Source organism: Somniosus microcephalus, chromosome 2, assembly GCF_052327205.1.
Source record: "Somniosus microcephalus isolate GS21.2 chromosome 2, FLI_Smic_1.0, whole genome shotgun sequence".
Taxonomy (NCBI): Eukaryota; Metazoa; Chordata; class Chondrichthyes; order Squaliformes; family Somniosidae; genus Somniosus; species Somniosus microcephalus.
Genome location: NC_140988.1, coordinates 386,055,599 through 386,127,687, shown reverse-complemented (window position 1 = coordinate 386,127,687; position 72,089 = coordinate 386,055,599). Strand labels below are relative to the sequence as shown.

General features: G+C 51.4%; 1 protein-coding gene and 1 pseudogene across 1 annotated transcript; one reads left to right on the top strand and one right to left on the bottom strand.

Moving 5' to 3' along the window:
• The first annotated feature begins 28,228 nt into the window (after window positions 1-28,228).
• On the top strand, window positions 28,229-31,670 carry LOC147123845 (uncharacterized; annotated as a pseudogene).
• Window positions 31,671-37,605: 5,935 nt separating this feature from the next.
• Window positions 37,606-48,920, bottom strand: LOC147123844 (protein TEX261-like). Its single transcript, XM_085976387.1, has 5 exons — window positions 48,830-48,920; window positions 42,672-42,825; window positions 40,529-40,596; window positions 38,647-38,749; window positions 37,606-38,125 (listed from the first exon to the last, which is right to left on the bottom strand). Exons 1-5 carry the CDS (start codon window positions 48,836-48,838, stop codon window positions 38,010-38,012), a joined length of 450 nt encoding a protein of 149 aa, XP_085832513.1. The 5' UTR covers window positions 48,839-48,920; the 3' UTR covers window positions 37,606-38,009.
• Window positions 48,921-72,089: the final 23,169 nt, after the last annotated feature.

Below are 72,089 nucleotides of genomic sequence, written 5' to 3'. Positions count from 1 at the left end.
AATCTGTAGTTCCTCCATGCGATCTTTAAATGTTTGTCATTGCCTATCCACCGTCAACCCTTTGAGTAACATTCCCCAATTAATCCTACCCAACTCGCGCCTCATACCATCATAGATTCCTTTATTTAAATTCAGGTACCTAGTCTCTGAGTCAATACTTCACTCTCCATCTTAATGAAGAATTCTATCATATTATGATCGCTACGCCCCAAGGGGCCTCGCACAACAAGATTGTTAATTATTCCTTTCTCATTACATAATACCCAGTCTAAGATGGCCTGATCTCTAGTTGGTTCCTCGACATATTGGCCCAGGAAACCATCCCATATACACTCCAGGAATTCCTCCTCCACAGTATTGTTACTAATTTGGTTAGCCCAATCTATATGTAGATTAAAATCACCCATGATAACGACTGTGCCCTTATTGCATTCAGCTCTAATCTCCTATGTAATGAGAAAGGATTAATTAGCAATCTTGTTGTACGAGGCCCCTTGGGTCGGAGCGATCATAATATGATAGAATTCTTCATTCAGTTGGAGAATGAAGTAGTTGACTCAGAGACTAGGGTCCTGAATTTAAATAAAGGAAACTACGATGGTCTGAGGTGCGAGTTGAGTAGGATTGATTGGGTAATGTCACTCAAAGGGTTGACGGTGGATAGGCAATGGCAAACATTCAAAGACTGCATGGATGAACTACAGAATTTGTTCATCCCAGTTTGGCATAAAAATAAAACAAGAAAGATGACTCAACCGTGGCTATCAAGGGAAATTGGGGATAGCATAAGATCCAAGGAGAGGACGTATCAGTTGGCCAGAAAAAGCAGTAAACCTGAGGATTGGGAGCAGTTTCGGATTCAACAAAGGAGGACAAAGTGATTAATTAAGAAGGGGAAAATAGAATATGTGAGTAAGCTTGCAGGGAACATAAAAACTGACTTAAAATCTTTTATAGATACGTGAAGAGAAAAAGATTGGTGAAGTCAAGCGTAGGTCCCTTGCAGTCAGAATCAGGGGGATTTATAATGGGGAACAAAGAAATGGCATCCCAATTAAATACATATTTTGGATCTGTCTTCACAAAGGAGGACACAAATAACCTCCCAGAGATGTCGGGGAACATAGGGTCTGATGAAAGGGAGGAACTGAAAGAAATCAGTATTTGTAGGGAAATGGCATTAGGGAAATTGACGGGATTGAAATCCGATAAATCCCCAGGGCCTGATAATCTACATCCTAGGGTACTTAAGGAAGTGCCCTAGAAATAGTAGATGCATTGCTGATCATCTTCCAACATTCGATGGAATCTGGAACAGTACCCATGGATTGGAGGGTAGCTAATGTTACCTCACTATTCAAAAAAGGTGGTAGAGAGAAAACGGGGAATTACAAACCGGTAAGCCTGACATCGGTAGTGGGGAAAATGCTAGAGTCCATTATTAAAGATGTAATAGCAGAGCACTTGGAAAACATTGACAGGATCGGACAAAGTCAACATGGATTTACAAAAGGTAAATCGTGCTTGACTAATCTACTGGAATTTTTTCAGGATGTAACTGGTGAAATAGATAAGGGAGAACCAGTGGATGTGGTATATTTGGACTTTCAGAAGGCTTTCGATAAGGTCCCGCATAAGAGATTAGTGTTGTGTATGTAACCTGTTCCACCTTAAGAGAGCTTAAGCCTGTTCCACCTTAAGAGATGTACTACTTTCTCAGGCTGCTGTAGACGTAATACCGGGGGTGAACACACCGGTATTTAAGCACTGTGCAGTAATCTTGTATTCAGTATAGTCCCTACCTCCAACCAGTAAAGACCTGTTTTTATTGTTACTCATTAGTCTGTGTCTTAATTAACTAAATAATTCACAGACTTAACACTGGCGACGAGTCAGATTCTTACCCTGCGGCAGTTATTCCACGGCGGCTTCGTCCACAGACAGGACGTTGAAGAAAGGTTTCAAACCGCACCACCCCACTGGAAGCGACAGGCATTAGGACCCTGAAGCCTCCATCAGCGACTGAAAACTGGAGGACAGAAGACATCCTGCAGCTTCTTTTTCAACCTCGGTGGTGGGTAAGCCGAGCAGCGTTGGCTGCAAAGACAGGGCTGGGGAAGTCGGAGGTACAAGGGCGATCGCGATCGGGAGATAAGGGCCATCAATCGCAATCCCTGATAAGGGCCGCACTTGGGCTGAAAGGCGCAGCGTCGGCAGACACTGAAGGCGCGAGAGCCGCGGTGAAAAGCGCGGGCCATCGATCGCGGCGGAGATAAGGGCCGCACTCGGGGCTGAAGGGAGACGGCGTTGGGTGACGGGTGAAGACCGCCAAGCGTGGGAAAACCGCCATTTTGTGGGCGGAGGATGACGGCAAGAGCGGGAAGCCGCCATCTTGGATAGCAGTAAAAAAAAAAAAAAATCTGAGAAATTGCAAATCTGATAAAGTACTACAATGCCTAAACATGGGAATATTAGCAACTTTGATAGTGACATCGAAGATTGGGCCATATATGTTGAACGAGTTAAAAATTATTGTAAGGCCAATAAAATTCGTGAGGCTGATAAAGCACTAACATTATTAAATTTAATGGGTGCGAAGACATACGGGCAATTGAAACACCTGTTATCTATCACCAGATGAACCGGCGGATAAGAAGTTCGATGAGATTGTTACTGTCCTGAAAGATCATCTAAACCCCACGCCGCTGATGCTAGCGGAACGATTTAAATTTTACGACAGAAGGCAGCTACAGAATGAAAGCAATGCTGAATATTTGATGGAATTACGTAAGTTAGCGAAATATTGTCAGTTTGGAACGGGACTGACAGAAGCACTACGAGACAAATTTGTGTGTGGTTTATTTAAACAAGATACACAAAAGCGACTGCTCGAGGAGAATGAGCTGACGCTTGAGAAGGCGGTCACTATGGCAGCAGCACACGAAGCCGCAGCGAGAGGCACGGCAGTAATGCAGCTACGGTCACCGGAGCTCAGTGCACACAAATTGGGTGTGAGTTCTGGCAAATGTTATCGTTGTGGAAAGACAACGCATGATCAGAACCAGCGTTGGTTTAAAAACCAAGAATGCAGAACATGTGGTAGGCTTGGACATATAGCTAGAGTATGCAGGTCAGGGAAGAAGACCAGCAACAAGAAGTCACCGCAAGGGAAATACGCAAAGGTACACAAGGTGGCCGAACAGGAGTCCGATTCAGACGCTAGCAGTAATGAACTGGCTAGCTTAAGGGTACTCAACGTTGGTAAGGGTGCAGACCTCCAGACAATTTGGGTTACTCTTCAGATAGAAGGAGTCCAAGTAAAAATGGAATTGGACACTGGATCGGCATTGTCGGTCATGAATAAGAAAGATTACAGAAGGTTATTCCAACATATTCCCCTACAGGATACGGAAATTATATTGACAACCTACACGGGGCAGAGAGTGTACCCCATCGGGACAATAAAGGTTGCAGTGGCCAACAAGGGCGAAGGAAGTCAAATAATGGACTTATATGTGCTACCGGAGGGAGGTCCACCACTACTAGGCCGGGAGTGGTTTAGAAACATAAATATGGACTGGCATTCGCTAAAAGCCATAAAGAGTGAGAACTCGGTGCAGATAATCAGCCCAGACTCTAGAATTGATGATGGTAAGACCAACCCATGTGCAAAAGACAAAGTTTCAGCACAGAATTCCACTGAGCAACAACAACATAGTTTAACAGAGAATTCTGAGTCTGTCAAGTCTACTGATATGCACATTTTTGAGGGACACTGGGCTCGAACTCAACTCCATTTCAAACTACAACAGCAATTAGAACAAATGATTCGCCGTTTTGAGCAAGAGATGAATAAAATAAAAAAGTTCTTTGTTACAGAGTGGGAGAATCTGGAAAGTCAACAGAAGCAACTGATGGAGAAAATGGAGCAGGAGCACACCAACCATCTGCGCGAGGAGGCCGAACGAATCAAAGCTGATTCAGGTTCTGAAGGTGCGTGCCATAATCTGGTGTCAGAAGAGTTAACGGTCAGCCAACTCCTTCATATGCTGAGGGACAAGACTCTGAAATGGGAAAAACTTGAACACGAGCTGCGATCTTCAAAGGAAAAGGGTTCGGAGCTCACAAAAGTCATTGAGATGGCTGATGTGACGACACAGACTGAAACGACTGCAACAGAGCAGCCATTGGATGCCAAAAGTATGCTGACTCACGTCAGTGTAGAACAACAGACCGCTGAAACAGCTGCTCCGGTAGAGGGATTGCATAGTCCGATCAATCAATCTCCAAAGGAAGTTGAAGTATTAAAATCACAAATGAGGTCACTAGTAAACGACTTGCTGAAAGCCCAGAAAAAGCTGGATGCAGAGGTACACATGAAGAAGTCTCTTCAGGAAAGATGTCTGGATTTGGAACAAGAGCTGGCTAACGTCCAGCTGGGTATGGAGGAAATAGACGACCCTCTCACTGGTCTAGCTCAGGACGACACCGAATATTACCATGACCTGGTGGACGACACCGAATATTACGATGTCCTGTCCTGCCCAGCTTGTAACTTCGACTCCCAAAGTGCAGAAATCATGGAGGAGCACCAAAAGTCTACGGAACATCGGGAGAAGCTGGCTCTACGACGGAAACAGGAGGAAGAGAAGGAGGAACTGCGCATGCAGCTGGCAGCTGTGGCAGCTGACAATGGAGCCCAGAGAGTCTCCAAGAAGCAGAAAAGGAAAAGTAAAAACAGAAGATGACCCATCTGAACCATTATCACCTCTACCAGATCACACACGTGGTCCCTCCGAACGGAGCCAAATCAGTTCGGAAGTTCAAGCTGTTAAATCCATGAAAGGACTATTGAATGAGTAACGTGAACCGACTACACCACAGAGATTGAATCTGTGAACTGTTTTCCGCAGAGACTGAATCTGTGATATGTTACGTTAAACATGAAGTTATATATGTATATATGTTATTACGTTATGTTAAATGGGGGGGATGACTATAAAGCTAAGAAGGGAGGAGTGTTGTGTATGTAACCTGTTCCACCTTAAGAGAGCTTAAGCCTGTTCCACCTGAAGAGATGTACGACTTTCTCAGGCTGCTGTAGACGTAATACCGGGGGTGAACACACCGGTATATAAGCACTGTGCAGTAATCTTGTATTCAGTGTAGTCCCTACCTCCAACCAGCAAAGACCTGTTTTATTGTTATTTTTAGTCTGTGTCTTAATTAACTAAATAATTCACAGACTTAACAATTAGCATGTAAAGTTAAGGCACATGGGCCTAGAAATTCAGTTGGTTGCGCCAGCAGTTAGCGCCTTAAGAGAAGTGAATTTCGGGCGCTATGCGTGTAGCGCCCAGGTGCAGCGCAGTTTGCGCCTCGCCCCAAATTAAGTTGACCCTTAGCGCCGGCGCAAAGTTTAGTGCCCGCCCGGCTGCGCGCGCAGAAAATGACGTCACATCCTTGTGCAACGCCCTTTGCGCGCCCCGATTCCAAACTTCAGTCGGACCGCCCCATTGTGCAGCTGGCGTCCGGAGCGTTTGAAAAAAGGAACGCAACACAGCCAGCGCGGGCCCCGGGGGGGCGCAAATTAAAGGGGACGTACCCTCCAGTATAAAGGCCAGCCATTTTGCAGCAAACACTCTTGTGCAACGCATTTCTGGACACACAACAAGGAGGATAGCTAACTGGTTTCAAGCAGCAACAGCTCAGGTATTTTTGGACTCAGGCCAGAGCGCTGCAAGTGGCCTTTTGGAAATTTGACTGCCAGGATTTGATGGGGGTTGCATGGGGTGCCAACGCGGAGCTGCAGCGCCATGTCCGTAGGGCTCGCAGACGCATTGTGAGAGGGGCAGCCTTGGCTAGAGGCAGAGGGGGCTACAGGCGTCGGCCACGTAGGCCTTACCCAGTCAGGCTATACCACCAGCAGCGCTCCTACCTCAACATGACTGACGCGCGATGTGTTAGAAGGCTCCGATTCCGAAAGGAGGTGGTTGCAGAGATCTGCCACCTGCTTCGCAGAGATCTGCGTCCAAAGCTCAGGTGCAGGACGTCTCTGTCGGTGGAAGTGAAGGTGACGGTGGCATTGAACTTCTATGCCACCGGCTCCTTCCAATCCGCTGCTGGGGACATAGCTAACATCTCCCAGTACGGCGCACATCGCTGCATCCGCCAGGTGACCGAAGCACTGTTCAGAAGGAGAAGCCAATTCATCTCCTTCCCCATGGCCCTGGAGAGCCAGCATCAGCGCGCCTTGGGATTTGCAAGACTCGGGGACTTCCCCTTGGTGCAGGGCGCCATTGACTGTACGCATGTGGCTTTGCGGGCCCCTCTGGAGCATGGCGAGCAGTTTCGCAACAGGAAGGGCTACCATTCTCTGAATGTGCAGCTGGTGTGTGACCACAAGCAGCGCATCATGGCTGTCAATGCCAGCTTTCCAGGCAGCAGCCACGATGCGTTTATCCTGCGGCAGAGTACTGTGCATGACATGTTCGAGGCACAGCCTCCCCCAAGAGGATGGCTACTCGGGGACAAAGGCTATCCTTTGTGTACCTGGCTCATGACCCCGCTCCGCGCGCCCAGGACCGCTGCTGAGGAGGCATACAACGAGAGCCATCAAACCACCCGCAACATCATCGAGCAAACTATTGGGGTCCTCAAGCAGCGGTTCCGCTGCCTTGATCGCTCCGGAGGAGCTCTGCAGTATTCGCCGGACCGGGTCTCCCAATTTGTGGTAGTTTGCTGCATGCTACACAACCTGGCTAGCCGCAGGACTCAGGCACTGCCACCTGACGTTGGGGCAGCACCTCAGGAGGAGCAGGAGGAGCATGAGGAGGAGGAGGAGGAGGAGCAGGAGTACGTTCCCAGGAGGGAGCGACCAGGGCCAAGGGCCGCGCGACGCCACCTTATTACACGGTACTTCTAAGCCCCCTGTCAGGGAATGCCTTGTGACCATGAGGGAAGATGAATGCAGCCGCTCCGCAAGCCCTCAGCCGGCGAAGCCAACAAACACTAACAAGAACAACCATGGAGACTGCATGAATAAAGATAATTATTTATTACACAAAAATGAAAACCCCTTCCCACATGAATCCCCAAAAACAATCAACGGGCCCCACAAAAAGCCCAACAAACGACACACTCCCACAAACTGGGCAGGAGTAACTCCACATTTGTACAAACCTGGCCTCAACCTCGGCCTTAACGCAAAAAATAAGCCCACGAACCAAACAACCATGGGCAAAAGAAAGATGGCCGCCGCCATATAAAACGAAAGCTGGCCACACCCTCTACTGAGTGGCCCGCGAGGGCGAGACCTTGTCCAGCCTTTTGCCTCCCCTGCCCGGCCTGCTGCTCCTTCGCAAGCTCTGCCCAGTGGCTGCTGCGAGGCTGGGGGAAGGCGCCTGAGGCTCAGATGTCCTTCCGCCAGATGCCCTTGGGGGGCGGACTACACGGCCTTTGGACCTCGAGGGGCCGGCTGCTGAGTGGCGCACCTGAGCCTGGCCAACATCAGCTCCAGCCGCTTGCCCTTGACGCCCCAGTGGGGGAGTGGCGGCGACGGATGGCGCAATGTGGGCAAGCTGGCGTCTGGGATGCGCTGGCTGGTGCTGTGGTGCGCTGGCACTCGGCCGGGCCCGCACTGCAGGATCCGCAACAATCAGCCGAGGGGCGGCTCGCTGGGATGCTGCAGCGCGGCGGGTGCCCTGGCGATGCCTGCCTGAGACAGCGCATGTGGCAGCAGTGAGTGCCCCTGTTGTCCTGGTGTGCGCCCGCATCACACCCGCCAGGGACTTGATGGCATCAGTGAGCATGCGGCCACTCGCGGCAGTTGATGCCCCAAACTCGCGCACACTGGTCGCCAGCGACTCGATGGCCTCAGGCATGCGCCCTACCACGCGCATGAGCTCCGTGTGGCACCGGTCCGAATCCTCGGTCATCTTGTCCAGCTTCCGCGCCTCCTCCGAGGTGAAGGTGTCCGGACTGGAGTCGGGACTCTCCCGCTGGGGAGCAGGGGACCGAACTAGGGGAACCTTGCCACGTTGGTGGCGGCGAGTGTCCCGATCAACTGCACTCCCCTCTGATCCTTCCCCCCTTTGGGGGGAAGGCCGCGGCCCACGCGCAGGGCTCCTGGGTGGCTGGACGCCACTGGTCCCAGAAGCTGCAATCCCCTGCGACAGTTGGTCCAGGCACTCGTCCAGTGAGGACGTGTCAATCATTTCGTCCTCTCCTGCGGGACCTGAGTGTTCCCCTGATGGTCCGGCTTGATCTTGCTCCTCCTCCTCCTCCTCCTCCTCCTCCTCCTGCTCGGAGGGGCTGTCACTGGCAGCTTCACGGACCTGGTCGTCACCAGCTGAAAGCAGGAATGCACAAGAGTAGCTTCAGAGTGAGGAGACGGCGTCAGCGAGGGAGTCAGGACTGGTGGCATTCAGCGCATTGGTGGGACAGTGGCAAAGGAAGTAGCTCGGATGCGCAATTGCGACGCGAGAGGGCCAAAAGGCGAGGTCCTTACCATTGCCGGGCAGTGGAGGGTCGGCTACTCCGCACGCTGTGGGCACGATCAGCCGGGCTCCCATGAGCCCACTCACGCGCTCCTCCAGGCGAGTGAGCTTCTGCAGTTTGGCGTGGCCTCCCCTGGTCCTGGCACGGGCCTGGCGATTATAGGCAACTTTAGCCTGCAAGAGAAAGGATGGGCTGTAAGTACGGAGTGTAGCCCTGATGTAGTGTGCACTGCCTCCCATGGTGGAATAGCTTGCCCAGAGTGTAGCCCTGATATACTGTGCACTGCCTCCCATGGTGGAATAGCTTGGCCAGAGTGTAGCCCTGATGTACTGTGCACTGCCTCCCATGGTAGAATAGCTTGGCCAGAGTTTAGCCCTGATGTACTGTGCACTGCCTGCCATGGTGGAATAGCTTGGCCAGAGTGCAGCCCTGATGTACTGTGCGCTGCCTCCCATGGTGGAATAGCTTGGCCAGAGTGTAGCCCTGATGTACTGTGCACTGCCTGCCATGGTGGAATAGCTTGGCCAGAGTGGAGCCCTGATGTACTGTGCACTGCCTGCCATGGTGGAATAGCTTGGCCAGAGTGTAGCCCTGATGTACTGTGCACTGCCTGCCATGGTGGAATAGCTTGGCCAGAGTGTAGCCCTGATGTACTGTGCACTGCCTCCCATGGTGGAATAGCTTGGCCAGAGTGCAGAGTGCAGAATGGGCACTTGATGCTCATGACTGTCCCAAAGCTGCTGGCTGAGGGCTGGCCATTAGGACTTTCAGCTCCCTTTGCCCATCATGTCAGGTGTACATGCAAGAATGAGGAGACTGGAAAGGGTACTCACCCTGACAATCCTGGTCAGGTCGTTGTATTTTTTCCGACATTGTTTGTGGGTCCTGGGGGCATCGCCGGTGAACGTCACCCTGTTGGCGATCTGCTTCCAGGCTCTGGTGTATTCTTGGTGGTTCGGATTCCTCCCAGTCTCTGGGAACAAGATCCTGCGCCTCTTCTCCAGAGCTGTCACCATTATTCCCAGATCACGCTCTGAGAAGTGCAGGGCACACTCACGGGCCTTCTCTGGCGTTGCCATGACTCCCTGGGGCTGAGCAGCAGTGTTGAGGCCTATTTGCAAAGCTGCAGTGTGCAGGGCGTGGCAGCAGACCAATTCGTCCCTTCCCCCTTTAAGAGCTGGTCGGCGCCACGGGGTCTGCTGTCAATCAAAAAATGACCGCACCCGCGCTGCGCCCCGCCTCGGCGCTAGCCCTCTGCACCGCCGGCTTAGCGCCTAAAGATAGTAGTGCAACGCTTCTTTTAGCGCTCCAGCAACCTCTTAGGGCGAAGCCACTGAATTTCCGGCAAGGGGGCGCAACTTTGGGGCGGGCGCTAACTTCGGGCGGGCGCTAACGTTAGCGCCCCAAAACTGGCTATACTGAAATTCTAGGCCATGGGATTGGGGGCAAGGTATTGACTTGGATAGCGAACTGGTTGGCAGACAGAAAGCAAAGAGTTGGAATAAACAGGTCCTTTTCTGAGTGGAAGGCAGTGACTAGTGGGGTACCGCAGGGATCGGTCCTTGGACCCCAGCTATTCACAATATATATTAATGATCTGGACAAGGGAACTAGATGTAATATCTCCAAGTTTGCTGATAACACAAAGCTGGGTGGGCGTGTGTGCTGTGAGGAGGATGCCAAGAAACTCCAGGATGATTTGGACAGGTTGGGTGATTGGGCAGAAGCATGGCAGATGCAATATAACGTGGATAAATGCGAGGTTATCCACTTTGGTGTCAAAAACAGGAAGGCAGACTATTATCTGAATGGCAATAGATTGGGAGAAGGGGAAGTGCAACGAGACCTGGGTGTCCTTGTGCACCAGTCGCTGAAGGTAAGCATGCAGGTGCAGCAGGCAGTTAAGAAGGCAAATGGTATGTTGGCATTCGTAGCGAGAGGGTTTAAGTACAGGAACAAGGATGTCTTGCTGCAGTTGTACAGGGCCTTGGTGAGACCACACCTTTAGTATTGTGTGCTGTTTTGGTCGCCTTATCTGAGGAAGGATGTTCTTGCCATGGAGGGAGTGCAGCGAAGATTCACCAGGCTGATACCTGGGATGGCATGAATGACGTATGAGGAGAGATTGGGTCGATTGGGCTTATACTCGCTGGAGTTTAGAAGAATGAGAGGGGATCTCATTGAAACTTATAAAATTCTAACAGGACCAGACAGACTAGATGCTGGAAGGATTTTCCCGATGGTCGGGGGAGTCCAGAACCAGGGGTCACAGTCTGAGGATAAGGGGTAAGCCATTTAGGACAGAAATGAGGAGGAATTTCTTCACCCAGAGAGTGGTGAACCTGTGGAATTCTCTACCACAGAAGGCAGTAGAGGTCAATTCACTAAATATATTCAAGAAGGAGTTGGATATATTTCTTAACGCTGAAGGGATCAAGGGGTATGGGGAGAAGGCAGGGACAGGGTACTGAATTTGGATGATCAGCCATGATCGCATTGAATGGCGGAGCAGCCTCGAGGGGCCGAATAGCCTACTCCTGCTCCTATCTTCTATGTTTCTATGATTCCTGTTTAATGCCATCCCCAACCTCCGCATTACTGTTTAGGGGTCAGTATACAACTCCCACTAACGTTTTCTGTCCGTTGGTATTTCTCAGCTCTACCCATACAGATTCTGCATCATCAGAGCTAATATCCTTCCTTACAATTGTGTTAATCTCCTCTTTATCCAGCAATGCCACCCCACCTCCTTTTCCTTTTTGCCTGTCTTTCCTGAATATTGAATACCCCTGGATGTTGATTTCCCAGCCCTGATCACACTGGAGCCATGTTTCCGTAATCCCAATCATATCATATCTGTTTACATCTATTTGCACAGCTAATTCATCCACCTTATTACGAATGCTCCTCGCATTAAGACAGGAACAAGGATGTCTTGCTGCAGTTGTACAGGGCCTTGGTGAGACCACACCTTGAGTATTGTGTGCAGTTTTGGTCACCTTATCTGAGGAAGGATGTTCTGGCCATGGATGGAGTGCAGCGAAGATTTATCAGACTGATACCTGGGATGGCAGGAGTGACGTATGAAGAGAGATTGGGTCGATTGGGCTTATACTCGCTGGAGTTTAGAAGAATGAGAGGGGATCTCATTGAAACTTATAAAATTCTAACAGGACCAGACAGACTAAATGCTGGAAGGATGTTCCGGATGGTCAGGGAGTCCAGAAACAGGGGTCACAGTCTAAGGATAAGGGGTAAGCCATTTAGGACTGAGATGAGGAGGAATTTCTTCACCCAGAGACTGGTGAACCTGTGGAATTCTCTACCACAGAAGGCAGTAGAGGCCAATTCATTAAATATATTCAAGAAGGAGTTAGATATATTTCTTAAGGCTAAAGGGATCAAGGGATACGGGGAGAAGGCAGGGACAGGGTACTGAATTTGGATGATCTGCCATGATTTCATTGAATGGCGGAGCAGGCTCGAGGGGCCAAATGGCCTCCTCCTGTTCCTAAGTTGATCAAGAGATATCAATCAAAGACAGGTAAATGGATTTGAGGTGCAGAGCAGCCATGGTCTAATTGAATGCTGGAGCAGGCTCGCGGGGCTGAATGGCCGACTCCTGTTGCTTTAAATGTATGCAATTACTTAACATAATTGGTAGAAGGCAAACAATCCCATCACTGCCCATCGCCCACGCACCCTGTGCTCTGGGTCGTGACCACATGGAAACCTGTTATTGCTTTCTAGCGAAACAAGTCACTTTAACCCAAAGGTTAAATGGTCGGGCTGAGCTGTCCCACAGTAAAGCCCAAAGGTTTTTCCCAAATATGGTTTCAAGGTGAGGTCAATCCATGACATCACAGAGTAAGCCCCACCCTCACACTGCGCTTCACACTGAGATGAGACATCACAACAGCTTTGTAAAGTAGATAAAAATGAGCCAGGACGAGATACAACAGTTTGTGTAGGCAAGGGAGCTGCACTGAGTCTGAACAACTGGCTGCTCTTTCTAGGACTGAATGCGGTCGGCTCGAACATCTGAACAGCTTTGCTCTGTGAAGACAACACGAACAATTGAAACATCATCAACCAGCGGCTTGGACAGAATTCGTGAACTTTAAAAGGTTTGTCTTTCTGGGATGGCAGGAATGACGTATGAGGAGAGATTGGGTCGATTGGGCTTATACTCGCTGGAGTTTAGAAGAATGAGAGGGGATCTCATTGAAACTTATAAAATTCTAACAGGACTAGACAGACTAGATGCAGGAAGGATGTTCCCAATGGCGGGGGAGTCCAGAACCAGGGGTCACAGTCTAAGGATAAGGGGTAACCAATTTAGGACAGAGATGAGGAGGAATTTCTTCACCCAGAGAGTAGTGAACCTGTGGAATTCTCTACCACAGAAGGCAGTTGAGGCCAATTCATTAAATATATTCAAGGAGTTGGATATATTTCTTGAGGCTAAAGGGATCAAGGGATATGGGGAGAAAGCAGGGACAGGGTACTGAATTTGGATGATCAGCCATGATCTCATTAAATGGCGGAGCAGGCTCGAGGGGCCGAATGGCCTACTCCTGCTCCTATCTTCTATGTTTTTATGTCTTAACCTGTTTATCTTGTATTATTAGTGAAAGTCATAATGAGCAATATGAACAGTTTATCAGATACAGTAATATTGATGCACAGTCAGGTGGAATAGTTCAGTTTGTTATTGGTAGTTCTTCCATAGCGTTGCTCATAGGTAGTCTGGGTCCCGGAGCCTGGTTACTGATGGTTACTGAGACCCACACCTCACTGACCGGCTCCTCCCAGTCCTGGAGTTTAATGCTCACTCCCTGATCTGTAAATGTAGACAACTATTTACTGACTGTGACTAACTGTGTTTGGAGCTGTACTTCCAGCTTGTATCATTCCCTGTGAAAGTCAGAGTCAGTTACAGCAAAATCCGTGCAGATATCAAGGCTCAAATCCTGGAAACTGAAAGCAGGTCAGTACATGCTGGTTGTTCTGATCAACTTGTCCTGGACACGAGGATAGTCTGTGGGACAGCTCAGCCCGACCATTAAAAAGTCAAGAGCGTCCCTCTTGAAACCGCTGATTGGTGTTGAATGAACGGGTCTAAATAAGAGGAGAGGCTGACAGGGAGAGTGAACAACTGAATAATCAGTTTCTCAAAGTGTTCACCAGTACTGAGAGCTCAGGGTTAAGACTCGAAGAATGTACTCCTGGGCAGTAATGCCACTGGAGCTGCCTTGACCGAGCCTGGTACCTGCCCACACAGCTCGACACTGGCCCAGGTGTTGACTTTTTAAAGGGAATTTGATAAATCCTTTTACAGGTTATATGGTTTACTATACGAGGGGAGCGATAAAATGCCTGTCGTTGTCCTTGTTGCAATCCAGTGATTTTTGTCATTTCTTCTTCTGCCACAGGTACAGGTTGGTGTCAGGACGAGTGAGAGGAAATGGACGGTTTCATCAAACTACCAACAGACTAAAGTTGTCAGTAACAAAACCACAAAGACAACTGGATCACACATCCTGACATCACATCAATGCCAGCAGAGATACCACAAAGGAGGAAACAGCAACACTGAAATACCCCTCAACCCATCCATTTCTTTAGTGTCAACTGTACATCTTTTAATTTCTTTATTTGACGGCCAATAACAGGTCCATTTAAACTCGCAGCCAATGATTGGAGATGGTGTTAAACCAACTCTTTCCCTTCTGGCATGTTTCTTCCCCATTTTTAAAAATTTCCCACGCCCCTCTCCCTCCTCCCTAGTTCTCCCCTGGGCTGGACCTTCACGTCCAGCCCTCAGGTCCTCGCATCGGCATCAAGCACCAACCCTGCTCCAACTCCAGGCTCAGTTCAGCATTGCTCGGGGTTAACTGCACTGGCACTGGATAGGGCCCAGTCCATACAGTCATCTCCGACCTATGTCGACCGGTGGTCCAAGTGTTGGGACTGAACAGGAAAGTCTCAAGTGTGGACGCTCCGGTTGTTGCCTCGATGGTGTGGAATGGGATGAGCTGGTTAAAGCCAATCCATCCCAGTCAACTACATCAGGTGAAACCCCGGTACCACTTGTACTGAGGCCTCCCAGGATAGAGGAAGAGTCCTCCTCTGGCACCAGCTGGTTCGGAGGTGTCCGTGCCTACTGGTGCCAGAATCAGGCTGGTTCCCCCAAACGCCACCAGCTACTGTTGGTGTGTCCTTCCCCAGAGGCATCCGTCCCCTCTGGTGACACCAACGCAGCCCCGGGACATTGGTCTCCAGTTGGCGCCAGCTCATTTGGGGGCACCACCCTCGGTGGACTCGACCCTACACAGGGTCACCTATGCTGCGGGTGATGTCCACTTTGGTGAGTGCAGCTGCAGATCTCTATTTATAGATCTGTGGCTCCCACCCACCACTGTTGACCCACCTTCAGCCGCTCCCTACGACACTCGAGAGGCACTCCCAGGGAGGGTGCGTGCGCTCCAGAAACCAAACTGGGAGCCTGAGTTGACCACGGCTTCCGTGCGTTGAGGTTTTTCCATGTATTCAAAACAAGGGTGACTTCGAGTCTGAAACTGTGAGTTCCGGAAGTCCCATCACTTGTGGGGGTTGAGTCTTTACCTGGGGTCTTGCAAAGGCCTCAGGCAGCGACCTTTGTTGGATTCCCCCTCCCAATTTCCAAGGCGGTTTGGGCGGACTTGATAGGCGCGCCCCAGTTATGGCCAAGGTAGACAGCCCCGCCACTCTGCCTCACAACTTAAGGTTCGCTGGTACAGCTGGTGAACTTCAGTCGTGAAAGCCTCAGGAAACTAGTCCTGTTCCACCCACCGGAATCCAAATGGTGGGACATGTGGGTCTGGCGGACCTTCCTGCAGGGTTTGGCGCATATCCCGAATTCCCTGCCATCAAATCCACTGGGGCTGGCTTCACTGACCAGTAGGTGAGTTGAGGGAGCAATCCCTGCCAGAGAGGACCACCTTCAGAGAGTATCTGCTGCAGCAGCAGACTGTGTGGGTGCTCTCAATGTAGGAGCAGGATCTATCGTCCAGTGGATCTTGCATCGCCACTTAGTTTGTCCTCACACCTTGGGGATCCTTCAGGTTCTGCAGATGCCCATTGGTGCTGAGGGCTTCTTTGGCGAGCAAGTGGAGGATCTGCTGTAGCAGAACGTTCAGGCATTCCCGAATTGACACACAAGGGTGGGAGGGCACTGCTCACTTTGTAGCTTAGCCCACCCCATCTATAGGCCCCTTCCACTCACCAACACCAGTCCACTCACCATCACCAATCCATTCACCACCACCATCCACTCACCACCACCAATCCATTCACCCCCACCAGCCTATTCAAGGCCTTATCCGGAGCACAATGTCCTTTGTATCTTGCTAGCCTGTCATTCCAGATTAGGACCTGGAATGCAGGTAGCTCACAAGTAACATTCGAGACCCTGTCCAGCTCCACCTCCCCCAGCAGTGATCATGCCTGGATAGCCCACCTCAGAGTTGTGTGGGTGGGCTATTTCCAGTACTTCCCTGTGCAAGTGGATCACTCTGGATGTTTGGTTTGTCCATCAGAGGAACCATCTACTAGTGGGCATACTGGCAGGTCTTCTACCATCCACACTGAGAGCGTGTGATCGTCATCCAGAAGGCTCAACTGTTGGGGGTATTTCTCCAGTTGAGCCTTCTGGATGACCATCACTCTGCCAGTAATGTATCCACAGGTCTCCTTTGTCGCAGCATCTGAACTAGAGCTGGTGGTCCTGGGAGCGCAGTGTTCTCCATACATTGGTGCTACAGCCATCAGGCTCTTCAGCTAATGCTTTGACATATGGGTGGGAGCCACATTCAGGATGAATGGTCTTCTTGGCCAGTGATTTCACTTGGCATTTCAACAGGCTCGGGGTGTGAACGGTATAATAGGACATCTCCACTTTCAGACTCGGTGCAGGGTAAGTCAGTGTGTCTGCAGACAGACAATATGACAAGGGTCCGGTAAGTCAACAAACAGGGTGGGACCCTCCTTCCTGGGTCCCTCTGTCAAGTTGACGCATTGCTTCCCATTGGTGCTTGAACGACGGGGTGACACTCTTGGTGCCACATTTGGCCCGGGGAGGACAACACAACAGTCAGCACACTCAGCTGCTCTGTAGTCCACCCTAACTAGTGGATGATCCACACTGAGGTAGTCCAGAACACCTTCAGGACTTGGGGGGTTTACCAGGTCGATCGACTTGCTCGCATCACCGGATAATCAACAATCTGCTGGAGGACCTCAGGCTGTCAGGGCGGAGGCCCGACAGTCTTTCGTGCTTTTGTTTCTGGATTCTGTTGCTCAGGGTTGCCTGATCTCCAGGATGCTCCAGGAAATTGCAGCAGGTGGTGGTTCTGGTTAACCCTTTGGTTACCTCACAAACCGTGCTTCAGGTACACCCGGGTTTTGAATATACACTTTGATTTCAGGAGCTCACGGGAGAAATCCAAGTCATTTTTAGAGTATAGAGGACCCTACCTTTTTTAGGGAATTTTTCATTCTGACATCCTCCACACACTGCTGGACACTGTCCAACTGGTACTCAGGGTGAGGAGGGCGGACCGTACCTGCAAGTGAACAGACTCTCCGGCTCCCAGGACAAATAGATCAAAGTGGGTGTTATTCACGGGCGCCAGCGCCAGATCCAAACAGTAAGCTGAACCGTCAGGATCTGGATTTGGATTCTGCCAGCTTCTGATTGATGGCCTGGCAGTTGAGATGGAATGCCCATTAGATTAGGGTATACCAGCAGTGCGGCACTCATGGGTAATGCTCACTTTATTGTGTCTGTCCTTGTCATTTAAGCCTCTGTTCCCATACAAGTACCTCCACCCTCTTCGTCCTCAGTACTACTTGGTTAGTCGCCAGCTGTGTGTGCAGAATGCCTGAATGAAGATCACAGCTCCCTTGTCAGCTGTTCCCATGTCAGCTGCTCCCTTGTAAGCTCCTCTTCATTCTTCAAGTGACGCGGCATTTGCCACCCACCTGGTTGTCTCTTGGGTCTAGTGGGGAGTGTTGGTATGTCTTTTCCTCGTTCTGGGTTGTCTTTGGGTGTCAACAAACTGGGTTCTGGGGTGTGCTAAAAGTTAACACTGCACGGGAGTCGGGGAGGGAGGGGAAAAACAAGCGGGTTTGTCCTTCAAAGTTAGGATGTCTTAACAAAATGTCTTAACAGGGAAGGTCACGCCTTAAGAGATTTTCCCCAGGCAAATTGTGCCGGTGCATCCCGGTAATTAGATCCATGTTCCACCCCCAATTCGGCCTGTCAATGTTTAGGAACGGATGTTCCCAGCAAATTAAATGGTGTCACAGTTAACACTTTAAAGAAAAGATTGGGGACAGTTTTCGTTCAACCTGGAACGACAGAAATGGAAACACTAGACAACCTGCCAACCAGTCTCTCGTCATCGCTGAATATTGTGTTTGTGACTGCTGCTACAGAACTAGACAGGAGATTGTTGAAGACCAGGCTCCCGGGGATTGTGTTCAATTGATGTTAGCAGAGTTGAAGTGAGAAAGTAATTGTCTTAGAATATTTGGGCCATAATGATCTCCTGGACTAGTTTCGATCGCCTAAGGGGGTCGGAGAGGAATTTCCCAGATTTTTTTCCCAAATTGGCCTGGGTTTTTATGTCTGGTTTTTCGCCTCTCCCAGGAGATCACATGGTGGGGGGTCTATATATTGCGATGGACAAGGCTGGATGGACCAGAGAGTCTTTTCGTGTACAAGTCATCTTTCAATAACTGAAATGTGAGAAGTTTAACATCTGAAAATAAACATGGATTGAAAATGAACAAACTTACTGTGTGTCTCCTGATTTGTGCACGGATCATTGAAGGGAACAAAAAGGGGAAGAGATGAGTTCTGATTGTCCCTGGGCTCAGTTACTGGCTGGGTGAACTCTTTGAGCCGCACACTAGGCTGGACCCAGATTGATTCCCCATTCTGCACATACAAACATACAAAAAGACATACAAAAGTAGATGAAGACTATCAGGCCCATTAAGCTCACCCCATCCAGTAGACAGTATGACCTCACATGTTGCCGTCCCACCTACCAGTTACGCTATCTCTGGAAACAGACAAAGAAACATGGCCAATTCAGGAAAAACCTCTGGCCAATTGCTCTCCAACTCCCAACACATGACAATCTAAACTAACCACTAACTCTCGCTGTAACTGGTAATGTCCTCTCAGGGACTGGTCAAGATCATACAGCACAGAAGGAGGCCATTCAGCCCATCGTGCCTCTGCCAGCTCTTTGAATGCACTATCCAATTAGCCCCACTCTCCCGCTCTTTCCCCGTAGCCCAGCAAATGTTTCCTTTTCAAGCATTTACCCAATTCCCTTCTGAAAGTTGCAGTGGATGGAATTATAAGTTGGTGGAATTCTGTCATGTGATCCCCAAAGTTCCAGTAACTAAATTGCCAAATCCCCCAGTCAGTAAAACCTGGATTGGGCTTATTCAGTCACTAAAGCACCAGTGGCACTTTCAAAGTCACAGGCCACGTCAAGGAACTCCTCCAAACACAATTAACCAACAAAGTAGTGAATTGGTACAAAAACAAATACTAGTGGGGAGGGGCTGGGGGTGAAGAATTGAGTGGGGGAAACAAGACACCACTTGGCATGTACTGAGAGGCAGAGTCGTGTGTTGGGTTTCCAACTCTGCTGGATGTCCAGGAGTCTCCAGGAATTTAATCTCCTGGATTTTTTTTTATTCGTTCATGGGATGTGGGCTTCGCTGGCAAGGCCAGCATTTATTGCCCATCCCTAATTGCCCTTGCGAAGGTGGTGGTGAGCTGCCTTCTTGAACCGCTGCAGTCCGTGAGGTGAAGGTGCTCCCACAGGGAGCACATATAGGCCAGCAGGGTCTGGAGTCACATATAGGCCAGCAGATGTCCTTCCCTAAAGGACATTAGTGAACAAGGTGGGATTTTAGCGCAATCCTATAGTTTCATGCTCATCATTACTGATGGTAGCTTTTTATTCCAGATTTATTGACGTGACTGAATTTAAATTCCCCAGCTGCCATGTGGTGGGATTTAAACTCATGTCTCTCAGATTGTTTAATCTAAGTCTGTCTCTGGATTGCTAGTCTGGTAACATAACCACTATGCTATCATTCCCAATTGAAGCTTTGAGCAAACCTGGGATAAAAGTCACCAGGGCATTAAAGAAAATGATTTTTTATTTCCATTTTCTTTGACCACTTTCATTCATTTATAAAAATATTGGAGACGGGGGAAAAAGGTGGTTGGATCCAGCAGGTCACGTGATGAAAGCGCCGGGAATACGTCCAATCAGAGATGGCGACTCGTGTTGTGTGACTCACGCCATTTATATACCACGACAAAATAAAATAATAGCAGGCGTTGATAATTGTGGGTGGCACCAAGACACACACGTGCAGAATGTGAAGCCTGTTGAATAATCACTGACTACTGAGGCACAAGTGGGTCTAAATAACACTTTAACAAACAGAATGGCTGCACATTAATGGCACAGTAACTAACTTGGGATATAATGGACTTTATTTTGGAAGTACTTAACTCCCAAACTCTCATTACCACACGGCTTGCCAAGAAACAACTGGATCGCCTTTCAATCACAGGTGTTAGAACTCACAACCAATCAGCACAGTGTTAACCCTTCGCTCCCCAGAAGTTTAAAGAACTTTCATTTTCAATTGACATTGAGAATGACTATTTTGGGAACTGCCTCCACGGTTTAGCGCCAGGATTCTCCCCAGATAAACTGGGTTTATAACACACTATTCATGTGGTTAGTGCCCCGAGGCACTTTAGAGAGTAGAATGAGATGCCAAATAGTAATACTGTACTAAGAAAGAAGCAATGGACACAAGTAACACTGCCCCTTCACTGGACAGCTGCTGACGATAACCTTCAATCCGCCCTCACAATAGATGTCAAGCCAGCTCGTTCTTCAAGGTGAGAAATGACCCTGGATGATAATCCTGAGATTTATTCTCCTTTTTGTTTCTTATCCGGCTCCCGACATTAAATTACTTGGTTTTATTACCCCATTGTGTTCTATTTGCAAACGTGAGCTATTGGAGCTTGATAGACAAACATGCTCACATGTGTCGCCTAGAAACACAAACAAATTGATTTTTTGTTAAACAGTGAGGATATTGCACCTTGAGATCCAATCCATGTGCTGCCGTCAAAAATGGGTGAATAGTTTAGGGTCTGGTCATTACAAGGACAATGTTGAAGGATAAAGGACCGGCTGAAAGGTTGGTGCTGAATTTAGCAAAGACCAACTTTCCAATGTTGATACCAGATAAACAATAGCACAAGGCAATTTTGATTTACGCCCTCCAATTTCTCAGTAGTGCATCAAGAACTTGCATTGATAGACCTTTCACAACATCAGGACATCCCAAAGCACTTTACAGCCAATCAAACACTTCCTTAAAGTGTAATCGCTGCTGCAATGTAGGAAACGCAACAGCCAATTTGCGCACAGCAAGCTCCCACAAATAACGATGAAATAATGACCAGATAATCTGTCTTTTTAGTGATGTTGGTTGAGGGATAAATGTTGGCCCAGGGGAACCGACCCTTCTTCAAAATACTGGCCATGGGATCTTTTAAGTCCACCTGAGAGGACAGATGGAGCCTTGGTTTAACGTCTCATCCGAAAGACGGCACCTCCGACAGTGCCGCACTCCCTCAGTATGGCACTGAAGTGTCAGCTTAGAGTACGTGCTACCACTGGGCCACGCAGGCACCTAAATCAAACAGCTAGATGATTTTAAAAGCACGGGATAATGGAACAAGAAACCTGAATGGGTTTCAAGAAGGAACTAGACAGGTTCTTATCAACAAATGGGATTCAGGGTTATTAGAAACGCACCAAGGGAATACAATGGATAGGTGGGCTCATCAGAACATAGGAACATAAGAAATAGGAGCAGGAGTCGGCCTTTCGGCCCCTCGGGCCTGCTCCGCTGTTCAATAAGATCATAACTGATCTGATCTTGGCCTCAACTCCACTTCCCTGCCCGCTCCCCATAACGCTCGACTCCCTTATCGTTCAAAAATCTGTCTATCTCCACCTTAAATATATTCAATGACCCAACCTCCACAGCTCTCTGTGGAAGAGAATTCCAAAGATTCACGACCCTCTGAGAAGAAATTCCTCCTCATTTCCGATTTAAAAGGGTGCTCCCTTATTCTGAAATTATGCCCCCTAGCAGGCAGGTAGTGCAGGGGTCCCCTGTGACCATCCCCGTCTCAAACAGATATACCGCTTTGGATATTGGTGAGGGAGATGCTTATCAGAGGAAGGCAGCATCAGCCAACTTCCTGGCACCGTGGGTGGTTCTGCTGCACAGGACGGGAGGGAAAAGAGCGAGAGAGCTATAGTGACAGGGGATTCTATTGTAAGGGGAATAGATAGGCGTTTCTGCGGCCGCAAACGAGACTCCAGGATGGTATGTTGCCTCCCTGGTGCAAGGGTCAAGGATGTCTCGGAGCGGCTACAGAGCATTTTGGAAGGGGAGGGTGAACAGCCATTTGTCGTTGTGCATATAGGTACCAACGATATAGGTAAAAACCGGGATGAGGTCCTAAAAGCTGAATATAGGGAGTTAGGAGGTAAATTTTAAAAAGGGCCAGGTCTCTCCAGACGTTGCCGATAACCCAGATCCTTGAATCTGGGAATTCGATTCGTGCCTCTTCTCAGCATCATCGGCAGCACTTGAATATCTTCCTTGTGTCTCGGTAACCAGAACTGGACACAGTGCTCAAGGTGGGACTGACCGGAACTGGACACAGTGCTCAAGGTGGGACTGACCAGAACTGGACACAGTGCTCAAGGTGGGACTGACCGGAACTGGACACAGTGCTCAAGGTGGGACTGACCAGAACTGGACACAGTGCTCAAGGTGGGACTGACCGGAACTGGACACAGTGCTCAAGGTGGGAGTGACCTGAACTGGACACAGTGCTCAAGGTGGGACTGACCGGAACTGGACACAGTGCTCAAGGTGGGTCTGACCGGAACTGGACACAGTGCTCAAGGTGGGTCTGACCAGAACTGGACACCGTGCTCAAGGTGGGTCTGACCAGAGCTGGACACAGTGCTCAAGGTGGGTCTGACCGGAACTGGACACAGTGCTCAAGGTGGGTCTGACCGGAACTGGACACAGTGCTCAAGGTGGGTCTGACCAGAACTGGACACAGTGCTCAAGGTCGGTCTGACCAGAGCTGGACACAGTGCTCAAGGTGGGAGTGACCTGAACTGGACACAGTGCTCAAGGTGGGACTGACCGGAACTGGACACAGTGCTCAAGGTGGGTCTGACCAGAACTGGACACAGTGCTCAAGGTGGGACTGACCAGAACTGGACACAGTGCTCAAGGTGGGTCTGACCAGAACTGGACACAGTGCTCAAGGTGGGACTGACCGGAACTGGACACAGTGCTCAAGGTGGGACTGACCAGAACTGGACACAGTGCTCAAGGTGGGACTTACCGGAACTGGACACAGTGCTCAAGGTGGGTCTGACCAGAACTGGACACAGTGCTCAAGGTGGGTCTGACCAGAACTGGACACAGTGCTCAAGGTTGGTCTGACCAGAACTGGACACAGTGCTCAAGGTGGGACTGACCAGAACTGGACACAGTGCTCAAGGTGGGAGTGACCTGAACTGGACACAGTGCTCAAGGTGGGACTGACCGGAACTGGACACAGTGCTCAAGGTGGGTCTGACCGGAACTGGACACAGTGCTCAAGGTGGGAGTGACCTGAACTGGACACAGTGCTCAAGGTGGGACTGACCGGAACTGGACACAGTGCTCAAGGTGGGTCTGACCAGAACTGGACACAGTGCTCAAGGTGGGATGGACCAGAACTGGACACAGTGCTCAAGGAGCTGTCTGACCAGAACTGGACACAGTGTTCAAGGTGGGTCTGACCAGAACTGGACACAGTGCTCAAGGTGGGTCTGACCAGAACTGGACACAGTGCTCAAGGTGGGACTGACCGGAACTGGACACAGTGCTCAAGGTGGGACTGACCAGAACTGGACACAGTGCTCAAGGTGGGTCTGACCAGAACTGGACACAGTGCTGAAGGTGGGACTGACCAGAACTGGACACAGTGCTCAAGGTGGGTCTGACCTGAACTGGACACAGTGCTCAAGGTGGGACTGACCGGAACTGTACACAGTGCTCAAGGTGGGTCTGACCAGAACTGGACACAGTGCTCAAGGTGGGTCTGACCAGAACTGGACACAGTGCTCAAGGTGGGTCTGACCAGAACTGGACACAGTGTTCAAGGTGGGACTGAACAGAACTGGACACAGTGCTCAAGGTGGGTCTGACCAGAACTGGACACAGTGCTCAAGGTGGGTCTGACCAGAACTGGACACAGTGCTCAAGGTGGGTCTGACCAGAACTGGACACAGTGCTCAAGGTGGGACTGACCGGAACTGGACACAGTGCTCAAGGTGGGTCTGACCGGAACTGGACACAGTGCTCAAGGTGGGAGTGACCTGAACTGGACACAGTGCTCAAGGTGGGACTGACCGGAACTGGACACAGTGCTCAAGGTGGGTCTGACCAGAACTGGACACAGTGCTCAAGGTGGGACTGACCAGAACTGGACACAGTGCTCAAGGTGGGACTGACCGGAACTGGACACAGTGCTCAAGGTGGGACTGACCAGAACTGGACACAGTGCTCAAGGTGGGTCTGACCAGAACTGGACACAGTGCTGAAGGTGGGACTGACCAGAACTGGACACAGTGCTCAAGGTGGGTCTGACCTGAACTGGACAGAGTGCTCAAGGTGGGACTGACCGGAACTGGACACAGTGCTCAAGGTGGCTCTGACCAGAACTGGACACAGTGCTCAAGGTGGGTCTGACCAGAACTGGACACAGTGCTCAAGGTGGGTCTGACCAGAACTGGACACAGTGCTCAAGGTTGGACTGACCAGAACTGGACACAGTGCTCAAGGTGGGTCTGACCAGAACTGGACACAGTGCTCAAGGTGGGTCTGACCAGAACTGGACACAGTGCTCAAGGTGGGTCTGACCAGAATTGGACACAGTGCTCAAGGTGGGTCTGACCTGAAGTGGACACAGTGCTCAAGGTGGGTTTGACCAGAACTGGACACAGTGCTCAAGGTGGGTCTGACCAGAACTGGACACAGTGCTCAAGGTGGGTCAGACCAGAACTGGACACAGTGCTCAAGGTGGGTCTGACCTGAACTGGACACAGTGCTCAAGGTGGGTCTGACCAGAACTGGACACAGTGCTCAAGGTGGGACTGACCAGAACTGGACACAGTGCTCAAGGTGGGTCTGACCGGAACTGGACACAGTGCTCAAGGTGGGTCTGACCAGAACTGGACACAGTGCTCAAGGTGGGTCTGACCAGAACTGGACACAGTTCTCAAGGTGGGTCTGACCAGAACTGGACTCAGTGCTCAAGGTGGGTCTGACCAGAACTGGACACAGTGCTCAAGGTTGGACTGACCAGAACTGGACACAGTGCTCAAGGTGGGTCTGACCAGAACTGGACACAGTGCTCAAGGTGGGTCTGACCAGAACTGGACACAGTGCTCAAGGTGGGTCTGACCAGAATTGGACACAGTGCTCAAGGTGGGTCTGACCTGAAGTGGACACAGTGCTCAAGGTGGGTTTGACCAGAACTGGACACAGTGCTCAAGGTGGGTCTGACCAGAACTGGACACAGTGCTCAAGGTGGGTCAGACCAGAACTGGACACAGTGCTCAAGGTGGGTCTGACCTGAACTGGACACAGTGCTCAAGGTGGGTCTGACCAGAACTGGACACAGTGCTCAAGGTGGGACTGACCAGAACTGGACACAGTGCTCAAGGTGGGTCTGACCGGAACTGGACACAGTGCTCAAGGTGGGTCTGACCAGAACTGGACACAGTGCTCAAGGTGGGTCTGACCAGAACTGGACACAGTTCTCAAGGTGGGTCTGACCAGAACTGGACTCAGTGCTCAAGGTGGGTCTGACCAGAACTGGACACAGTGCTCAAGGTGGATCTGACCAGAACTGGACTCAGTGCTCAAGGTGGGTCTGACCAGAACTGGACACAGTGCTCAAGGTGGGTCTGACCAGAACTGGACACAGTGCTCAAGGTGGGACTGACCGGAACTGGACACAGTGCTCAAGGTGGGTCTGACCAGAACTGGACACAGTGCTCAAGGTGGGACTGACCAGAACTGGACACAGTGCTCAAGGTGGGTCTGACCAGAACTGGACACAGTGCTCAAGGAGCTGTCTGACCAGAACTGGACACAGTGCTCAAGGTGGGACTGACCAGAACTGAACACAGTGCTCAAGGTGGGACTGACCAGAACTGGACACAGTGCTCAAGATGGGTCTGACCAGAACTGGACACAGTGCTCAAGGTGGGACTGACCAGAACTGGACACAGTGCTCAAGGTGGGTCTGACCAGAACTGGACTCAGTGCTCAAGGTGGGACTGACCAGAACTGGACACAATGCTCAAGGTGGGACTGACCAGAACTGGACACAGTGCTCAAGGTGGGTCTGACCAGAACTGGACACAGTGCTCAAGGTGGGACTGACCAGAACTGGACACAGTGCTCAAGGTGGGTCTGACCAGAACTGGACACAGTGCTCAAGGTGGGACTGACCAGCACTGGACACAGTGCTCAAGGTGGGTCTGACCAGAACTGGACACAGTGCTCAAGGTGGGTCTGACCAGAACCGGACACAGTGCTCACGGTGGGTCTGACCAGAACTGGACACAGTGCTCAAGGTGGGACTGACCAGAACTGGACACAGTGCTCAAGGTGGGTCTGACCAGAACTGGACACAGTGCTCAAGGTCGGTCTGACCAGAACTGGACACAGTGCTCAAGGTGGGACTGACCGGAACTGGACACAGTGCTCAAGGTGGGTCTGACCAGAACTGGACACAGTGCTCAAGGAGCTGTCTGACCAGAACTGGACACAGTGCTCAAGGTGGGACTGACTAGAACTGGACACAGTGCTCAAGGTGGGTCTGACCAGAACTGGACACAGTGCTCAAGGTGGGTCTGACCAGAACTGGACACAGTGCTCAAGGTGGGTCTGACCAGAACTGGACACAGTGCTCAAGGTGGGTCTGACCAGAAATGGACACAGTGCTCAAGGTGGGTCTGACCAGAACTGGACACAGTGCTCAAGGTGGGACTGACCAGAACTGGACACAGTGCTCAAGGTGGGTCTGACCAGAACTGGACACAGTGCTCAAGGTGGGTCTGACCGGAACTGGACACAGTGCTCAAGGTGGGACTGACCAGAACTGGACACAGTGCTCAAGGTGGGTCTGACCAGAACTGGACTCAGTGCTCAAGGTGGGTCTGACCAGAACTGGACACAGTGCTCAAGGTGGGACTGACCAGAACTGGACACAGTGCTGAAGGTGGGACTGACCAGAACTGCACACAATGCTCAAGGTGGGTCTGACTAGAACTGGACACAGTGCTCAAGGTGGGACTGACCAGAACTGGACCCAGTGCTCAAGGTGGGTCTGACCAGAACTGGACACAGTGCTCAAGGTGGGACTGACCAGAACTGGACTCAGTGCTCAAGGTGGGTCTGACCAGAACTGGACACAGTGCTCAAGGTGGGACTGACCAGAACTGGACACAGTGCTCAAGGTGGGACTGACCAGAACTGGACACAGTGCTCAAGGTGGGTCTGACCAGAACTGGACACAGTGCTCAAGGTGGGTCTGACCAGAACTGGACACAGTGCTCAAGGTGGGTCTGACCAGAACTGGACACAGTGCTCAAGGTGGGTCTGACCAGAACTGGACACAGTGCTCAAGGTGGGACTGACCAGAACTGGACTCAGTGCTCAAGGTGTGTCTGACCAGAACTGGACACAGTGCTCAAGGTGGGACTGACCAGAACTGGACTCAGTGCTCAAGGTGGGTTCGACCAGAACTGGACACAGTGCTCAAGGTGGATCTGACCAGAACTGGACACAGTGCTCAAGGTGGGACTGACTAGAACTGGACACAGTGCTCAAGGAGCGGTCTGACCAGAGACCCTGTACAGTGTGACCGTTATCCCCTGACTTTTATTCTACTGTTCTAACGATGCTGTTCAACATATTACGGGCTTTGTTCACTGTTCCTCTGCATTGGTTGGACATGTTGGCTGTCCATTCGACGGAGACTCCTAGGTCTCGTTCAGCATCATCCTCATCTGTTTTAATACCATTCATGAAGTATGTGTTTTATCTACTTTTCCTTCCTGTTTACTGTACCTTACACTGTAAATTCCACCTTCCGTTGTTCTGCACACTTGCAAATTATGTCCACCTCATTCTATCATTTCGGAGCTGCCCCCTCCAACTCCCGAGCTCCTCCTAGTTTGATATCATCATCAAATTCAACCAGTTTACATTGAGTTTCTGCATCCAAGCCATTGACGCAAGTTCGAGACAGTAATAATCCCAGCACTGAGCCCGAGGGCACCCCACTCAGTACTTCCGTCCACCTCTAAGAAGTACCACCTGACAGCCAAGGGAAACCTCACAGATCTGTAAAATGGCATGCTGTCTCGAGTTATGTTGGTCTCCTACCCTAGAACAGGTGCCCAGCTCTTTGCTGTAAAGTGCTGATAAAGGGCCTGTGAAGGAAGTAAGTATTCAGAGGGGAATCATGGAACCTCATGTAATGGGAGTGGTCTGTATTAAGCCAGGTGCATTGTAACACAGCGCTGATACCTCCCACGTGTTATACTCCAGCTAGTAATAATGCTAAGGGCCGCTCCACGGCCCAAAGTTCCTGGGGTGGGTCTTTCCTCTTCCACCCCTCTGCCCCAATCAAAATTTACATGTCCTGGCCTGCTCGCATGAAGAGGCCATGTTTGAATGTGACCTGATTGGACCGAACCAGATCTGATCAATTAGGACAAAGTGTTCCTCGTGAATCTGTGCTTTTGGTGCCTGTACCCAACGCGAGGCACAGCCTGTACCCAGCGCAAGGTGGTGCCTGTACCCAGCATGGGGCAGTGCCTGTACCCAGCGCGGGGCGGTGCCTGTACCCAGCGTGGGGCGGTGCCTGTACCCAGCGCGAGGCGGTGCCTGTACCCAGCGCTGGGCGGTGCCTGTACCCAATGTGGGCCAATGCCTGTACCCAGCACAGGGCAGTGCCTGTACCCAGCGTGGGGCGGTGCTTGTACCCAGCGTGGGGCGGTGCCTGTACCCAGCACGAGGCGGTGCCTGTACCCAGCACGAGGCGGTGCCTGTACCCAGCGCAGGGCGGTGCCTGTACCCAGCGCAGGGCGGTGCCTGTACCCAGCGCGAGGCAGTGCCTGTACCCAGTGCGGGGCGGTGCCTGTACCCAGCACGAGGCGGTGCCTGTACCCAGCGCGAGGCGGTGCCTGTACCCAGCGCGAGGCGGTGCCTGTACACAGCGCGGGGCGGTGCCTGTACCCAGCGCGGGGCGGTGCCTGTACCCAGCGCGGGGCGGTGCCTGTACCCAGCGTGGGGCGGTGCCTGTACCCAGCGCGAGGCGGTGCCTGTATCCAGCGCAGGGCGGTGCGTGTACGCAGCACGAGGCGGTGCCTGCACCCAGCGCAGGGTGGTGCCTGCACACACAGCGAGGCGGTGGCTGTACCCAGCGCGGGGCGGTGCCTGTGCCCAGCGTGGGGCGGTGCCTGTACCCAGCGCGGGGCGGTGCCTGTACCCAGCGTGAGGCGGTGCCTGTACCCAGCGCGGGGCGGTGCCTGTACCCAGCGTGGGGCGGTGTCTTTAGCCTTCACTTCCCCTCTCCTGAATCTGCTGGCTCTGGTGGGGATTCGGTATTGTTCCACGATGACTGGGCCCTCTCCGACCCTTCACTCATGCGGCCATTCTTAATGCGAGAGTCTAAACAGTGAGGATCACAGGTTATTGAACCATTGGAATTTTCATAGCGAAGCCCAAGCCTATGCTATCACACACATGCACCTTTCCGATGGGGGCACTGGATAGTAATCAGAGCAGCGACCCTGGCTGAGCTATCCTCTCCCTAACCCGGGGGTTTGGACAGTGATCCAAGAGCAGGATCACGGTGTGCACAAAGCTCTGCCAGTTGCTCGAGCTCACGCTGTGAGATTCGGAGCTTGAGGAGCGACTGGAGTCACTGCAGTGCATCAGGGAGTTCGAGAGTTTCCTGGAAGTGGGTCACCCTACTGCCACAGAAGGTGCAGGAGGTGAGGGAGTGGGTGATCACCAGACAGGGTAGGAGGAAGACTCAGGTAGCGCAGGAATCCCCCAAGCCAGTGGCACTCGCTAACCGGTTTTCAGTTTTGAATACCAGGGAGGTACCAGCTCTTGGTCCGTAGCCCTGCAGGTTACGGCACTTCAAGTGCATATCTAAGAACGTTTTAAATGAGGTGAGGGTTTCTGCCTCTACCACCCTTTCAGGCAGTGAGTTCCAGACCCCCACCACCCTCTGGGTGAAAAAAGTTCTCCTCACCTCCCCTCTAATTCTTCTACCAATTACTTTAAATCTATGCCCCCCTGGTTATTGACCTCTCTGCTAAGGGAAATAGGTCCTTCCTATCCACTCTATCTGGGCCCCTCATAATTTTATACACCTCAATAAGGTCTCCCCTCGGCCTCCTCTGTTCCAAAGAAAACAACCCCAGCCTATCCAATCTTTCCTTGTAACTAAAATAGGTTGGCTCCCATTCCATATGCTCCCTTTTTTAACGATGATGGAGATGACCATGGAAGGATCATTCACATCGATCAGCCTGCGAAACTTTTGCCACTTCACACTGTTCTCCAAGTGAAGAGTGCGAAGATATGAAAACAAGCTTTTTACAAAGGTTTAAATGTATTAAAGGGTTCTGATGATTTTATTTGTTTTGATGTAGGAAGAGCAGGGTTACTTCACCAATGAGTCCTACACACTGTGGCTAGAGAAGAAGAACCTGCCCAATATAGTGAGGACATCTTCCAGCTTCTACAAGCCGCGCAAGACCGCCGCGGAACAGGTGCTCGAGCAGCTGAGGGAGTCGGTGAAGACTGGCGAGACCAGCAGCGGCAAAAAGACGCTCAAAGTCGTGCAGCTCACAAAGCCCAAGGGTCCCTGCCGATCGGAGGGGGGTCCGGGATGGGTAAAGGCTGGGCTGCTGTGGGTGCGAAGTGGGAAGGAGAGGGGGGGGTGTCCCCGAGATCCCGGGCTCGCAAACCGTGACCTGCACCACACCTCGCGAGGGCAAGGCCCCCGTCTGCGTGATCAAGCCAATCTGGAACGTCAGTACCAATCCGGCTATGCCCCCGGTGACGGATATCTCCAGACAGGTGGAGGCCAATCCGGATATCAGCCCGGAAATCCTGGTCCAACAGCACGACTTTGGGCCCTTTCACGAGCTGGCGCTGGACAGCGCGGGCCACCCTGAGCTGAGGGCCAAGGTTGGGATGAGATCGGAGCCCCTGCCAACCCTGCCTTTTGATGTCATCAAGAGGGAGTTGTTCCCGGGTTCCAGTTACCATAGGATAAGGATACCCGAGGAATTCAAGCCGGTGCACGTCATCGACCTTCCCAAGAAACGGCACCTGGTCAAGGCAAAGTCCGAGATAGACATGCACCTGCGCGAGTGGGTGGAGCCGAGCACACCCTGCCTCCCCGCTTCCAGCTCACGCTCCATATGCAAAGTGGAGTCTACTATCCCCACTGCAAGTACCAAAAGGACACCTGGGTCTTTGGACAATCAGTATTTATTTGAAGGTAGAACAAGGAGTCAAAGTCTCAACCATGGCTCAGTAAGTAGCATTCTCGCGACTGAATCATTAGGTTGTGGGTTCAAACCCTACTCCAGAGACCTAAGCCCCGTACTCCAGGCTGACACTCCCAATGCAGCACTGAGGGAATGCTGCACTGTCGGAGGTACCGTCTTTTGGATGAGACGTTAAACTGAGGCCCCGCTGCCCTCTCAGGTGGATGAATAAGATCCCATGGCACTATTCGAAGAGGAGCAGGGGAGTTCCCAACGGTGTCCTGGGCAATATTTACCCATCAACCAGCATCACTATAGCAGATTATCTCATTGTCGGTATACACTCTATCCTATCATGGACTCTACCCACCCACAGCCCATGTACACTCTCCCCTATCACAGACTCTACCCACCCATTTAATCTCCTCCCACAGCCCATGTACACTCTATCCTATCATGGACTCTACCCTCCCATTTAATCTCCTCCCACAGCCCATGTACACTCTCCCCCATCATGGACTCTACCCTCCCATTTAATCTCCTCCCACAGCCCATGTACACTCTCCCCCATCATGGACTCTACCCTCCCATTTAATCTCCTCCCACAGCCCATGTACACTCTCCCCTATCATGGACTCTACCCACCCAATCTCCTCCCACAGCTCATGTACACTCTCCCCCATCATGGACTCTACCCTACCATTAAATCTCCTCCCACAGCCCGTGTACACTCTCCCCTATCATGGACTCTACCCACCCATTTAATCTCCTACCACAGCCCATGTACACTCTATCCTATCATGGACTCTACCCACCCATTTAATCTCCTCCCACAGCACATGTACACTCTCCCCCATCATGGACTCTACCCTACCATTAAATCTCCTCCCACAGCCCGTGTACACTCTCCCCTATCATGGACTCTACCCACCCATTTAATCTCCTCCCACAGCCCATGTACACTCTCCCCTATCATGGACTCTACCCATCCATTTAATCTCCCCCCACAGCCCATGTACACTCTATCCTATCATGGACTCTACCCTCCCATTTAATCCCCACCCACAGCCCATGTACACTCTCCCGTATCATGGATGCTACCCACCCATTTAATCCCCTCCCACAGCCCATGAACACTCTCCCCTATCATGGACTCTACCCACCCAATCTCCTCCCACAGCCCATGTACACTCTATCCTATCATGGACTCTACCCTCCCATTTAATCCCCTCCCACAGCCCATGTACACTCTCCCCTATCACGGACTCTACCCACCCATTTAATCTCCCCCCACAGCCGATGTACACTCTATCCTATCATGGACTCTACCCACCCATTTAATCTCCTCCCACAGCCCATGTACACTCTCCCCTATCATGGACTCTACCCACCCATTTAATCTTCTCCCACAGCCCATGTACACTCTCCCCTAACATGGACTCTATCCACCCATTTCATCTCCTCCCACAGCCCATGTACACTCTCACCTATCCTGGACTCTAGCCCGATAAGGCCCATTATTCTTCAGCCGGAGTCCAGGCTGGCTTTGAACCGACGCCTCTGCAATAAAATAGAGCCTCACCAATCTCCAGCAGAGAGAACTGATCCCCATCAAACGCGACGAGACTTGAGTCCACGTTGCAGTGGTGACTCCAGTATCAGCCAGATCCGTGTCATGGAGTCCGGCCTGTATTTGAACCGAGCCTGACAGGTTAAAGGTTATACGCTGTCTTAACGGACCGACTGTGCAAAGCAGCAGATTATTCTCATCTTACAAATAAAACCTGTGCAGCTCCTGTTTATTCTGTCCTTCAAAGAAACAGGAGGTGAATTAAAATACACACCACACAGAACACATCCTTAAAGAGGGTGTCTTTCCATCCTGCATTCTTTTGGATCAAAAAATATTGTTGCCTAGTTAGCTGATCTAAGTAGAAAGGAGACAAGATCAGCCAGGGTTCTTGTTCCTGATCACTGCCCAGTAAACCCTCGTGTGATACTCAGAATGCCACCTGGTGATGCTTCCCAGAGTGCAACAGTCTGCCAACACGCGGTCTGATCTCTCAAATGAAGAATAGCCCCCACCCCTCTCACTCCACCTTTCGGCCGGCCCGGGAAACACAAGGGAGAGTCGGACACTGTTGGGAGAGAGTTATCGAGGGAGATGACAGCCCTCGAAACCAGCTAGCGAAACTGAGCCTGCCTCATCAGAAAAAGCATTTAATCCAGGACTTGAGTAATGGTGTTTGTGTGAGCCTCAATCTAACTGAGAGTTTAACAGTCGAGATACAGTCAGTTTCAGTAACTACCCCCCGGCACCCTGTTACTGGCTGTATCTCTACTGATGTTAATCCAGCTCCCTCACACTGTCACTCAGTAACCCCTCTCCCCCAGTGCCCTGTGTTACTGACTGTATCTCTCCTGATGTTAATCCAGCTCCCTCACACTGTCACTCAGTAACCCCTCCCCCAGTGCCCTGTGTTACTGACTGTATCTCTACTGATGTTAATCCAGCTCCCTCACACTGTCACTCAGTAACCCTTCCCCCAGCGCCCTGTGTTACTGACTGTATCTCTACTGATGTTAATCCAGCTCCCTCACAGTCACTCAGCAACCCTCCCCCGGCGCCCTGTGTCACTGACTGTATCTCTACTGATGTTAATCCAGCTCCCTCACACTGTCACTCAATAACCCCTCTCCCCCAGTGCCCTGTGTTACTGACTGTATCTCTACTGATGTTAATCCAGCTCCCTCACACTGTCACTCAGTAACCCCTCCCCCAGCACCCTGTGTTACTGACTGTATCTCTACTGATGTTAATCCAGCTCCCTCACACTGTCACTCAGTAACCCCTCTCCCCCCGGCACCCTGTTACTGGCTGTATCTCTACTGATGTTAATCCAGCTCCCTCACACTGTCACTCAGTAACCCCTCTCCCCCCGGCACCCTGTTACTGGCTGTATCTCCACTGATGTTAATCCAGCACCCTCACACTGTCACTCAGCAACCCCTCCCCCAGCACCCTGTGTTACTGACTGTATCTCTACTGATGTTAATCCAGCTCCCTCACACTGTCACTCAGTAACCCCTCCCCCAGCACCCTGTGTTACTGACTGTATCTCTACTGATGTTAATCCAGCTCCCTCACACTGTCACTCAGTAACCCCTCTCCCCCCGGCACCCTGTTACTGGCTGTATCTCTACTGATGTTAATCCAGCACCCTCACACTGTCACTCAGCAACCCTCCCCCAGCGCCCTGTGTCACTGACTGTATCTCTACTGATGTTAATCCAGCTCCCTCACACTGTCACTCAGTAACCCCTCCCCCGGCGCCCTGTGTTACTAACTGTATCTCTACTGATGTTAATCCAGCTCCCTCACACTGTCACTCAGCAACCCCTCCCCCAGCACCCTGTGTTACTGACTGTATCTCTACTGATGTTAATCCAGCTCCCTCACACTGTCACTCAGTAACCCCTCCCCCAGCACCCTGTGTTACTGACTGTATCTCTACTGATGTTAATCCAGCTCCCTCACACTGTCACTCAGTAACCCCTCTCCCCCCGGCACCCTGTTACTGGCTGTATCTCTACTGATGTTAATCCAGCACCCTCACACTGTCACTCAGCAACCCTCCCCCAGCGCCCTGTGTCACTGACTGTATCTCTACTGATGTTAATCCAGCTCCCTCACACTGTCACTCAGTAACCCCTCCCCCGGCGCCCTGTGTTACTAACTGTATCTCTACTGATGTTAATCCAGCTCCCTCACACTGTCACTCAGTAACCCCTCCCCCAGCACCCTGTGTTACTGACTGTATCTCTACTGATGTTAATCCAGCTCCCTCACACTGTCACTCAGTAACCCTTCCCCCAGTGCCCTGTGTTACTGACTGTATCTCTACTGATGTTAATCCAGCTCCCTCACACTGTCACTCAGTAACCCCTCCCCCAGTGCCGTTACTAACTATATCTCTACTGATGTTAATCCAGCTCCCTCACACTGTCACTCAGTAACCCCTCCCCCGGCGCCCTGTGTCACTGACTGTATCTCTACTGATGTTAATCCAGCTCCCTCACACTGTCACTCAGTAACCCCTCCCCCAGCACCCTGTGTCACTGACTGTATCTCTACTGATGTTAATCCAGCTCCCTCACACGGTCACTCAGTAACCCCCCCCCAGCACCCTGAGTTACTGACTGGATCTCTACTGATGTTAATCCAGCTCCCTCACATCAGTAACCCCTCCCCCCAGCACCCTGTGTTACTGACTGTATCTCTACTGATGTTAATCCAGCTCCCTCACACGGTCACTCAGTAACCCCCCCCCAGCACCCTGAGTTACTGACTGGATCTCTACTGATGTTAATCCAGCTCCCTCACATCAGTAACCCCTCCCCCCAGCACCCTGTGTTACTGACTGTATCTCTACTGATGTTAATCCAGCTCCCTCACACTGTCACTCAGTGACCCCCCCCCCCCAGCGCCCTGTGTTACTGACTGTATCTCTACTGTGTTAATCCAACTCCCTCACACTGTCACTCAGTAACCCCTCCCCCCAGTGCCCTGTGTTACTGACTGTATCTCTACTGATGTTAATCCAGCTCCCTCACACTGTCACTCAGTAACCCCCCCCCCACCAGTGCCCTGTGTTACTGACTGTATCTCTACTGATGTTAATCCAGCTCCCTCAGTCACTCAGTAACCCCTCCCCCCAGTGCCGTGTTACTGACTGTATCTCTACTGATGTTAATCCAGCTCCCTCACACTGTCACTCAGTAACCCCTCTCCCCCAGTGCCGTGTTACTGACTGTACCTCTACTGATGTTAATCTAGCTCCCTCACACTGTCACTCAGTAACCCCTCCCCCAGTGCCCTGTGTTACTGACTGTATCTCTACTGATGTTAATCCAGCTCCCTCACACGGTCACTCAGTAACCCCTCCCCCAGTGCCCTGTGTTACTGACTGTATCTCTACTGATGTTAATCCAGCTCCCTCACAGTCACTCAGTAACCCCTCTCCCCCAGCGCCGTGTTACTGACTGTATCTCTACTGATGTTAATCCAGCTCCCTCACACTGTCACTCAGTAACCCCTCCCCCCAGTGCCGTGTTACTGACTGTATCTCTACTGATGCTAATCCAGCTCCCTCACACTGTCACTCAGTAACCCCTCTCCCCCAGCACCCTGTGTTACTGACTGTATCTCTACTGATGTTAATCCAGCTCCCTCACACTGTCACTCAGTAACCCCTCCCCCCAGTGCCGTGTTACTGACTGTATCTCTACTGATGTTAATCCAGCACCCTCACACTGTCACTCAGTAACCCCTCTCCCCCAGCGCCCTGTGTTACTGACTGTATCTCCTCTGATGTTAATCCAGCTCCCTCACACTGTCACTCAGTAACCCCTCCCCCCAGTGCCCTGTGTTACTGACTGTATCTCTACTGATGTTAATCCAGCTCCCTCACACTGTCACTCAGTAACCCCTCTCCCCCCAGCGCCCTGTGTTACTGACTGTATCTCTACTGATGTTAATCCAGCTCCCTCACACTGTCACTCAGTAACCTCTCTCCCCAGCACCCTGTGTTACTGACTGTATCTCTACTGATGTTGATCCAGCTCCCTCACACTGTCACTCAGTAACCCCTCCCCCCAGTGCCGTGTTACTGACTGTACCTCTACTGATGTTAATCCAGCTCCCTCACACTGTCACTCAGTAACCCCTCCCCCCAGTGCCCTGTGTTACTGACTGTATCTCTACTGATGTTAATCCAGCTCCCTCACACTGTCACTCAGTAACCCCTCCCCCCAGTGCCCTGTGTTACTGACTGTATCTCTACTGATGTTAATCCAGCTCCCTCACACTGTCACTCAGTAACCCCTCTCCCCCAGCACCCTGTGTTACTGACTGTATCTCTACTGATGTTAATCCAGCTCCCTCACACTGTCACTCAGTAACCCCTCCCCCCAGTGCCCTGTGTTACTGACTGTATCTCTACTGATGTTAATCCAGCTCCCTCACACTGTCACTCAGTAACCCCTCCCCCCAGTGCCCTGTGTTACTGACTGTATCTCTACTGATGTTAATCCAGCTCCCTCACACTGTCACTCAGTAACCCCTCCCCCCAGTGCCCTGTGTTACTGACTGTATCTCTACTGATGTTAATATTACTCCCTTCTAGTGTTAGCCTCAGCACAACACAATGCAAGTTCTGCCGATTGGAAAGCAAAAATTCAACAGAAAGTAAGTGCGGAGGTTTTTTTGGAAGGAGCGGAGGTGGAGAGACACCACATTTTAAGTGGAATTGAAGTGAAATTTGCATTAAACTGAGCAAGGTTTACTGGAAGCATCAATGACCATGTACAGCAATCATCCACTCCATTATAAAATGGCAACGTTTACATTTAATACATCGCGTGGGGAGCTCCGATGGAGACCCCTCCAAATGGAACAAGATTTGTTTTTTGTTGTGTGTTTGAAGTCCTTCTAAATTTCAAAATCTGTGCAAAAATAATGCGTTTAAAATCACCTTCCAACAGAAATTCCTTCAGGGAGGAGGGACCATTTAAAGAAAAAAAAATCAAACATTAATTCCAAATTAAAGTCCAAGGCAGGAGCTCATCATCCTCCGTGTTATTACGTTTCTTGGTCTCTCTGCTCCCTCCCCTCCTCCATCCTCTCCATCAGTTCTGCTACTGCTCGTGAACGTATACACTCGGTGGCTGTCAGTACATCTTCTGTCGACTGGGCAGGATTGCCTCTTTGATGAAGGTGAAGATCACTAGGATACCCGATCGCTTACTCCTCTTACCCTTTGTGAAGTAGTTCGACACGACGTCATCTGTGGAAAATCAAGGAAACTATAAGCCAACCAATTAACCCACCAAACTATAAACTAACTATTCAACTCACAAACCAATCCACAAACCAACCATTCAACCCATGGACCAATCGATCAATCCACCAACCATTCAACCCATGAACCAATCGATCAATCCACCAACCATTCAACCCATGAACCAATCGACCAATCCACCAACCAACCAACCATTCAACCCATGAACCAATCGATCAATCCACCAACCATTCAACCCATGAACCAATCCACCAACCAACCATTCAACCCATGAACCAATCGACCAATCCACCAACCAACCCTTCAACCCATGAACCAATTGACCAGTCCACCAACCAACCAGTCAACCCATGAACCAATCGACCAAACCATAAACTAACCATTCAACCAGTAAATTAACCATTCAGCCCATAAACTGATCAACCAAACTACCATTCAACCCATTAACCGATCCACCAAACCAAAAACCTGCCGACAGTATTAAGGACGGGCGTCTCGACACTCACCTCCGTGCTGAATTGTGGACGGAAGGACGTTCTCTCCAGCGGACAGTGACACAAAGAAGGAGAAAGGGGTTATCCACAGGCACAGTGTGAAGTAAGCTAGTACCTGGACAGAACACAGGAGAACGAGGCGTTTGAGTAACCAAAATATTAACCGAGTAACCAAACGAATGACCGAATAACCAACAATAGGTTTCCAATCCAATGTATAAACCCTTCGCTGTAGCTTTTCCAATGCCAAGGTAACTAGAATCAAACAGGAGCAGGAAAAAGCCACCGGTCCATTCATTCCACACAATCCGGCAGCAATTCCTCCTCCTGGACTTCACTCAATCGTCCAACCTCCCGACAGAGCCAAACAACCACAGATGGACTTCCAAGATCTCCAGAAACTGCCCCAACACCAACTGGCACTGAGCAAAACATATCTTCATCGTCACTGGATCAAAATCCTGAGATTCCCTACCTAACAGCACTATGGGAGCACCTTCACCACATGAACTGCAGCAGTTCAAGAAGAAGGCGGCTCACCACCCCAAGGGCAACTTGGGATGGGCAATAAATGCCAGCCTTGCCAGCAACGCCTAAAAACCAACAAAATATAACAAACCCTCTCGCTTGCCCTCAGCATACGGAAGAACACATTGGGAATTCAGACTCTGAGGACACCACACCTGGAACGACTGTCTGCCCATTAGTTTCAAACGGCCGGTAGGTGGTCGGGGCCGTGAGACTGCTCGCCCAACCCACGTGCCGGGACTCCTGTCGCACGAAGCTCTGGGACAAGCCACACCCACTCTCTCCACAGAGACAGAGCCTAGCGGCTCAGGCCCCACTGTGCTTTTACCATCCTTCCCTGGTTAACTTATTGGTGGTTATGTTACTGGACTGGTAATCCAGAGCGCGCGAGTTCAAATCCCACCACGGCCCTTTGAGAATCTGAATTCACTTAATAAAAAGCTGGTCTCAGTAAAAGTGACCACGAAGCTGTCAGATTGTCGTAAGAAAATTAACTGGTTCACTAAAGGCCCTTTAGGGAAGGAAACCTGCCGTCCTTACTCGGTCTGGGCTGATCTGTGACTCCAGTCCCACAACAACATGGTTGATTCTTAGCTGCCCCCTGAAGAGGCCTAACAAGTCACTCAGTTGTTTCAAACTCTGGGCAACTAAAGATGGCCAATAAATGCTGGTCTTCCAAAGATGCTCACATGCCAAAAATGATTTTTTTAAAAATCCACAGCTTAGTTACTTGTTGGGTGATATATTTCCCCTCGACTGACCCCCAACTTCCTCATTTTTAACTTGTGGGATTCGAACCTTATTTGCTTGGGTCTCTTCACAAGCGAGAAGCTTCAATTGGGACTTGTCATTCTGACACAGTTAAAGGAAGCCACTACGCTCAGTGCGTTGGGGTATCTGCGACATCCCACCTTCGCCACTGCCCGAGTGACTCGATGGTCTCCAATCCATCGGAGTGGGTCAAAAGAGCATAAGAAATAGGAGCAGGAGGAGGCCATTCGGCCTCTCGATCCTGCTTCGCCATTTAATGAGATCATGGCTGATCTGATCTTGGGCTCAGCTCCGTTTCCCTGCCCGCTCCCCATAACCCTTCACTCCCTTATTGTTCAAAAATCTGTCTCTCTCCACCTTAAATATATTCGGTGACCCAGCCTCCACAGCCCTCTGGGGCAGAGAATTCCAGATTTACGACCCTCAGAGAAGAAATTCCTCGTCTCAGTTTTAAATGGGCGACCCCTTATTCTGAAACTGCCCCCGAGTTCTAGATTCCCCCAGGGGAAACAATGGCCACTTATTTCAGTCTCTTCACACAGAGTGGCTCAACACAACTCGGACAGACACTGCCGCCCACAGTACACTGGCTTACCTCAGTGAAGGGGTAGTACTCTTCGGCAAAGTGTTGAAATGCCAGGTAATGGTTATAGACCACCAGCACTGTGGGAACGAGTAAAACCGCCATCAACCTCCACACACACGGCACACTAGTTATATTAAATAATATACATGTCCACAGAGACGTCAGTTCACTGTATAACACTGGGTACAGTACTGGTGGGTACAGGTCTGTCACTGTATAACACTGGGGTACAGTACTGGTGGGTACAGGTCTGTCACAGTATAACACTGGGGTACAGTACTGGTGGGTACAGGTCTGTCACTATATAACACTGAGGTACAGTACTGGTGGGTACAGCTCTGTCACAGTATAACACTGGGGTACAGTACTGGTGGGTACAGGTCTGTCACTGTATAACACTGAGGTACAGTACTGGTGGGTACAGGTCTGTCACAGTATAACACTGGGGTACAGTACTGGTGGGTACAGGTCTATACTGCCGTGTTATACAGTGACAGGCCTGTACCCACCAGTACTGTACCCCAGTGTTATACAGTGACAGACCTGTACCCACCAGTGCTGTACCCCAGTGTTACAGTGACAGACCTGTACCCACCAGTACTGTACCCGTGTTATACAGTAACAGACATGTACAAACCAGTACTGCACCCCAGTGTTATACAGTGACCTGTCCCCACCAGTGCTGTACCCCAGTGTTATAGTGAAAGAACTGTACCCACCACTACTGTACCCCAGTGTTATACAGTGATAGACCTGTACCCACCAGTACTGTACCCGTGTTATACAGTGACAGACCTGCACCCACCAGTACTGTACCCCAGTGTTATAGTGGCAGACCTGTACCCACCAGTACTGTACCCGTTATACAGTAACAGACCTGTACAAACCAGTACTGCACCCCAGTGTTATAGTGACAGACCTGTCCCCACCAGTGCTGTACCCCAGTGTTATACAGTGACAGACCTGTCCCCACCAGTGCTGTACCCGTGTTATAGTGAAATAACTGTACCCACCAGTACTGTACCCCAGTGTTATACAGTGATAGACCTGTACCCACCAGTACTATACCCGTGTTATACAGTGACAGACCTGTACCCACCAGTACTGTACCCCAGTGTTATACAGTGACAGACCTGTCCCCACCAGTACTGTACCCCAGTGTTAGTGGCAGACCTGTACCCACCAGTACTGTACCCCAGTGGTTAGTGACAGACCTGTACCCACCAGTACTGTAACCCAGTGTTATACAGTGACAGACCTGTACCCACCAGTACTGTAACACAGTGTTATACAGTGACAGACCTGTCCCCACCAGTACTGTACCCCAGTGTTATACAGTGACAGACCTGAACCCACCAGTACTGTAACCCAGTGTTATACAGTGACAGACCTGTCCCCACCAGTACTGTACCCCAGTGTTATACAGTGACAGACCTGTACCCGCCAGTACTGTTCCCCAGTGTTATACAGTGACAGACCTGTACCCACCAGTACTGTAACCCAGTGTTATACAGTGACAGACCTGTCCCCACCAGTACTGTACCCCAGTGTTATACAGTGACAGACCTGTCCCCACCAGTACTGTCCCCCAGTGTTATACTGTGACAGACCTGTATCCACCAGTGCTGTACCCCAGTGTTATACAGTGACAGACCTGTCCCCACCAGTACTGTCCCCCAGTGTTATACTGTGACAGACCTGTATCCACCAGTACTGTACCCCAGTGTTATACAGTGACAGACCTGTCCCCACCAGTACTGTCCCCCAGTGTTATACAGTGACAGACCTGTCCCCACCAGTACTGTACCCCAGTGTTATAGTGAAAGAACTGTACCCACCAGTACTGTACCCCAGTGTTATACAGTGACAGACCTGTACCCACCAGTACTGTACCCCAGTGTTATACAGTGACAGACCTGTACCCACCAGTACTGTACCCCAGTGTTATACAGTGACAGACCTGTCCCCACCAGTACTGTACCCCAGTGTTATACTGTGACAGACCTGTATTCACCAGTACTGTACCCCAGTGGGGAGTGAAGGGTAGCGGCATTGAGCGGGTGCCCGTACCCCAGCCACAGTCACGCACTGATGAGCCAATTGGCAAAGAAGAAGACAGGGTCATACACCAAGCACTGAGATGGGTACTTACCGCAGGACAATATAAAATTGGGTGATGTGAGCAGGATGTATGGAAACGTCTGTAAAAGACCAAAGTAGACGAGGTTTGTGAAGAGTCCGACTCCAATCATTAACATGGGGAAATTCTCGAAGAGGTAGAGACCAACCAGCACTCCCGTGGAGAACTGAGGAGTCAAGAAAGAGATTTGAAGACAAACAACAACTTGCATTTATAGATCACCATTAATGTAGAAACACATAGAATTACATCGAGTTACAGCAAGTCTACAGCACAGAAACAAGTCATCCACCGAACTGGTCCATGCCAGTGTTTATGTTCCACACGAGCCTCCTCCCTCCCCTCTTCATCTCACCCCATCAACATATCCTCCTATTCCTTTCTCCCTCATGTGCTTATCAAGCCCTGGACCTTGTCCAAAAGGTACAAGGTACTTGCTGCCTGTATGGATGAGGAAAAGGACTACAGGGAGGATGGGCAAACTGACCACAGCACCGTGGTACAGGGGGCCATCCAAGTGGGGGGAGAAGGAAGGAATGTGGTAGTAGCAGGGGACGGTATAGTCAGGGGGATAGATACTGTTCTCTGCAGCCGTGAAAGAGAGTCCTGTTGCCTGCCAGGGTTAAGGATATCTCCTTGCGGCTGGAGAAGAACTTGGAGTGGAAGGGGGAGGATCCAGTTGATGTGGTCCATGTAGGACCCACCGACATAGGTAGAACTAAGAATGAGGTTCTGCTGAGGGAGTTTGAGGAGCTAGGGTCTAAATTAATTAATAAGCAGAAGCATAAGGGTAATAATCTCTGGATTACTACCTGAGCCACATGCAAATAATAGGGTCAAGCAGATCAGAGAGTTAAATGCGTGGCTCAAAGAGTGGTGTGGGAAAAAGGGGTTTCAATTCATGGGGCACTGGCACCAGTACTGGGGAAAGAGGGAACTGTTCCGCCAGGACAGGCTCCACTTAAACCGGGCTGGGACCAGCGTCCTGGCGAATTGAATAACTAGGGCTGTAGATAGGGCTTTAAACTAAAAAAAAGGGGGGGGGGAGGGGTCAGGTGAGGGGAAATTTAGAAATCTAAAGAGAAAGGTCAAGACAATAGAGCAGGGTCGCGATTTGGGTAAAAATAAGCAGAGTGTGACAGGAAGGGACAGAGAGTTTAACGGTAGCAGTGCAGCAGAGAATAAGGTCAAAGCAGGGAATAATGGTAAAAAATGTTTTTAATTAAAGGCTCTTTATCTGAATGCACGAAGCATTCGTAACAAGATAGACGAACTAGAGGCACAAATAGAGATAAATGGGTTTGATCTAATAGCCATTACAGAGACGTGGTTGCAAGGTGACCAAGGTTGGGAACTAAATGTTCCAGGGTACTTGACATTTCGAAAAGACAGGCAGAATGGAAAAGGAGGGGGAGTAGCCTGATAATAAAGGATGACATAAGGAGAGAAGCGAGAAAAGATCTCGGCTCGGAAGATCAGGAAGTAGAATCAGTATGGGTGGAGATAAGGAATAACAAGGGGCAGAAAACACTGGGAGAGGTAGTATATAGGCCTCCTAACAGTAGCTATACCGTTGGACAGAATATTAATCAAGAAATAGTAGGAGCTTGCAACAAAGGTAATGCAATAAACGTGGGGGACTTTAATCTTCATATAGACTGGACAGATCAAATTGGCAAAGGTAGTCTGGAGGACAAGTTCATGGAATGCATTTGGGACAGTTTCCTAGAACAATGTGTCATGGAACCAACCAGGGAAAAGGCTATTATAGATCTTGTATTGTGTAATGAGACAGGGTTAATTAGCAATCTCATAGTAAAGGATCCTCTGGGGCAGAGTGATCATAATATGATAGAATTTCACGTTAATTTTGAGAGTGACTTGCCTAAGTCTGAAACTAGAGTCTTAAACTTAAATAAAGCCAATTACATAGGTATGAGGGGTGAGTTGGCTAAGGCAGATTGGAAAAATAGATTAAAAGGTATAGCGGTAGGTAAGCAGAGGCTAGCATTTAAAGAAACATTTCATAATTCTCAACAAAAATACATTCCATTGAGAAACAAAAACTCCACAGGAAAAGTGATCCAACCGTGGCTAACTAAAAAAAGTTAAGGATAGCGTTAGTTTAAAAGAAGCAGCTTATAATGTTGCAAAGAATAATAGTAGGCCTGAGGATTGGGAGAGTTTCAGAAACCAGCAAAGGTTGACCAAAAAATTGATAAAAAGGTTAAAAATAGAATGAGAGAAAACTAGCAAGAAATATAAAAGCAGATTGTAAGAGTTTCTACAAGTATGTAAAAAGGAAAAGAGTAGCAAAGGTAAACGTTGGTCCCTTAGAGGCTGAGACAGGGGAAATTATTATGGGGAATAAGGAAATGGCAGAAACATTAAACAAATATTTTGTATCTGTCTTCACAGTAGAAGACACAAAAAGCATAGCAAAAATGGTGGGGAACCAAGGGTCTAATGAGAGTGAGGAACTGAACGTAATTAATGTAAGTAGAGAAAAAGTACTAGAGAAACTAATGGGACTAAAAGCCGATAAATCCCCTGGACCTGACGGCCTACATCCTAGGGTTCGAAAAGAAGTGGCTGAAGAGATAGTGGATGCATTGGTTTTGATCTTCCAAAATTCCCCAGATTCTGGAATGGTCCCAGCAGATTGGAAGGTCACAAATGTAGCACCGTTATTCAAGAAAGGAGGGAGAGAAAAAACAGGGAACTACAGGCCAGTTAGCCTGACATCAGTCACCGGGAAAATGCTGGAATGCATTGTTAAGGAAGTGGAATCAAGTCACTTAGAAAATCATAACATGATTAGGTAGAGTCAACATGGTTTTAGGAAAGGGAAATCGTGTTTGACAAATTTATTAGAGCTTTTTGAGGATGTAACTAACAGGGTAGATAAAGGGGAACCAGTGGATGTAGTATATTTGGATTTCCGAAAGGCATTCGAGAAGGTGCCACATAAAAGATTATTACACAAGATTAGGACTCATGGGGTTGGGGGTAATATAGTAGCATGGATAGAGGATTGGAAAACAGAGAGTAGGGATAAACGGGTATTTTTCAGGTTGGCAGGCTGTAACTAGTGGGGTGCCGCAAGGATCAGTGTTGTGGCCTCAGCTATTTACAATCTATATTAATGACCTAGATGAAGGGACCGAGTGTAATGTATCCAAGTTTGCTGACGATACAAAGCTAGGTGGGACAGTAAGCTGTGAGGAGAACACAAAGAGTCTTAAAGACCTCTATCAGGTCACCCCTTAGTCTTCTCTTTTCTAGAGAAAAGAGCCCCGGCCTGTTCAGTCTTTCCTGTTAGTTATAACCTCCCAGTTCTGGCATCATTCTAGTGAATCTTATTTGCACCTGCTTCAGTGCCTCTACATCCTTTTTGCAATATGGAGACCAGAACAGTTCACTATATGCCAAGTGTGGTCTAACGGCCCAACGCACTTCACAGCGGGAGAAATGGGCACAAAGCGGCATTGAGAGAGCGAGGCCGAGGCAGCTCAAGGCTCTGCCCGCAACTGTATGGTGATAGGACAGGGAGGGGATGTAAGGGAGAGCAACCGAGGGCATGGGGTGGCGTGTAAGGGCCAGGAGACTGCAGCGGTAGGATGGGACAAGGCCTTGGAGGGGTTTGAATTTGACGTGTTTGGAGCAAGTGGGAGGGAATAGGCTTATAGGCGCGGGGGACGGAGTGCAGACAGGTCACGAGTTCTGGACGGTCGGGTTTTGCGTAGGGCGGGGCTCGGGGGCCATCGAGGTGGGCGCAAAGGAAGTGAAGTGTCAGCTGAGGATCGTGCGAGGACTGAGGGTTGGTGTGGTGGTGGATAGTATGTGTTTGGAAGCTCTGTTGTGGATTGAACCAGACACCCAGGTTAGGCAGCACCTGGTTCAGCCTCAGCGGGCAGCTTTGCCGGTGTTGGTAGCAACGAATTTCATGGGTGCCGAAGAGGTCAAGTGAAAGAAACATAGAAGACAGGAGCAGGAGTAGGCCATTCGGCCCCTCGAGCCTGCTCCACCATTCAATGCGATCATGGCTGATCATCCAAATTCAGTATCCGGTCCCTGCCTTCTCCCCATATCCCTTGATCCCTTTAGCCTTAAGAAATATATCTAACTCCTTCTTGAATATATTTAATGAATTGGCCTCCATTGCCTTCTGTGGTAGAGAATTCCACAGGTTCACCACTCTCTGGGTGAAGAAATTCCTCCTCATCTCTGTCCTAAATGGCCTACCCCTTATCCTTAGACTGTGACCCCTGGTTCTGGACTCCCCGACCATCGGGAACATCCTTCCTGCATCTAGTCTGTCCAGTCCTGTTAGAATTTTATAAGTTTCAATGAGATCCCCTCTCATTCTTCTAAACTCCAGCGAGTATAAGCCCAATCGACCCAATCTCTCCTCATACGTCATTCCTGCCATCCCAGGTATCAGCCTGGTGAATCTTCGCTGCACTCCCTCCATGGCAAGAACATCCTTCCTCAGATAAGGCGACCAAAACTGCACACAATACTCAAGGTGCGGTCTCACCAAGGCCCTGTACAACTGCAGCAAGACATCCTTGCTCCTGTACTCGAACCCTCTCGCTACAAAGGCCAACATACCATCTGCCTTCTTAACTGCCTGCTGCACCTGCATGCTTACCTTCAGCGACTGGTGCACAAGGACACCCAGGTCTCGTTGCACTTCCCCTTCTCCCAATCTATTGCCGTTCAGATCTGCATTCCTGTTTTTGCCACCAAAGTGGATAACCTTGCATTTATCCACGTTATACTGCATCTGCCACGCTTCTGCCCAATCACCCAACCTGTCCAAACCTGAAAGGAGGGTCAGAGGCCACGACCAGGGATGGGTCATAAAAATCAGCCTTGCCAGCGACATAGACAGATTGGTGAAATGGGCAGACACATGGCAGATGCAATTTAATGCGGGTAAGTGTGAAGTGATGCACGAGAGGCAGTATAATCTAAATGGTACTGTTTTGAGGGGTGTGCAAGAACAGAGGGACCTGTTCACAAATCTTTGAAGGTGGCAGGGTAAGTTGATGAGGCAGTTAAGAAAGCGAATGTGATACTTGGTTTTGTAAATAGGGGCATTGAATACAAAAACAAGGAAGTCATCAAAACCTTCACAAATCACTGGTTGGGCCCCAGCTGGAGTATTGTGGACAATTCCGGGCACCGCACTTTAGGAAGGATGTCAAGGCCTTGGAGAGGGTGCAGGGGAGATTTACCAGAATGGTACCGGGGATGAAGGATTTCAGTTATGTGGAGAGGCTGGAATTATTCTCCTTAGAGCAGAGAAGATTAAGGGGAGATTTAATAGAGGTATTGAAAATTATGAGCAGTTTGGATAGAGCAAGTTGGGAGAAACTGTTTCCTCTGGCACGGGGTCAGTAACCAGAGGTCATCGACTTAAAATAATTGGCAGAAGAACTAGAGGAGAAATGAGGACATTTGTTTTCCACACAGAGGGTTGATATGATCTGGAATGCACTCCCTGAAAGGGTGGTGCAATTGGATTTCATAGGAACAGAAGCCGGCCATTCAGCCCCTCGAGCCTGTTCCACCATTCAGTGACTGATCTGTGACCTAACTCCATAGACCCGCCTTTGCCCCATATCCTTCAATACCTTTGGTTCACAAAAGCTAGCAATCTCCGATTTAAAATTAACAATTGATCTAGCATTGATTGCCGTTTGCGGAAGAGAGTTCCACACTTCTACCACCCTTTGTGTGTAGAAGTGTTTCCTAATTTCACTCCTGAAAGGTCTGGCTCTCATTTTTAGACTCTGCCCCCTCGTCCTAGAATCCCCAACCAGCGGAAATAGTTTCTCTCTATCTACCCTATCTGTTCCCCTTAATATCCTGAAAACTTCGATCAGATCACCCGTAACCTTCTAAACTCCAGGGAATACAACCCTAGTTTGTGTAAGCTCACCTCGTAACTTAACCCTTGGAGTCTGGGTATCATTTCAAAAGGCAATTGGACATGCACTGTGCCCAGCTACGAGGGAATTCCTGCCCAGTGATCAGGAGAGGGAACCCCAGTTACCCTGTCTGCTGTGTCCCACAATCCCAGTGTAAACAAGGATCCCGCCCACCCACCCCCAGTGCTCACAGCCCCAGCCCTCCCCCCCAGTCACGTGCGAGACACTCACCCATATCATATACTTGATGATACGACTGGTGATGACCGTGTATTCTTCTATTAATTCTGCCAGATAGTACAAGCCTGCAGCTGTTGACAGAGAGAGACACACACGTTACATACCGGCAACCCGATCCAATGCAAAGGGCGGGGGGGGGGGGAACGAGAGAGAAGGGGGGGGAGCGAGCGAGAAGGGGGGGGAGCGAGCGAGAAGGGGGGAGAGCGAGCGAGAAGGGGGAGAGAGCGAGAAGGGGGGAGAGAGCGAGAAGGGGGGAGAGAGCGAGAAGGGGGGAGAGCGCGAGAAGGGGGGGAGAGCGCGAGAAGGGGGGAGAGCGCGAGAAGGGGGGAGAGCGCGAGAAGGGGGGAGAGAGCGAGAAGGGGGGAGAAAGCGAGAAGGGGGGAGAGAGCGAGAAGGGGGGAGAGAGCGAGAAGGGGGGAGAGTGCGAGAAGGGGGGAGAGAGCGAGAAGGGGGGAGAGAGCGAGAAGGGGGAGAGAGCGAGAAGGGGGGAGAGAGCGAGAAGGGGGGAGAGAGCAAGAAGGGGGGGAGAGAGCGAGAAGGGGGAGAGCGCGAGAAGGGGGAGAGAGCGAGAAGGGGGGGAGAGCGAGAAGGGGGGAGAGAGCGAGAAGGGGAGAGAGCGAGAAGGGGGAGAGAGCGAGAAGGGGGGAGAGCGAGAAGGGGGGGAGAGAGCGAGAAGGGGAGAGAGCGAGACGGGGGAGAGAGCGAGAAGGGGGGAGAGAGCGAGAAGGGGGGAGAGAGCGAGAAGGGGGAGAGAGCGAGAAGGGGGGAGAGAGCGAGAAGGGGGGAGAGAGCGAGAAGGGGGGAGAGAGCGAGAAGGGGGGAGAGAGCGAGAAGGGGGGAGAGAGCGAGAAGGGGGGGTTCAGAAAAAGGGAGAGACGTTCAAATAAATGGGGCTGGCATCTATCTCAGATCCTGCCACGTGCTTGTATGAGACTGGAGGCCGCACTCCTAATAAAAGAGAGAGACTTCAATTGATGCTCATTACATAGAACGTACAACACAGAAACAGGTCATTCGGCCCAACAGATCCTTGCTGGCGTTTCTGCTCCACACGAGCCTCCTCCCACCCCTCTTCATCTCACTCCATCAACATATCCTTCTATTCCTTTCTCCCTCATGTGTTTATCCAGCTTCCCCTTAAATGCATCTGTACTATTCACCTCAACCACTCCCTGTGGGAGCGAGTTCCACATTCTCACCACTCCCTGGGTAAAGAAGTTTCTCCTGAATTCCCGATTGGATTTATTAGTGACTATCTTATATTGATGGCCTCTAGTTCTGGTCTTGTCTGCAAGTGGAAACATTCTCTCTGTCTACCCCATCGAACCCTTTATCTTAAAGACCTCTATCAGGTCTCCCCTCAGTATGAGCCCCAGCCTGTTCAACCTTTCCTGATAGTTACAACCTCTCAGCTCTGGTATGGTCCCTGTAGATCTTTCTTGCACCTATTTAAAGACTCCGTGGTTCTGGTCCCGCCCGCATGTGAAAACCATGCCTCGAGTCACAGAAACGTCTTGAGGTGCTTTACACACAATGAATGAAATTGGACTTTAAAAAAATCTTCTCGGCATGTTGGTGAGGCCGCCATTTACTGCCCGGCCAGGATCTCAGCCCGAGACTGTGGCGAAGCGACGGGCCCCGAGGCTGTGGGGAGGGGCCCGGGCCCCGAGGCTGTGGGGAGGGGACGGGCCTGGGCCCCGAGGCTGTGGGGAGGGGACGGGCCTGGGCTCCGAGGCTGTGGGGAGGGGACAGGCCTGGGCCCTGAGGCCGTGGGGAGGGGACGGGCCCGAGGCTGTGGGGAGGGGACGGGCCTGGGCCCCGAGGCCGTGGGGAGGGGACGGGCCCGAGGCTGTGGGGAGGGGACGGGCCTGGGCCCCGATGCCGTGGGGAGGGGACGGGCCCCGGGTCCGTGGGGAGGGGCCTGGGCCCCGAGGCTGTGGGGAGGTGACGGGCCCCGAGGCTGTGGGGAGGGGACGGGCCCCGAGGCTGTGGGGAGGGGACGGGCCCCGAGGCTGTGGGGAGGGGACGGGCCCCGAGGCTGTGGGGAGGGGACGGGCCCCGAGGCTGTGGGGAGGGGACGGGCCTGGGCCCGAGGCTGTGGGGAGGGGATGGGCCCCGAGGCTGTGGGGAGGGGACGGGCCCCGAGGCTGTGGGGAGGGGCTGGGCCCCGAGGCTGTGGGGAGGGGCCTGGGCCCCGAGGCTGTGTGGAGGGGACGGGCCCGAGGCTGTGGGGAGGGGACGGGCGCGAGGCTTAGGGGAGGGGACGGGCCCGAGGCTGTGGGGAGGGGCCTGGGGCCCGAGGCTGTGGGGAGGGGCTGGGCCCCGAGGCTGTGGGGAGGGGCCTGGGGCCCGAGGCTGTGGGGAGGGGCCTGGGGCCCGAGGCTGTGGGGAGGGGCCGGGGGCCCGAGGCTGTGGGGAGGGGACGGGCCCCGAGGCTGTGGGGAGGGGCCTGGGGCCCGAGGCTGTGGGGAGGGGCCTGGGGCCCGAGGCTGTGGGGAGGGGCCTGCGGCCCGAGGCTCTGGGGAGGGGCCTGGGGCCCGAGGCTGTGTGGACGGGCCTGGGGCCCGAGGCTGTGGGGAGGGGCCTGGGGCCCGAGGCTGTGGGGAGGGGCCTGGGGCCCGAGGCTGTGGGGAGGGGACGGGCCCGAGGCTGTGGGGAGGGGCCTGGGGCCCGAGGCTCTGGGGAGGGGCCTGGGGCCCGAGGCTGTGGGGAGCGGACGGGCCCGAGGCTGTGGGGAGGGGCCTGGGGCCTGAGGCTGTGGGGAGGGGCCTGGGGCCCGAGGCTGTGGGGAGGGGCCTGGGGCACGAGGCTGTGGGGAGGTGCCTAGGGCCTGAGGCTGTGGGGAGGGGCCTGGGGCCCGAGGCTGTGGGGAGGGGCCTGGGGCCCGAGGCTGTGGGGAGGGGCCAGGGGCCCGAGGCTGTGGGGAGGGGCTTGGGGCCCGAGGCTTTGGGGAGGGGCCTGGGGCCCGAGGCTGTGGGGAGGGGCCTGGGGCCCGAGGCTGTGGGGAGGGGACAGGCCCGAGGCTGTGGGGAGGGGCCTGGGGCCCGAGGCTGTGGGTAGGGGCCTGGGGCCCGAGGCTGTGGGGGGGGGCCTGGGGCCCGAGGCTGTGGGGAGGGGACGGGCCCCGAGGCTGTGGGGAGGGGCCTGGGGCCCGAGGCTGTGGGGAGGGGCCTGGGGCCCGAGGCTGTGGGGAGGGGCCTGGGGCCCCGGGGCTGTGGGGAGGGGCCTGGGGCCCGAGGCTGTGGGGAGGTCACACACCATCCTGTCTTAGAAATACATCGGCCGTTCCTTCACCGTCGCTGGGTCAAAATCCTGGAACTTCCTCCCTAACGGCACTGTGGGAGCACCTTCACCTCAGATAAGGCGACCAAAGCTGCACACAATACTCAAGGTGTGGTCTCACCAAGGCCCTGTGCAACTGCAGCATAGTTTGTCTATTATGTAGGATTCAGCAACCGCAAGACAGGTGGCTGTCATGAGTTCCCTAATATATACTAGAGTATATATATTTTTTTTTGGTGAGTTAACATTAACTAATAATCATTAAATCTTTATGTACCTGGTCCATTGCGGGTGAATATCGTGAGCGGTGACTTTGTTTTAAACTGGGCTGTGCTGTACGTGAGGACTCACCACACAGACCAGATGGGGGGATTTGGATGAGGGAAAGTTCCTGAAACGGGATTTTGAAAAGAGTGATTCTCTTTCACTGGGGGTTACAAGATCACAAGATAGTTATGGATGAGTTATGGATCCATGCAGAAACTTTAATGTCCCCCGCTCGCAGCATTCCATTGTCACTTCAATAATTTCACTGATTTTGCCTCCACTCCCCGATCTGGGTCTTCATCCCATGTGTTGTTCACTCTTATGTGAAGATCTTCGTACTACCAGTCCTAAGTTTCCCAATTACTAGTGTACTCTTGTCTTAATCTCACAATTTCAAGAGTGAAGTTAAGAAACACTTCTACACACAAACGGTGGTAAAAGTTTGGAACTCTCTTCCGCAAACGGCAATTGATGCTCGATCAATTGTTAATTTTAAATCAGAGATTATCTTTCTGTTAACCAAAGGTATAAAGGGAAATGGGGCAAAGTGGGTAGATGGTGTTAGGTCACAGATCAGCCATGATCTCAGTGAATGGCGGAGCAGGCTCGAGGGGCTGAATGAAACATAGAAACATAGAAGATAGGAGCAGGAGTAGGCCATTCGGCCCCTCGAGCCTGCTCCACCATTCAATGAGATCATGGCTGATCATCCAAATTCAGTACCCTGTCCCTGCCTTCTCCCCATATCCCTTGATCCCTTTAGCCTTAAGAAATATATTTAACTCCTTCTTGAATATATTCAATGAATTGGCCTCAACTGCCTTCTGTGGTAGAGAATTCCACAGGTTCACCACTCTCTGGGTGAAGAAATTCCTCCTCATCTCTGTCCTAAATGGCCTACCCCTTATCCTTAGACTGTGACCCCTGGTTCTGGACTCCCCCGCCATCGGGAACATCCTTCCTGCATCTAGTCTGTCTAGTCCTGTTAGAATTTTATAAGTTTCAATGAGATCCCCTCTCATTCTTCTAAACTCCAGCGAGTATAAGCCCAATCAACCCAATCTCTCCTCATACGTTATATCTGCGATCCCAGGTATCAGTGGTGAATCTTCGCTGCACTCCCTCCATGGCAAGAACATCCTTCCTCAGATAAGGCGACCAAAACTGCACACAATACTAAAGGTGTGGTCTCACCAAGGCCCTGTACAACTGCAGCAAGACATCCTTGTTCCTGTACTCGACCCCTCTCGCTACGAAGGCCAACATACCATTTGCCTTCTTAACCGCCTGCTGCACCTGCATGGTTACCTTCAGCGACTGGTGCACAAGGACACCCAGGTCTCATTGCACTTCCCCTTCACAGAATCACAGAATCACAGAAACCCCACAGTGCAGATAGAGGCCATTTCGGCCCATCGAGCCTGCACCGACACATATCCCACCCGATCCCCGTAACCCCTTACACCAACACATATCCCACCCGATCCCCGTAACCCCACGTATTTAATCCCTCTAACACTAAGGGTCAATTTATCATAGCCAATCAACCTAACCCGCACATCTTTGGACTGTGGGAGGAAACCGGAGCACCCGGAGAAAACCCACGCAAACACGGGGAGAATGTGCAAACTCCACACAGTCACCCGAGGCCGGATTCGAACCCGGGTCCCTGGCGCTGTGAGGCAACAGTGCTAACCACTATGCCACCGCCCCTTCTCCCAATCTATTGCCGTTCAGATAATAATCTGCCTTCCTGTTTTTGCCACCAAAGTGGATAACCTCGCATTTATCCACATTATACTGCATCTGCCGTGCATCTGCCCAATCACCCAACCTGTCCAAATCATCCTGTAGTTTCTCGGCATCCTCCTCACAGCACACACGCCCACCCAGCTTTGTCTGCAAACTTGGAGATATTACATCTAGTTCCCTCGTCTAGATCATTAATATATATTGTGAACAGCTGGGGTCCAAGGACCGATCCCTGCGGTACCCCACTAGTCACTGCCTGCCACTCGGAAAAAGAATCGTTTATTCCAACTCTTTGCTTTCTGTCTGCCAACCAGTTCTCTATCCAAGTCAATACCTTGCCCCCAATCCCATGTGCCTTAACTTTACACGCTAATCTCTTATGCGGGACCTTATCGAAAGCCTTCTGAAAGTCCAAATACACCACATCCACTGGCTCTCACTTATCTATTTTACCAGTGACATCCTCAAAAAATTCCAGTAGATTAGTCAAGCACGATTTAGCTTTTGTAAATCCATGTTGACTTTGTCCGATCCTGTCACTGTTTTCCAAGTGCTCTGCTATTACATCTTTTATAATGGACTCTAACATTTTCCCCACTACCGATGTCAGGCTTACCGGTCTTTAATTCCCCGTTTTCTCTTTACCACATTTTTTTTATAGTGGCGTAACATTAGCTACCCTCCAATCCATGGGAACTGTTCCAGAGTCTATAGAATTTTGGAAGATGTCCAGCAATGCATCACGGTTGAGTCATCTTTCTTGTTTTATTTTTATGCCAAACTGGGATGAACAAAATCTGTAGTTCCTCCATGCGATCTTTAAATGTTTGTCATTGCCTATCCATCGTCAACCCTTTGAGTAACATTCCCCAATTAATCCTACCCAACTCGCGCCTCATACCATCATAGATTCCTTTATTTAAATTCAGGTACCTAGTCTCTGAGTCAATACTTCACTCTCCATCTTAATGAAGAATTCTATCATATTATGATCGCTACGCCCCAAGGGGCCTCGCACAACAAGATTGTTAATTATTCCTTTCTCATTACATAATACCCAGTCTAAGATGGCCTGATCTCTAGTGGGTTCCTCGACATATTGGCCCAGGAAACCATCCCATATACACTCCAGGAATTCCTCCTCCACAGTATTGTTACTAATTTGGTTAGCCCAATCTATATGTAGATCAAAATCACCCATGATAACGACTGTGCCCTTATTGCATTCAGCTCTAATCTCCTATGTAATGAGAAAGGATTAATTAGCAATCTTGTTGTACGAGGCCCCTTGGGTCGGAGCGATCATAATATGATAGAATTCTTCATTCAGTTGGAGAATGAAGTAGTTGACTCAGAGACTAGGGTCCTGAATTTAAATAAAGGAAACTACGATGGTCTGAGGTGCGAGTTGAGTAGGATTGATTGGGTAATGTCACTCAAAGGGTTGACGGTGGATAGGCAATGGCAAACATTCAAAGACTGCATGGATGAACTACAGAATTTGTTCATCCCAGTTTGTCATAAAAATAAAACAAGAAAGATGACTCAACCGTGGCTAACAAGGGAAATTAGGGATAGCATAAGATCCAAGGAGAGGACATATCAGTTGGCCAGAAAAAGCAGTAAACCTGAGGATTGGGAGCAGTTTCGGATTCAACAAAGGAGGACAAAGTGATTAATTAAGAAGGGGAAAATAGAATATGTGAGTAAGCTTGCAGGGAACATAAAAACTGACTTAAAATCTTTTATAGATACGTGAAGAGAAAAAGATTGGTGAAGTCAAGCGTAGGTCCCTTGCAGTCAGAATCAGGGGGATTTATAATGGGGAACAAAGAAATGGCATCCCAATTAAATACATATTTTGGATCTGTCTTCACAAAGGAGGACACAAATAACCTCCCAGAGATGTCGGGGAACATAGGGTCTGATGAAAGGGAGGAACTGAAAGAAATCAGTATTTGTAGGGAAATGGCATTAGGGAAATTGACGGGATTGAAATCCGATAAATCCCCAGGGCCTGATAATCTACATCCTAGGGTACTTAAGGAAGTGCCCTAGAAATAGTAGATGAATTGCTGATCATCTTCCAACATTCGATGGAATCTGGAACAGTACCCATGGATTGGAGGGTAGCTAATGTTACCTCACTATTCAAAAAAGGTGGTAGAGAGAAAACGGGGAATTACAGACCGGTAAGCCTGACATCGGTAGTGGGGAAAATGCTAGAGTCCATTATAAAAGATGTAATAGCAGAGCACTTGGAAAACATTGACAGGATCGGACAAAGTCAACATGGATTTACAAAAGGTAAATCGTGCTTGACTAATCTACTGGAATTTTTTCAGGATGTAACTGGTAAAATAGATAAGGGAGAACCAGTGGATGTGGTATATTTGGACTTTCAGAAGGCTTTCGATAAGGTCCCGCATAAGAGATTAGCGTGTAAAGTTAAGGCACATGGGCCTAGAAATTCAGTTGGTTGCGCCAGCAGTTAGCGCCTTAAGAGAAGTGAATTTCGGGCGCTATGCGTGTAGCGCCCGGGCGCAGCGCAGTTTGCGCCTCGCCCCAAATTAAGTTGACCCTTAGCGCCGGTGCAAAGTTTAGCGCCCACCCGGCTGCGCGCGCCGAAAATGACGTCACATCCTCGTGCAACGCCCTTTGCGCGCCCCGATTCCAAACTTCAGTTGGACCGCCCCATTGTGCGGCTGGCGTCCGGAGCGTTTGAAAAAAGGAACGCAACACAGCCAGCGCGGGCCCCGGGGGGGGCGCAAATTAAAGGGGACGTACCCTCCAGTATAAAGGCCAGCCATTTTGCAGCAAACACTCTTGTGCAACGCATTTCTGGACACACAACAAGGAGGATAGCTAACTGGTTTCAAGCAGCAACAGCTCAGGTATTTTTGGACTCAGGCCAGAGCGCTGCAAGTGGCCTTTTGGAAATTTGAGTGTTTGCCAGGATTTGATGGGGGTTGCATGGGGTGCCAACGCGGAGCTGCAGCGCCATGTCCGTAGGGCTCGCAGACGCATTGAAACATAGAAACATAGAGATAGGAACAGGAGTAGGCCATTCGGCCCTTCGAGCCTGCTCCGCCATTCAATGAGATCATGGCTGATCTTCGTCTGAGATCATAGCTGATCTTACCAGTTCAGTACCCCGTCCCCGCCTTTTCTCCGTAACCCTTAATCCCCTTAGCCTTCAGAAATATATCCAATTCTCTCTTGAAAATATTTATTGAATTAGCCTTCACAGCCCTCTGTGGCAGGGAATTCCACAGGCTCACCACTCTTTGAGTGAAGAAATTCTTCCTCATCTCTGTTTTAAATGATTTGCCCGCTATTTTTAGACTGTGGCCCCTGGTTCTGTGCTCCCCTGCCATTGGAAACATTCTCTCTGAATTCAGCCTGTCCAGGCCTGCCATAATTTTATATGTTTCGATGAGATCCCCTCTCAATCTTCTAAACTCCAGTGAGTACAAGCCCAAACTTTTCAATCTCTCCTCGTAGGTCATTCCCGCCATTCCAGGTATCAGCCTGGTGAATCGCCGCTGCACTCTTTCCATGGCAAGAACATCCTTCCGCAGATGGGGCGACCAAAACTGTACACAATACTCCAGATGCGGTCTCACCAGCACCTTGTACAGCTGTAGTAAGGTATCCCTATTCCTATACTCGAACCCCCTTGATATGAAGGCCAACATACCATTTGCCTTCTTAATCGCCTGTTGCACCTGCATGCTCTCCTTCAGTGACTGGTGCACAAGAACACCCAGGTCCCTCTGCACTTCCCCATCTCCCAATCTATTGCCATTTAGATAATAATCCACCCTCCTGTTTTTACCCCCAAAGTGGATAACCTCGCATTTATCCACATTATAGTGCATCTGCCACGTATCCGCCCATTCCCCCAACCTGTCCAAATCGCACTGTAGCCTCCTGACATCCTCATCAGAGCCCACCCCTCCTCCTAGTTTAGTGTCGTCAGCGAATTTGGAAATATTGCATCCAATTCCCTGATCCAGATCATTTATATATATTGTGAACGGCTGGGGTCCCAGGACAGATCCTTGCGGCACCCCGCTGGTCACAGCCTGCCACTCCGAAAACGTGAGAGGGGCAGCCTTGGCTAGAGGCAGAGGGGGCTACAGGCGTCGGCCACGTAGGCCTTACCCAGTCAGGCTATACCGCCAGCAGCGCTCCTACCTCAACATGACTGACGCGCGATGTGTTAGAAGGCTCCGATTCCGAAAGGAGGTGGTTGCAGAGATCTGCCACCTGCTTCGCAGAGATCTGCGTCCAAAGCTCAGGTGCAGGACGTCTCTGTCGGTGGAAGTGAAGGTGACGGTGGCATTGAACTTCTATGCCACCGGCTCCTTCCAATCCGCTGCTGGGGACATAGCTAACATCTCCCAGTACGGCGCACATCGCTGCATCCGCCAGGTGACCGAAGCACTGTTCAGAAGGAGAAGCCAATTCATCTCCTTCCCCATGGCCCTGGAGGGCCAGCATCAGCGCGCCTTGGGATTTGCAAGACTCGGGGACTTCCCCTTGGTGCAGGGCGCCATTGACTGTACGCATGTGGCTTTGCGGGCCCCTCTGGAGCATGGCGAGCAGTTTCGCAACAGGAAGGGCTACCATTCTCTGAATGTGCAGCTGGTGTGTGACCACAAGCAGCGCATCATGGCTGTCAATGCCAGCTTTCCAGGCAGCAGCCACGATGCGTTTATCCTGCGGCAGAGTACTGTGCATGACATGTTCGAGGCACAGGCTCCCCCAAGAGGATGGCTACTCGGGGACAAAGGCTATCCTTTGTGTACCTGGCTCATGACCCCGCTCCGCGCGCCCAGGACCGCTGCTGAGGAGGCATACAACGAGAGCCATCAAACCACCCGCAACATCATCGAGCAAACTATTGGGGTCCTCAAGCAGCGGTTCCGCTGCCTTGATCGCTCCGGAGGAGCTCTGCAGTATTCGCCGGACCGGGTCTCCCAATTTGTGGTAGTTTGCTGCATGCTACACAACCTGGCTATCCGCAGGACTCAGGCACTGCCACCTGACGTTGGGGCAGCACCTCAGGAGGAGGAGCAGGAGGAGCAGGAGGAGCAGGAGGAGGAGCACGAGTACGTTCCCAGGAGGGAGCGACCAGGGCCAAGGGCCGCGCGACGCCACCTTATTACACGGTACTTCTAAGCCCCCTGTCAGGGAATGCCTTGTGGCCAGGAGGGAAGATGAATGCAGCCGCTCCGCATGCCCTCAGCCGGCGAAGCCAACAAACACCAACAAGAACAACTGATGTGCCTCAATAATTCCGAGACTCGAAGGTAGCAGAACAAAACAAGGCTTTTATTAACTTAGAACGAAACACGTAAGCGAGAGAGATGTCGTCCTTCTGGAGATTGGGGCTAGACTGAAGCTAGCTTACAAACGGGGCCAGGTATGGGCGGAGCCCTACACACAGCACATTCCAGCACATTCCAGTATACAATACAGCACATTCCAGTACACAATACAATGAGGTCTGGGGGAAGGGAAATGACACTGAAACCGATCTCAGTCACAGGCAGTGATGAATGGAAATATTTCATCACATTCACCCCTTCTATAGATTTAGTCTGTTCGGGGATTTGATAGTCCTCTGCGACCGACGTGGCTGTTGCGGTGCCGCGGGTGTCGGCTGGGTGTCCCCGGTAGCCTCCTGGGTCTCTGCCGGGGGTGCCGCCAGGGTTGTTGAAGGGGTAGTTGGTGGGGGTGCCGTTGGTCGGTGTTCTTCCGGGGGTGATGAAAGAGTAGTGGGTGGGTAAGAGTTGCTGTGATCGTCGTTGCCGCTATTGCCGTGGTTGTTGTCGATGCCGGCTGGGGCGACGTCTTTTATGGACATGGTGTCCTCCCTTCCGTCGGCGTGCCGGACATATGCGTATTGGGGGTTGGCGTGGAGTAGGTGTACTGGCTCCACGAGAGGGTCCGTCTTGTGGCCCCTCACATGCCTTCGCACGAGTACCGGACCTGGGGTGGAGAGCCATGACGGCATGGATACGCCTGAGGTGGATTTCCGGGGAAAGACAAACATTCGTTCATGAGGTGTGGTATTAGTGGCCGTACACAATAGCGACCGTATCGAATGGAGCACATCCGAGAGGACTTCCTGCCAGCGGGAGATAGGGAGGCTCTTGGTCCTTAGAGCTAGAGTGACTGCTTTCCATACTGTCCCGTTCTCTCGCTCCACTTGGCCGTTACCCCGGGGGTTGTAGCTGGTGGTACGGCTCGTGGCGATCCCCCTGGACAGCATGTACTGGCGTAGCTCTTCACTCATGAAGGACGCCCCCCTATCCGTATGGATGTAGCTCGGCATACCGAACAGGCAGAACAGGCTGTTGAGGCATTTAATGACCGTGGCGCTGGTCATGTCTGGGCAGGGGAAGGCGAATGGGAACCGGGAGTATTCGTCCACAATGTTCAGGAAGTAAACATTGCGGTCGACGGACGGGAGGGGGCCCTTGAAATCTAAGCTGAGCCGCTCAAAGGGCCGTGTAGCTTTGATTAAGTGGGCTCTATCTGGGCGGTAGAACCGAGGCTTGCACTCAGCGCAAGTGCGGCAGTTCCTGGTCAGGGACCGAACTTCCTCAATCGAGTAGGGTAAGTTACGGGACTTTATGAAGTGGAACAGCCGCGTGACCCCTGGGTGGCAGAGGTCGTTGTGGAGGGTCTGTAGCCGATCCCCGGTGGCGCTGGCACACATCCCTCGTGAGAGGGCGTCAGGGGATTCGTTAAGGGCCCCTGGCCGGTAAATGATGTCGCACTCGAAGGTGGAGAGCTCGATCCGCCACCTAAGAATCTTATCATTTTTAATCTTCCCCCTCTGTTTATTATTGAACATAAACGCTACCGACCGCTGGTCGGTAAGTAGGGTGAAGCGTTTGCCGGCTAGGTCGTGGCGCCAGTGGTGCACTGCCTCCACGATGGCTTGGGCCTCCTTTTCCACGGAGGAGTGTCTGATCTCGGGCCCTTGGAGGGTCCTCGAGAAGAAAGCTACGGGCCGCCCCGCCTGGTTGAGGGTGGCCGCCAAGGCGAAGTCAGACGCATCACTTTCCACTTGAAATGGAGTGTTCTCGTCCACTGCCTGTAGCGTGGCCCGCTCAATATCCTGCTTAATGCTTTTGAAGGCGGCGTGGGCCTCAGCAGAGAGCGGGAAAGAGGATGCTTTCAAGAGGGGGCGGGCTTTGTCGGAGTAGTTGGGGACCCATTGGGAATAATAAGAAAATAACCCCAGGCATCTTTTCAGGGCTTTGGGAGTGTTGGGCAGGGGCAGCTCCCATAGGGGGCGCAATCGGTCGGGGTCTGGTCCGATTTCCCCATTCTCCACCACGCTGCCTAGTATGCAGAGGCGCGTGGTGTTGTAAACGCACTTGTCCTCGTTGTAGGTGAGGTTGAGTTTTTGTGCGGTTTTCAGGAACCTCTCGAGGTTCGAGTCGTGATCCTGCTGGTTGTGACCGCAGATGGTGACGTTGTCGAGGTAGGGGAAGGTTGCCTGCAAGTGGTGGTCATCGACCATGCGGTCCATCTCCCTCTGGAAGACCGAGACCCCATTCGTCACCCCAAAGGGGACTCTGAGGAATTGGTAGAGGCGTCCGTTCGCCTCGAAGGCGGTGTACGGGCGGTCCTCTGGTCTGATAGGGAGCTGGTGGTACGCTGACTTGAGGTCGATGGTGGAGAACACCCGGTATTGGGCGATTTGGTTCACCATTTCTGATATGCGGGGTAGCGGGTAGGCGTCTAGTAGGGTGTACCTGTTGATCGTTTGACTATAGTCGATCACCATCCGTTTCTTCTCGCTACCCCTTACCACTACCACTTGGGCGCGCCACGGGCTGTTGCTGCGTTCAATAATGCACTCTTTCAGGAGCCTGTCTACCTCGGTCGCGATAAACCGCCTGTCCTCCCAGCTGTACCTCCTGCTTTTGGTCGCTATTGGCCGGCAGTTAGGGGTAAGGTTCGCGAATAGCGAAGGCGGCTTTACCTTCAGGGTAGCCAGACCGCACACTGTGAGGGGCGGCTGGGACCCACCGTACTTGAGCGTGATGCTTTGGTGGTTGCACTGGAAATCCAGGCCCAAGATCACGCTCGCACATAGGTTCTTCATGATTAATACTTTAAAATTATCATATACAGTTCCGTTAACGCACAATTGTACCGTGCAGTAACCCAGAATGGTCGATGTCTGGGTTTTGTCAGCCATAGAGATGGTACCCTGAGTAGGGACCACCTTTAGGGAGAGTTGTTGTGCCAGTTCTGGGTGGATAAAGCTCTCCGTGCTTCCACTGTCAATTAAGCATTTAACCCAGCACCCGTTTACCTCGATGTCCACCATTGATCTGGATAGCGGGTGCGGCCTGGTCTGGTCCACTGTGACCGATGCCACTGTAGGGCCCTGATCAATACAAGATGGCGTCCACGCTGTCTGCTCACAAGATGGCGGACCCCATGAGGTCGGGCAAGATGGCGTCCAAGATGGCCGCTCCCACGGCGCACACGCGGCGGTGGCGGGTTTTCCGGCGGGGTTCCCTCTGCACACCTTCCCGAAGTGCCCCTTCTTACCGCACTTAAAGCAGGTGGTGCCTTTCGCCGGGCACAGGTTTCTGGTGTGCTTTGGCTGCCCGCAGAAGTAGCAGTTGGGTCCCTGACGCGTCGCGGCTGTCGTAGGGCTTCTGGGGGGAGAGCGGGGCCCAGCCGGTGTCGGGCTGTCGGGCGGGGAAGATGCCTTCCAAGATGGCGGCGCCCTCGGTGCACACGTGGCGGCGTGGACGGCGCGGGCTGAAGAGTAGGCGTCCGAGTTTCTCTGGGCCACATCCAGGGATCGCGCGGTGTCCGCAGCCTGTTTCAGGTCCAACCCCGTTTTTTCCAGCAGTCTTTGCCGGATGTAAGTGGAGCTGAGGCCTGTGATGAAGGCATCGTGAACAAGCTCGTCAGTGTACACCGCGGCTTTTACATCTCGGCACTTGCAGTCTTTGCCAAGCATTTTCAGGGTGCTTAGGAACTCCTCCACCGATTCCCCAGGTCGCTGTGCGCAGGTGGCGAGCAGGTGCCTAGCATACACCTCATTCGTAGGCTGCTGGTAATGCGCCTTTAAGATGTCGCAGGCGGCCAGGTATGTCTCGGCGTCTTGGATGAGGGGGTAAACCCGGTGGCTTACCCAATTCCGCAGAATTCCGAGCCTCATCCTTGCAGCGTCCGTAGCGTCTTTGACGGCTGCGGAATTGTCCAGGAAGAATTCCATACACTCAAACCAGTGTCCGAAGCATGCTGATGCGTCCGGAGCATGTTGATCCAAATCCAAACGTTCGGGTTTCAGGAGTTGATCCATAGTGTTGAAAAAATAAGTTAATAAAATTGATGTGCCTCAATAATTCCGAGACTCGAAGGTAGCAGAACAAAACAAGGCTTTTATTAACTTAGAACGAAACACGTAAGCGAGAGAGATGTCGTCCTTCTGGAGATTGGGGCTAGACTGAAGCTAGCTTACAAACGGGGCCAGGTATGGGCGGAGCCCTACACACAGCACATTCCAGTATACAATACAGCACATTCCAGTACACAATACAATGAGGTCTGGGGGAAGGGAAATGACACTGAAACCGATCTCAGTCACAGGCAGTGATGAATGGAAATATTTCATCACAACAACCATGGAGACTCTATGAATAAAGATAATTATTTATTACACAAAAATGAAAACCCTTTCCCACATGAATCCCCAAAAACAATCAACGGGCCCCACAAAAAGCCCAACAAACGACTCACTCCCACAAACTGGGCAGGAGTAACTCCACATTTGTACAAACCTGGCCTCAACCTCGGCCTTAACGCAAAAAATAAGCCCACGAACCAAACAACCATGGGCAAAAGAAAGATGGCCACCGCCATATAAAACGAAAGCTGGCCACACCCTCTACTGAGTGGCCCGCGAGGGCGAGACCTTGTCCAGCCTTTTGCCTCCCCTGCCCGGCCTGCTGCTCCTTCGCAAGCTCTGCCCAGTGGCTGCTGCGAGGCTGGGGGAAGGCGCCTGAGGCTCAGATGTCCTTCCGCCAGATGCCCTTGGGGGGCGGCCTACACGGCCTTTGGACCTCGAGGGGCCGGCTGCTGAGTGGCGCACCTGAGCCTGGCCAACATCAGCTCCAGCCGCTTGCCCTTGACGCCCCAGTGGGGGAGTGGCGGCGACGGATGGCGCAATGTGGGCAAGCTGGCGTCTGGGATGCGCTGGCTGGTGCTGTGGCGCGCTGGCACTCGGCCGGGCCCGCACTGCAGGATCCGCAACAATCAGCCGAGGGGCGGCTCGCTGGGATGCTGCAGCGCGGCGGGTGCCCTGGCGATGCCTGCCTGAGACAGCGCGTGTGGCAGCAGTGAGTGCCCCTGTTGTCCTGGTGTGCGCCCGCATCACACCCGCCAGGGACTTGATGGCATCAGTGAGCATGCGGCCACTCGCGGCAGTTGATGCCCCGAACTCGCGCACACTGGTCGCCAGCGACTCGATGGCCTCAGGCATGCGCCCCACCACACGCATGAGCTCCGTGTGGCGCCGGTCCGAATCCTCGGCCATCTTGTCCAGCTTCCGCACCTCCTCCGAGGTGAAGGTGTCCGGACTGGAGTCGGGACTCTCCCGCTGGGGAGCAGGGGACCGAACTAGGGGAACCTTGCCACGTTGGTGGCGGCGAGTGTCCCGATCAACTGCACACCCCTCTGATCCTTCCCCCCTTTGGGGGGAAGGCCGCGGCCCATGCGCAGGGCTCCTGGGTGGCTGGACGCCACTGGTCCCAGAAGCTGCAATCCCCTGCGACAGTTGGTCCAGGCACTCATCCAGTGAGGACGTGTCAATCATTTCGTCCTCTCCTGCGGGACCTGAGTGTTCCCCTGATGGTCCGGCTTGCTCTTGCTCCTCCTCCTCCTCCTCCTCCTCCTCCTCCTCCTGCTCGGAGGGGCTGTCACTGGCAGCTTCACGGACCTGGTCGTCACCAGCTGAAAGCAGGAATGCACAAGAGTAGCTTCAGAGTGAGGAGACGGCGTCAGCGAGGGAGTCAGGACTGGTGGCATTCAGCGCATTGGTGGGACAGTGGCAAAGGAAGTAGCTCGGATGCGCAAGTGCGACGCGAGAGGGCCAAAATGCGAGGTCCTTACCATTGCCGGGCAGTGGAGGGTCGGCTACTCCGCACGCTGTGGGCACGATCAGCCGGGCTCGCATGAGCCCACTCACGTGCTCCTCCAGGCGAGTGAGCTTCTGCAGCTTGGCGCGGCCTCCCCTGGTCCTGGCACGGGCCTGGCGATTATAGGCAACTTCAGCCTGCAAGAGAAAGGACGGGCTGTAAGTACGGAGTGTAGCCCTGATGTAGTGTGCACTGCCTCCCATGGTGGAATAGCTTGCCCAGAGTGTAGCCCTGATATACTGTGCACTGCCTCCCATGGTGGAATAGCTTGGCCAGAGTGTAGCCCTGATGTACTGTGCACTGCCTCCCATGGTAGAATAGCTTGGCCAGAGTGTAGCCCTGATGTACTGTGCACTGCCTGCCATGGTGGAATAGCTTGGCCAGAGTGTAGCCCTGATGTACTGTGCGCTGCCTCCCATGGTGGAATAGCTTGGCCAGAGTGTAGCCCTGATGTACTGTGCACTGCCTCCCATGGTGGAATAGCTTGGCCAGAGTGTAGCCCTGATGTACTGTGCACTGCCTCCCATGGTGGAATAGCTTGGCCAGAGTGTAGCCCTGATGTACTGTCCACTGCCTCCCATGGTGGAATAGCTTGGCCAGAGTGTAGCCCTGATGTACTGTGCACTGCCTGCCATGGTGCAATAGCTTGGCCAGAGTGTAGCCCTGATGTACTGTGCACTGCCTGCCATGGTGGAATAGCTTGGCCAGAGTGTAGCCCTGATGTACTGTGCACTGCCTCCCATGGTGGAATAGCTTGGCCAGAGTGTAGAGTGCAGAATGGGCAATTGATGCTCATGACTGTCCCAAAGCTGCTGGCTGAGGGCTGGCCATTAGGACTTTCAGCTCCCTTTGCCCATCATGTCAGGTGTACATGCAAGAATGAGGAGGAGACTGGAAAGGGTACTCACCCTGACAATCCTGGTCAGGTCGTTGTATTTTTTCCGACATTGTTTGTGGGTCCTGGGGGCATCGCCGGTGAACGTCACCCTGTTGGCGATCTGCTTCCAGGCTCTGGTGTATTCTTGGTGGTTCGGATTCCTCCCAGTCTCTGGGAAAAAGATCCTGCGCCTCTTCTCCAGAGCTGTCACCATTATTTCCAGATCACGCTCTGAGAAGTGCAGGGCACGCTCACGGGCCTTCTCTGGCGTTGCCATGACTCCCTGGGGCTGAGCAGCAGTGTTGAGGCCTATTTGCAAAGCTGCAGTGTGCAGGGCGTGGCAGCAGACCAATTCGTCCCTTCCCCCTTTAAGAGCTGGTCGGCGCCACGGGGTCTGCTGTCAATCAAAAAATGACCGCACCCGCGCTGCGCCCCGCCTCGGCGCTATCCCTCTGCACCGCCGGCTTAGCGCCTAAAGATAGTAGTGCAACGCTTCTTTTAGCGCTCCAGCAACCTCTTAGGGCGAAGCCACTGAATTTCCGGCAAGGGGGCGCAACTTTGGGGCGGGCGCTAACTTCAGGCGGGCGCTAACGTTAGCGCCCCAAAACTGGCTATACTGAAATTCTAGGCCATGGGATTGGGGGCAAGGTATTGACTTGGATAGCGAACTGGTTGGCAGACAGAAAGCAAAGAGTTGGAATAAACAGGTCTTTTTCTGAGTGGAAGGCAGTGACTAGTCGGGTACCGCAGGGATCGGTCCTTGGACCCCAGCTATTCACAATATATATTAATGATCTGGACAAGGGAACTAGATGTAATATCTCCAAGTTTGCTGATAACACAAAGCTGGGTGGGCGTGTGTGCTGTGAGGAGGATGCCAAGAAACTCCAGGATGATTTGGACAGGTTGGGTGATTGGGTAGAAGCATGGCAGATGCAATATAACGTGGATAAATGCGAGGTTATCCACTTTGGTGTCAAAAACAGGAAGGCAGATTATTATCTGAATGGCAATAGATTGGGAGAAGGGGAAGTGCAACGAGACCTGGGTGTCCTTGTGCACCAGTCGCTGAAGGTAAGCATGCAGGTGCAGCAGGCAGTTAAGAAGGCAAATGGTATGTTGGCATTCGTAGCGAGAGGGTTTGAGTACAGGAACAAGGATGTCTTGCTGCAGTTGTACAGGGCCTTGGTGAGACCACACCTTGAGTATTGTGTGCAGTTTTGGTCGCCTTATCTGAGGAAGGATGTTCTTGCCATGGAAGGAGTTCAGCGAAGATTCACCAGGCTGATACCTGGGATGGCATGAATGACGTATGAGGAGAGATTGGGTCGATTGGGCTTATACTCGCTGGAGTTTAGAAGAATGAGAGGGGATCTCATTGAAACTTATAAAATTCTAACAGGACCAGACAGACTAGATGCTGGAAGGATTTTCCCGATGGTCGGGGAGTCCAGAACCAGGGGTCACAGTCTGAGGATAAGGGGTAAGCCATTTAGGACAGAAATGAGGAGGAATTTCTTCACCCAGAGAGTGGTGAACCTGTGGAATTCTCTACCACAGATGGCAGTAGAGGTCAATTCACTAAATATATTCAAGAAGGAGTTGGATATATTTCTTATCGCTAAAGGGATCAAGGGGTATGGGGAGAAGGCAGGGACAGGGTACTGAATTTGGATGATCAGCCATGATCGCATTGAATGGCGGAGCAGCTTCGAGGGGCCGAATAGCCTACTCCTGCTCCTATCTTCTATGTTTCTATGATTCCTGTTTAATGCCATCCCCAACCTCCGCATTACTGTTTAGGGGTCAGTATACAACTCCCACTAACGTTTTCTGTCCGTTGGTATTTCTCAGCTCTACCCATACAGATTCTGCATCATCAGAGCTAATATCCTTCCTTACAATTGTGTTAATCTCCTCTTTATCCAGCAATGCTACCCCACCTCCTTTTCCTTTTTGCCTGTCTTTCCTGAATATTGAATACCCCTGGATGTTGATTTCCTAGCCCTGATCACCCTGGAGCCATGTTTCCGTAATCCCAATCATATCATATCTGTTTACATCTATTTGCACAGCTAATTCATCCACCTTATTACGAATGCTCCTCGCATTAAGACAGGAACAAGGATGTCTTGCTGCAGTTGTACAGGGCCTTGGTGAGACCACACCTTGAGTATTGTGTGCAGTTTTGGTCACCTTATCTGAGGAAGGATGTTCTGGCCATGGATGGAGTGCAGCGAAGATTTATCAGACTGATACCTGGGATGGCAGGAGTGACGTATGAGGAGAGATTGGGTCGATTGGACTTATACTCGCTGGAGTTTAGAAGAATGAGAGGGGATCTCATTGAAACTTATAAAATTCTAACAGGACCAGACAAACTAAATGCTGGAAGGATGTTCCGGATGGTCAGGGAGTCCAGAACCAGGGGTCACAGTCTAAGGATAAGGGGTAAGCCATTTAGGACTGAGATGAGGAGGAATTTCTTCACCCAGAGAGTGGTGAACCTGTGGAATTCTCTACCACAGAAGGCAGTAGAGGCCAATTCATTAAATATATTCAAGAAGGAGTTAGATATATTTCTTAAGGCTAAAGGGATCAAGGGATACGGGGAGAAGGCAGGGACAGGGTACTGAATTTGGATGATCTGCCATGATTTCATTGAATGGCGGAGCAGGCTCGAGGGGCCAAATGGCCTCCTCCTGTTCCTAAGTTGATCAAGAGATATCAATCAAAGACAGGTAAATGGATTTGAGGTGCAGAGCAGCCATGGTCTAATTGAATGCTGGAGCAGGCTCGCGGGGCTGAATGGCCGACTCCTGTTGCTTTAAATGTATGCAATTACTTAACATAATTGGTAGAAGGCAAACAATCCCATCACTGCCCATCGCCCACGCACCCTGTGCTCTGGGTCGTGACCACATGGAAACCTGTTATTGCTTTCTAGCGAAACAAGTCAGTTTAACCCAAAGGTTAAATGGTCGGGCTGAGCTGTCCCACAGTAAAGCCCAAAGGTTTTTCCCAAATATGGTTTCAAGGTGAGGTCAATCCATGACATCACAGAGTAAGCCCCACCCTCACACTGCGCATCACACTGAGATGAGGCATCACAACAGCTTTGTAAAGTAGATAAAAATGAGCCAGGACGAGATACAACAGTTTGTGTAGGCAAGGGAGCTGCATTGAGTCTGAACAACTGGCTGCTCTTTCCAGGACTGAATGCGGTCGGCTCGAACATCTGAACAGCTTTGCTCTGTGAAGACAACACGAACAATTGAAACATCATCAACCAGCGGCTTGGACAGAATTCGTGAACTTTGAAAGGTTTGTCTTTCTGGGATGGCAGGAATGACGTATGAGGAGAGATTGGGTCGATTGGGCTTATACTCGCTGGAGTTTAGAAGAATGAGAGGGGATCTCATTGAAACTTATAAAATTCTAACAGGACTAGACAGACTAGATGCAGGAAGGATGTTCCCGATGGTGGGGGAGTCCAGAACCAGGGGTCACAGTCTAAGGATAAGGGGTAACCTATTTAGGACAGAGATGAGGAGGAATTTCTTCACCCAGAGAGTAGTGAACCTGTGGAATTCTCTACCACAGAAGGCAGTTGAGGCCAATTCATTAAATATATTCAAGGAGTTGGATATATTTCTTGAGGCTAAAGGGATCAAGGGATATGGGGAGAAAGCAGGGACAGGGGACTGAATTTGGATGATCAGCCATGATCTCATTAAATGGCGGAGCAGGCTCGAGGGGCCGAATGGCCTACTCCTGCTCCTATCTTCTATGTTTCTATGTCTTAACCTGTTTATCTTGTATTATTAGTGAAAGTCATAATGAGTAATAGGAACAGTTTATCAGATACAGTAATATTGATGCACAGTCAGGTGGAATAGTTCAGTTTGTTATTGGTAGTTCTTCCATAGCGTTGCTCATAGGTAGTCTGGGTCCCGGAGCCTGGTTACTGATGGTTACTGAGACCCACACCTCACTGACCGGCTCCTCCCAGTCCTGGGGTTTAATGCTCACTCCCTGATCTGTAAATGTAGACAACTATTTACTGACTGTGACTAACTGTGTTTGGAGCTGTACTTCCAGCTTGTATCATTCCCTGTGAAAGTCAGAGTCAGTTACAGCAAAATCCGTGCAGATATAAAGGCTCAAATCCTGGAAACTGAAAGCAGGTCAGTACATGCTGGTTGTTCTGATCAACTTGTCCTGGACACGAGGATAGTCTGTGGGACAGCTCAGCCCGACCATTAAAAAGTCAAGAGCGTCCCTCTTGAAACCGCTGATTGGTGTTGAATGAACGGGTCTAAATAAGAGGAGAGGCTGACAGGGAGAGTGAACAACTGAATAATCAGTTTCTCAAAGTGTTCACCAGTACTGAGAACTCAGGGTTAAGACTCGAAGAATGTACTCCTGGGCAGTAATGCCACTGGAGCTGCCTTGACCGAGCTTGGTACCTGCCCACACAGCTCGACGCTGGTACAGGTGTTGACTTTTTAAAGGGAATTTGATAAATCCTTTTACAGGTTATATGGTTTACTATACGAGGGGAGCGATAAAATGCCTGTCGTTGTCCTTGTTGCAATCCAGTGATTTTTGTCATTTCTTCTTCTGCCACAGGTACAGGTTGGTGTCAGGACGAGTGAGAGGAAATGGACGGTTTCATCAAACTACCAACAGACTAAAGTTGTCAGTAACAAAACCACAAAGACAACTGGATCACACATCCTGACATCACATCAATGCCAGCAGAGATACCACAAAGGAGGAAACAGCAACACTGAAATACCCCTCAACCCATCCATTTCTTTAGTGTCAACTGTACATCTTTTAATTTCTTTATTTGACGGCCAATAACAGGTCCATTTAAACTCGCAGCCAATGATTGGAGATGGTGTTAAACCAACTCTTTCCCTTCTGGCACGTTTCTTTCCCATTTTAAAAAATTTCCCACGCCCCTCTCCCTCCTCCCTAGTTCTCCCCTGGGCTGGACCTTCACGTCCAGCCCTCAGGTCCCCGCATCGGCATCAAGCACCAACCCTGCTCCAACTCCAGGCTCAGTTCGGCATTGCTCAGGGGTAACTGCACTGGCACTGGATAGGGCCCAGTCCATACAGTCATCTCCGACCGATGTCGACCGGTGGTCCAAGTGTTGGGACTGAACAGGAAAGTCTCAAGTGTGGACGCTCCGGTTGTTGCCTCGATGGTGTGGAATGGGACGAGCTGGTTAAAGCCAATCCATCCCAGTCAACTACATCGGGTGAAACCCCGGTACCACTTGTACTGAGGCCTCCCAGGATAGAGGAAGAGTCCTCCTCTGGCACCAGCTGGTTCGGAGGTGTCCGTGCCTACTGGTGCCAGAATCAGGCTGGTTCCCCCAAGCGCCACCAGCTACTGTTGGTGTGTCCTTCCCCAGAGGCATCCGTCCCCTCTGGTGACACCAACGCAGCCCCGGGACATTGTCTCCAGTTGGCGCCAGCTCATTTGGGGGCACCACCCTCGGTGGACTCGACCCTACACAGGGTCACCTATGCTGCGGGTGATGTCCACTTTGGTGAGTGCAGCTGCAGATCTCTATTTATAGATCTGTGGCTCCCACCCACCACTGTGGACCCACCTTCAGCCGCTCCCTACGACACTCGAGAGGCACTCCCAGGGAGGGTGCGTGCGCTCCAGAAACCAAACTGGGAGCCTGAGTTGACCACGGCTTCCGTGCGTTGAGGTTTTTCCATGTATTCAAAACAAGGGTGACTTCGAGTCTGAAACTGTGAGTTCCGGAAGTCCCATCACTTGTGGGGGTTGAGTCTTTACCTGGGGTCTTGCAAAGGCCTCAGGCAGCGACCTTTGTTGGATTCCCCCTCCCAATTTCCAA

Bases quoted from the DNA above. Each gene is read 5' to 3' on its own strand.
- LOC147123844 (XM_085976387.1), bottom strand. The intron at 40,597-42,671 runs GTAAGTACCCAT...TCGTTCCCACAG, and splicing joins CAATTTTATATTGTCCTGCG to TGCTGGTGGTCTATAACCAT. The intron at 38,750-40,528 runs GTAAGCCAGTGT...TGTTCTGTCCAG, and splicing joins AGTACTACCCCTTCACTGAG to GTACTAGCTTACTTCACACT.